The sequence below is a fragment of the Delphinapterus leucas genome, chromosome 6, assembly GCF_059928025.1.
Source record: "Delphinapterus leucas isolate spDelLeu-1000000601 "Yukka" chromosome 6, BTC_Dleu_Yukka2, whole genome shotgun sequence".
Lineage (NCBI taxonomy): Eukaryota > Metazoa > Chordata > Mammalia > Artiodactyla > Monodontidae > Delphinapterus > Delphinapterus leucas.
Window position 1 is genome coordinate 34,098,836 of NC_143134.1, and position 72,089 is coordinate 34,170,924.

General features: G+C 41.6%; 1 protein-coding gene across 4 annotated transcripts; it reads right to left on the reverse strand.

Moving 5' to 3' along the window:
* Positions 1–32,263: 32,263 nt before the first annotated feature.
* Positions 32,264–57,887, reverse strand: LOC149748898 (uncharacterized). 4 transcript variants are annotated; one of them, XM_089912952.1, is made up of 7 exons: positions 54,270–57,887; positions 53,146–53,276; positions 40,906–50,163; positions 38,085–38,833; positions 34,026–34,225; positions 33,422–33,554; positions 32,264–32,925 (listed from the first exon to the last, which is right to left on the reverse strand). In XM_089912952.1, the coding sequence occupies exon 1, from the start codon at positions 55,921–55,923 to the stop codon at positions 55,030–55,032; it is 894 nt and encodes a 297-aa protein (XP_089769078.1). In that variant the 5' UTR covers positions 55,924–57,887; the 3' UTR covers positions 32,264–32,925; positions 33,422–33,554; positions 34,026–34,225; positions 38,085–38,833; positions 40,906–50,163; positions 53,146–53,276; positions 54,270–55,029. The 4 variants fall into 4 exon arrangements, with proteins under 4 accessions (XP_089769078.1, XP_089769079.1, XP_089769077.1 ...); XM_089912953.1 differs by having other exon boundaries at positions 38,085–38,175; positions 38,686–38,833; positions 40,906–53,276; XM_089912951.1 differs by having other exon boundaries at positions 40,906–53,276.
* Between the last annotated feature and the right edge of the window lie 14,202 nt (positions 57,888–72,089).

Genomic DNA, 72,089 nt, shown 5'->3' on the forward strand with positions numbered 1-72,089 from the left:
GCTGTAGGTGCACAGGCTTCAGTAGTTGTGGCACGTGGGCTCAGTAGTTGTGGCTCGTGGGCTCTAGGGCGCAGGCTCAGCAGTTGTGGTGCACGGGCTTAGTTGCTCCGTGGCATGTGGGATCTTCCTGGACCAGGGCTTGAACCAGTGTCCCCTGCATTGGCAGGCGGATTCTTAACCACTGCGCCACCAGGGAAGCCCTCCCTCCCCATTTTTTTTACCCACTCTGTTATCTTATCACTCTTAGTCTTCAGTTGGCTCTATACTTAGGGCCATACGGAGACAATTCAGGTATCCCTTTTAAGTTGCACCTCTTTTAAGTTAACAGAGCCTACTGAATTGAGAAGTAGGAGTGTAAGGCCAATTAATAATCAAATGCTTTTGCTTTTTGTTTTTGTTCATGTTTGATGTTTTTCTCTGTTGAGAATCTCAGGAGAAAGAGTGTTGTCTTATCTGGTAACAATCCAGTATTCAGTAGTCTTAGGATCATCATATCTTATATTACATTTTGCCTAAAATGTATAATTGTGGGCTCTAAAAATAAATCTAAGATTAAAATATGATTGAAGTAAAAATATATATATAAACAACATTTTTGAATGCTGTCAGAGACAATTTTCTTAAATAATTTTCTCTAAAAGAGAATAATAATGGTGGTTGAAAATGTTGTTTCATGATCCAGGCAACGCAGGAAAGCAAAATTTTAGAATTGCTTAGAAAATAACACATTGATTAGAATTAAAAGTTTTATTTTCTGCTTTTTAAAAAATTTTGGGTTTTAGTGTCTTCACTCCTTTATGTCTTGCCTACTTTTGACTTTTTCTTTTTACCTGGATTCAGTTGTCATCTCCTAGATGAACCAATCTTGATTACCTAAACAAGTTATACTTAATTAATTGTTATATTTGTATTAGTGTTATAAGCTGAACTGTGTTCCTCCAAATTCATATGTTCAAGTCCTAACCTCCAGTACCTCAGGAAATGACTATATATGGAGGTAGGGTCTTTAAAGAGGTAGTTAAGTTAAAAATGAGGCTGGTTTGGTGGGCCCTAATCTATTCTGACTTGTGTCTTTATAAAAAGAGGAGATTATAACATACAGAGAGACACCAGGGGCACATATGCACAAAGGGAAGACCAGGTGAAGACACAGAGAGAAGGTGGCTATTTGCAAGCCAAGGAAAGAGACCTCAGAAGAAATAAGACCTGACCATATATTGATCATGGACTTCTAGCCTCCAGGATAGTGAAAAAATAAATTAGTCTTCTTTAAGCCACCTAGTCGGTGGTATGTTGTTATGGCAGCCCTTGCAAACTAATACAAATAGTAAGCATTAACCTTAACATTTTGGAACGTTGACTAATACTTTATGCATTTTACGAGTCAATGCTCATGTGAAAAGTAGTTTTTCAATCACATAGAACATTTCTCTTCTTAGGAAATAGCAAGATGGGCTGTTTTGCCCAAGAATCATAGTAGTTCAATATTACTGGCATGGTGCACATTTGATCATGCTCTTGAGTTTCCTCCAGTTAAATATTATGAAAATGTAGATGTCCAACATGACTAATGATATCACTAGTTTATTCCTTTTGTATGTCCTGAATTTACATTTTACAATTTGATTGTATTAATCAGTAAATATATATATATATACATTTTAAAAATTCTCTCTATATATATAGATATAGATAGAGTTTTAATACTTTCAAAGCAAACGAAAACCCTGCCGCCCTCCACATAAAAGAGTTTGTTTCCTTATTGAACAATTTGTTTTCTGCTTTGTTTACTAAGTTCCTAAAATATCACAATAATATAAGGCAGGTCATAGAGGAATTAATTTCTAATATAGCAAAATTAACTTTAGTGTTAAATAAAACCCACCAATATTCATTCATTTATTCAAAAAAATACTCAGCACCTCTTAGGTACTAAGCACTGTGTTTTACATTGCAGATACAATTTTGAACCAGACAGAAATGGCCCCTAATCCCCTAGAGTACAAACCATATTGACTGAATAGAGCGTGTGATTTTCTTTTCCCGACACTGCTAAGTAAAAAACTTTTGAAACAGTGCCATTTATTAATAGTCTTTTATACCTAATGATTATCTAATTTATACTTATACCTCAGAAAACCAAATATTAATAATTTAACCTGTTATTATGATTTAATAGAAGAGATTGCAAAATTTGGAATGAAGACATTCCTTAGTTTACAACCTAGCTTTGCTGTGTCATAGTTTTATTATTTTGGGCAAATTACTTAAACTATTCAAACCTGTTTGCTTATGTGTAAGCCCTCATTATTAATATTTACTTTGAAGCTTGACTTAAAGTCAGAGATCATAAGAAGTACATGGTGGGCATATAATAATTATTACCTTTATTTTTATATCAAAATTAATAGTATTAGGTTTAATCAGATAAAATTATGTCAGAACACATATGTCAGAATTACTTTCAAAGCAATCTTGGGTTCCATATCAAGCTACTTGTTTTTTGATGGTCAGGCTTTTAAACATTGTGCATTTTACTTAGCAAATATATAAACTTTTTAAGAGACAAACAAAAATACCTTTTATTATATTCACCAGAATTAAACACAGTATCCGATATGGCAATATGGTTCCAGTTTTTCATTTCCAAGTGTCATTCTAACAAGATTCAAATATAATATTTGTTAGTGAGGTTCTATATAAATTCACTAATGAGAACAGTTGTGTTGTTTTAGCTTAATTTTTTTCTGCCTCACATTGTGCCTGAGAATTCTTTTTTATTCTTATGGTGTGTGTGTGTGTGTGTGTGTGTGTATGCATGCATGTGTTTGTGTGTGTTTAGTGTCCTGTTCTGATTCTATTACCCTAGGGCTTGATTTTCTTTTGTGAGTTTTGAGATTCCGTAGAAAGGAGACTGCTTTCAACATGTAAATGCTTCTGCCACTTTACATTTAGTGAAGCAGGTCGTTTTAGCTTCCTTCCAGCAGTAAGATTCATTATTTTAGTGAGTTTTGACATAGGCTCTGATTGGTTAAAAAACCCATGTTCATCATTTGCAGTTTTACTTTTGTTTTGGTATTAGGAAGAATATAGAACATATTCAGCAGTAAAACCCTAGTCAAGTGATTTAATCTGTAAGAAAAATAAGCCTTACCTTGAAATGCTTTTAAATATGTTTTTTGTTTATTTAGGGGTTGGAGGAGGGAAAGGTCACTGTTAATAGAGAGCTTTAACCAATTCTGACAAATCTGTAAACTAAAATGATGGTTCATCATAAGATTATGAAAACTCCTAAAAAGGGCACAATGGAAATATTTAAACTTTCTACTTTAGGATAAATGGTATTAAATCATGACCCTCATAGTCATCCTACATAAAGTTATGCTGCGATCACTGATCTTTCCTCAATCTCCTCTGGAAAGTGGTATCAACAACATTGACACATTAAAAAAGGAAAGATAAACCCACTAGCATTTGATGAGTTAATGTGATAATAATTGGCATTATGCTATTCATTTAGAAGTATTTAGAAAAAGAGTAAAAACCTGCAGAAACCTATCACCTTTATATGAGGCTCCCAAGCTGTCTCTAAGCAGACTGGCTGTACCTCAGTGGTCACATGAAGCCCCCTTTGTCATATGGCTTTAGGGGCATGAACATATAACTACCCTCTTGAAAACTGTATCTGAATTTAAGTTTCAAATGATACTAATTAAACGTAAATGGTACAATTACTCTCACAAGAATAGGTACAAAATATTTTTGAAGTAATCTGCACTTCTCAAATTTAGGACTATGTTTCTAATTATTTTTGTATATTTTCTTGAACATTCTTGTTTTTCCTATCTTGCAAATGATGCTCCACTGGTTCTTTTTTTTTTTTTAATCTTTATTTTTGGCTGCGTTTGGTCTTTGTTGTTGCGCGTGGGCTTTCTCTAGTTGCAGCGAGCGGAGGCTACTCTTTGTTGTGGTCCTCAGGCTTCTCATTTCGGTGGCTTCTCTTGTTGCAGACCATGGGCTCTAGGCATGCGGGCTTCAGTAATTGTGGCATGGGGGCTCAGTAGTTGTGGCACATGGGCTTAGTTGCTCCGTGGCATGGGAGATCTTCCTGGACCAGGGCTCAAACCCATGTCACCTGCATTGGCAGGCGGATTCTTAACCACTGTGCCACCAGGGAAGTCCCATTCCACTGGTTCTTGTTTTGGATTTTCATATTACCATTACTCGTTTTAGTGACTCTAATTCTTATTGAAAAAATTAAAAAGCTACATACCCATTCCTAACAAAAACAATTGGACTTCCCAAAAAACATAAATGGACTCCATAGATCAAGAATCCCAACTTTGACAACCTTTAATAAACTTAGAAAATGATAACCCATTTGTCTTAATATATTTATTCTAATATTTTCTACAATATACATTTTTGAGGCTGCTAAATACTGTGTGTGTGTGTGTGTGTGTGTATACACACACACACACACATATATGTTTCTGAGATTAAATTTGACCAGCTCCTAAATCTGAGACTTGGAAGATTTGGATATATTTTTCTCTCTCTCTTTTTTTTTTTGCGGTATGCGGGCCTCTCACTGTTGTGGCCTCTCCCGTTGCGGAGCACAGGCTCCAGACGTACAGGCTCAGCGGCCATGGCTCACGGGCCCAGCCGCTCCGCGGCATGTGGGATCTTCCCGGACCGGGGCACAAACCCGTGTCCCCTGCATCGGCAGGCGGACTCTCAACCACTGTGCCACCAGGGAAGCCCCTACTTTTTTCTTTATGTTAGAAAATGAAAGTCCCTTTGCACGCCGTGGAAAAATACACAGTTCCCAGGCTTTTAAAATACTATATCCCATATAGTTGTATTTATTGATTTATTACAATATAACACAATTTCCACTGCATTGAGTGGACATTTATTACTATCTAGCCTTCAAGTTAATTTCAGTGATATTATTAGGTCAGTTTTAAATTTTTGCACAAAATGTGAGCCTATATCCATTATTGGATGTCATTAACGTATCTAAAGGTGTAATCTGGCCATTGAATGTGAAAATAGGTATGCTTTTCATCACCTGTCAGTGCTATTAAACTACAGTATTTTTCACTTCCATAGTAATTTAACTGTATGTTTTTTACTTGATGTTTCTACTATGATTTTTTTAAATTGAGCTTCATACTACGTCTGCCATCAAATTTCATCCAAAAACCTATCTCTGCCAGACTCAAACGGATACAATTATTTTCCTAGAAAAAATGTGAGCCTGGAATATGTCCACTTTGCTTCCGTTTGAACTAATCTAAGCTTTTACGATTTTAAAGTTCTCCATGGATATTCTCAGGCATGTCAGAGATCTTTTACCTTTGTTCATCAGTATGTGTTGCTGTGAGTTGGTTCTGGTTTGTTAAGCACTTTAAAGAAATGGAAAACTTTAAATTCTACAGGGTTAAGAAAGGGAATCTTATAGAAGAAAATATGCTTTACTGTTATCCATGAATTTAATCTTTATCTTTTAAATATTTATTATTTATACTAAGTGAATTTAACAATATATGTGATCAATAATGAACTTTTTAAGTATAGAAAGATGTGTGGAGAACATGAACTGAATGTTTTATGACTATTTGACCAATGTGAAACTATCCCTGGCTAAAGAAATTTCATTTTCTGGCTCCTAAATCTTGAAATAAAGAATGTTTAACATAAAAACATCTTTATAATTGGCTCTAATATAGGCAGAAGGAGACCGAATACACAATTAATACATAATCTCAATTTAGGAATGATTTCAGAAATTTCTGGAAAAACAAGTGATTTCACAAGAAAAATAATAGTTGTAGAGCATCTTGGTCTGATTTCTCTGAGCTTTATTTGCAAAGGAAAGAAGTTATGAATGACTGTTGAAAGAAGGTAAAGTCCTATCTGATCCAAAAAGACTAAGCTTCCTGAAACACTATTTTTTATAATACAGTCAGGCCACCATTCAGTATGGTGTTAAAATAACAATCTGAACTCTTTTATTTAACTGAATATTCGCAAATAATAGATTTTCCTGTGACCTCACCAAGCTCTACAATGTCAAGGCTACCTCCTTAAGAAAGGAGGCAGAATTAATGCCCAAGCATGCCTTCCAGTTATATCTCACTTTGGCTTTCCTGTGTCCAAGGAAATACATTTCTGTCTCTTGTACCCTGCTTTGAGTGGCATTAATTTCTATTGATTGATTATTCCATTTCTAATTATTTCCATAAATGATACAGGGAAAAACATTAAATACATTTTATCTTCTAATTTGTGTCTGTAAGATATTTCGAGTAATCCACCTATTTGTTATCTGTGTTAAAATTTGACAGGTCAATTTGTCCAAATAAGGGTAACCTGGATGCCTCAGGATCTGAAAATAATATCAAATGAAAAATGATTTAAGATTTGGAAAAGGCATTTAATCAAAAATCATGTGACATAAAAACCATGAATTTTTATCATCTGGAATCCTAAATTCCTGCTTCCAGCTCCACTATCTAGAGCCAAACCTGGCTAGTTCAAATCAGGTTTAATTTTTCCCATATTTGGAAGAGATACTCATATGCCTAAGAAGTTCAGTAAAAGACTGATGCAAAATAAAATCTTACCACATGGTGAGGGACATGAATATATCCTGATAAATTGTGGGAAGAAGGCAGAGGTTAAGCAAACAGTAAAATAGTGACCCCGTCTGCTCATATTACCTATGTAACTTGGAAGAGAATTAAAAGTTATCAAATGCCTTACAGAACATTGTCTTTAATATCCTATTCAAAATCAGTGCTTCTACTTGTCTTAGTAACAGAATATCTATTCCCATTTCCCAAATCTATGTTATAGAAAGGCAGCAGGGCTCCATGCACTTAAACACAGCTGTACAATAATACTTATTGGTTTACTATTCAGTATTAGCCACCTGAATAATATTTGGGATTTCTTAGAAGCTCTATTTGGTTTTAGTATATATTACACTAAAGACACAGAGTTAAAATGTTGTATTCTAAAGTCATTTGAAATAATTATCTTTTGTGCATGTATGTTTAGGTCCCCAATATGATATGTGGTTGGGATTAATTCATTTTAGTTAGTTTTCAATTAGAGGAAATTGCTTTTGTAATTAATTGGTTTTTATTTTTTTAATTGAAATACATTTGACATACATTGTTTAAGATGTACTACATGTTAAATACGTATTGTAATATGACTGACATTGTAGTGATAATTAGTAGCTCTTTCACATCACATAAGTATTTCTTTAGTTGGAATAATTAAGATAAGTTTGATGATTATAATACAGTATTGTTGTCTATATTGACTATACTGTGCACTAGATCTCTAGGGCTTATCTACTACTGGTTGCAAGTTTGTACCTTTCAACAGCATCTATCCTATCCCTCCCACCTCCATTCTTAGCCCCATCCCCTGGTAACCACCATTTCACTCTCTGTTTTTACAAGTTTGGCTTTTTTAGATTCCACATATAAGTGATATCACATGGTATTTATCTTTGTCTGACTTGTTTCACTTAGCATAACATTCTCAAAGTCTATCCATGTCACACATGGCAGAATATTCTTATTTCTCATGGCTGAATAATATTATATATATATATATATATACACACACACACACACACACACCCCACATCTTCTTTATTCATTCTTCCATCGATGGACACATAGGTAGTTTCTGTATCTTGGCTCTTGTGAATACTGCTGCAATAACATGGGAATGCATATATCTCTTCAATGTCATGTTTTTATTTGGGTATTTACCCAGGAGTGGAATTGCTGGATCATATGGTAGATCTATTTAATTTTTGGATAAACCTCCATATTGTTTTCCATAGTGGTTGAACCACTTTATATTCCCACCAACAGTGCAGAAGGGTTTCCTTTTCTCTATATCCTTGCCAACATTTGTTATCTCTTGTCATTTTGATGATAACCACTCTAACAGGTGTGAGGTGATATCTTATTGGGTTTTGATTTGCATTTCCCTGATGATTAGTGATGCTGAGCATACTTTCATGTACCTGTTGGTCATTTGGATGTCTTCTTTGGAAAATGTCTATTTAGTTCTTCAGGGCATTAAAATTTTTTTTGTTGTTATAGAGGTGTATGAGTTCTTTTTATATTTTGGATATTAATTCCTTATTGGATATACAGTTTACAAACATTTTCTTCCATTCTGTATGTTGCCTTTTCATTTTATTAATTGTTTCTTTTGCTGTGCAGAAGTTTTTGGTTTTATATAGTTCCATTTGTTGAATTTTGCTTTTGTTTGTGTTTTTGGTGTCATATCCAAAAACTCATTGACAAGATCAATTATTTTCTTCTAGGAGTTTTGTGGTATCAGGTGTTATGTTTAAGTTTTTGAAATTTCAAGTTAATTTTTGTGAGTGGTGTAATACAGGGGTCCAATTTTATTTTTCTGCATGTGTTTATCCAGTTTTCCCAGCACCATTTGAGGAAGAGACTATCAATTCCACAATGGGTGTTCTTGGTTCTCTTGTCATATATGAGTTGACTGTATATATGAGGGTTTAATTCTGGGCTCTCTGTTCTGTTTATTTGTCTATGTCTATTTTTATGTCAGCATCATACTGTTATAATCACTATAGCTTTATAGTATAGTTTGAAATCAGAAAGTGTGATACCATAATTTGGTTTTTAAATATGTAAAATTATACCATTCCAAAGGCAAAACTATAAAATGATAAATATTTAGAAAAACAAACACCATATTTCTCTTCCTATTCTCTCCAATCTATGCCTTTCACTCTTTAAAAGAAACAATTTGTATTATAATTGTGGTTATTTCAGTGTTTCCTTTTTCAAATATATATTTGCATATTTTCCTTCATTTCTTTCATAAAATGCAGCTAATATGTGTACATACACATACAAACTCTCTTGCACCTTTTCCTTGTCTTCTTAAGAATATTTGCATAAAGGTATGACTCCATACCAATGTATAAAAATTTTCCCCATTCATTTTTATGGATTCTTTGTATTCAATTGGGCAGGTATACCAAAACTTATTCATTCAAGCCCTTCCATTAATTTGGGGTTGTTTTAAAATTTTAATGTCATAAATAACGCCAAAATGAACATATTTGTGTATAAGTCATTCTTGGAGAAGAGATCAGTATTATCTTTTACAGCTTAAAATTTTTATTTTATTTTAGGTTTGAGAAGAGAAAATAAAATTTATATATTTGAGGTCAGTGTGTACAGACAAAAATGGTTAACAGGCTGATTTTATCTCTTGCAGCCTAGGTTAAGTTGGAGGTCCAATATTTAGGTGGACAATGTGATAATGCTTTTCTTGCATTAGACTTGTGTCTCCATTGTTACACTGTAGTATTCATATATTGAGTAGAAGTACCCATATAATATTCATATACTGAGTATAAGTACCATAGAATAACTAGTCCAAAGATAGAAGTTATACAGTGTTCAATTGCCAAAGACACTCCAAAAGTAAGCATTAAATGCCCTAACATAAGAAGAATGAGGTCATGTTGTTGAGTACAGAAATTCCCTATGCACTAAATCACTTACAAGATTGTATTTAGTGAATTCTTCATTTTATAAAAGGAAGTTTTCAAGAAAAGATGAAGAAACTGTTGCACAAATATATATCTCATTATAAAAAGCAGAATGAGTAGATTCTTAGAATTGAAATTGCTAGGTGAAAGGGTAAATGTATATATTGTTGATATCATCAAAGGAATATAACATTTTTCATTCTATTGTGGAAAAATGCCTATTTTCCCATAGTCTTGTCATTACAGTATATTCTCAAACTTGGATTTTTTCAGTCAGATAGGTAAGTAAATTTAATATTTATATGAATTTAATATTTTTAAATTCTATATTCAGTTCTAAATATATACTTAATTTACATAATCTCATTTTCTTTATTGATATTACAGATTCTAAGTGTGTGACATACATTACAAATACTTTTCTTTTGTTTCCTATTTGTGATTTCCGTTTTGATTTTTATTTTTAATGCATGTAAAGTCTGATTTGGTTTGTTTGTTTGCTTTTTAAATGAGTTGTATTTATCAATCACTATTACTATTGCTTTGGAATTTTACAATGGTATTACGCATTCCAAGATTACAAAGGAATTTAACCATTTTTAACATCTGTATTATTTCACTGTTTACTATTTAGATCACTCATCCATCTGGAATTTATCCTTTATACAATACCATACAGGTTCAATTCTATACTCATCTGAATATCTATTAAATAATTTATTTAAAAAGTTAACCTTCTTTCATTGTAATGTGATGCCAAGTTTATCAGCTAGCAAATTTTACTATCTTCTGTGTATATTCCTGGTATTTTGAATTTTGATATGTTGCTCTTATATTTGTGCATTAATACCACACACAATTAATTATAGAAGCTATACGTTTAAATAGCTGAAAGAACAACCCCTAATATTGCTTTTCTACCTTTTCTTTGTCTATTTATTTTGCTTACTCATGTTTTCCAAATGAACATCATAATCAAGTTAGCTGGCTCCATGAAAAGCAATTGTTGGAAATTTTATTTTATATGAATTTAATTAAATCTATAAATTAGGTTATGGAAAATTGACAGTTTATGAAGTTACAACTTCCTATTCAAGAGCATAGACATTTCTTTCTGTTTAATAATATATACTCTGTGCGTTCCAGTTTTGCACATTACTGTTTAGGTTTGTACTGAGGCACTTTTCTGTAACTGTTTTTTGTTGTGAACTCAAATTGAATCTTCTCTCTCATTATATCCCGTATTTACTGTTTTACTTTTATTGTGACATTTCTGGTAGTTATTGTGTTGATATTGGTTTTATCCTAATATTCAGTCATATACTCTGATGATGAATGTAGTTTTATTCCCTTTCTAATTATTTAGATTAGAACTGAATTTTCTTACCTAATTGCATTAGTTAATACCTCGAATGCTGAGTAAAACTGTACTAGTCATAGTGAACATCTTTGTCTTATTCTTTAGTGAGGTAAGGGTTTTGTTTCTGACACTTGAAAAACAAAACAAGTATTTTCCTTTTCTCTTGACAAAAATAGTAATTACATTTTTATTGACAGATGTTGGAAGGAGCAAAGAAAAAGGCTTTATTAAAGAAACCAGTGAGCTTTACCCAAGGAATTTTATTATATACAGGAATTGATCTCTCCCTATCAGAATCCATTTCAAATGGCAGAACAAATATAAAAATATTAAATCTGCAATAGTTCTAGGATTAAAAATCAGAACCCATTTGTTCTTGCTTTTAGCAGTATTTCATTTCTGTTAAGTTCTACAGCAAATTGGATCAGAAGGTGTTCAAATCCAAAGACCTATAAAATCTACCACTCAACACCAATAAGAATAAGTCCATCAAAAAAAATACTCTTAGTATAATTCCTCATTATTAGCAAAATATATGTGGGGGAGTTGAGAGCTGGGCGATGGAATGAGCCTTGGATTTTCATTCCCAAACAATTGATTAAAGAACAATGAAACCACTCTGATATAATGAATGTGAGAGTAGGATTAAAAAATAGTTCCCCCTCTTTAAACAAAAGGGAGAGAGAATTCAATGGAAGAACCTGTTCAAATGTGAGTCCTCTCAACTCTCATGTAGAATCATGGAGCAAAGACATTTTATTTCTTATCAGAATTGTCTCCATACTCAGGAAAACATCCCTCCTTTAACTAAGGAAACTAACTAGAGTGATATCCCTCTAGATATCTGTACTGATCAAGCAAAGGTCTGGATTACAATAAGAAAAACATATATCTGAGGTAGCATAACTATCAAAGAAACAAAGTATCATACTTAAAGACATGAGCAATACTCAAAATATCTTTTAGAGAAAAGAATTTTTGAAAAGTACATACAGTATTATTATCTATATTGTATTATAAACAGAAAAGCAAAAATAGATGAATAAGCATTTATTTTGGAAAGAGGCAAGTAGAGGTTTCAGATGATAAAGCCAAGTGTTTTTTGATGTGGACCATTTTTAAAGTCTTTTATTGAATTTGTTACAGCATTGTTTCTGTTTTATGGTTTTTTGGTTTGTTTGTTTTTTGGTTTTGGCCACGAGGCATGTGGTATCTTAGCTCCCTGACAGGGGATTGAACCCACACCCCCTGCATTGGAAGGCAAAGTCTTAATCACTGGACTGCCAGGGAAGTCCTAATAAAGACAAAAATGAAAACAAACAATCTACATGTAGTGTGAATAACAGAATGCACAATCCAGAAAAAGAATTAGAATGCCAGAAGGTAGTCAAGACTTATTTCTCTAACATACCACAGAAACAAATAAACACACAATATAGGATAAATAATTATGGTAGAAAATAAATTCAGAGTTCTTCATATATACTTGGTAGGAAATACAGCAAAATATATCAGACATAGAGGAAAGTAATATTTAATGTAATAGAATGTCAAAAAACATTCATTTTTGTTTGAACTTTTTACAACAATCAAGTGGTCAAATGTTCCAGTAAAAATTTTACAATGTAAGCTTATACCCCTGTGGTACTTGAATGGTATCAAAAGTAGATTATGCTGCTTCCTGACACTATAGATATAATCCTTCTAGAAAAGGAACATTAGCCTCTCAAACTTCTACATTACAAAGGGCTTAACAAAAGAGTTTGTTATATATGGGATACTGCTTAAAAATAATTTTTAAAATGAATAAATTCTAAAGATTTTTAAAATCTTAGAAATAGTATCTCAATAAATTTCCATGTATGTTGTAGTTCACACTACTTTTGATGTTTCATTTTTTGTTGTTATTTATCACTATATGAAACATGCCCTCATCCTTTAGCACAGCCTAAGGCTTTCTCTGGAAAAAAAGTGTTATAAGCAGCTTCTTCACAAACAGGAAAAATACTGCAAATTTGTGATTGATATTCTTAAAAAGGTATGTATTAGTTAGTGTGCTATATAGTACTAAAAATGTACCTTTAGGGCTTCCCTGGTGGCGCAGTGGTTGAGAGTCCACCTGCCGATGCAGGGGACCACAGGTTCGTGCCCAGGTCCAGGAAGATCCCACATGCCGCGGAGCAGCTGGGCCCGTGAGCCATGGCCGCTGAGCCAGCGCGTCCAGAGCCTGTGCTCCACAACGGGAGAGGCCACAGCAGTGAGAGGCCCACGTACCACAAAAAAATAAATAAATTTTAAAAAATAGTACCTTTATTACTAAATTAAGATGATTATTCTGTCAGTAATATTTATTGGGCCCAGAATTTTGAAGTTTTTGGTTAGCTATGATTCATAAAGATAATTTAGAAATATATGAATTAATTGTAAAAAAAATCATTTGATCTTTCCTAATTCTGAAACCATAATATTTTAGACATCTTTAAAGCATGATAAGGAAATAATTTATAACTAACTGTAAAAAGAATCATACATGACAATTACTTCTCTTAAACAGCCACATCACTAGTAATAAAAATATATCTTACATTTAAAAAGTATGTACTGAAGCTACTACTCTTAGCTTATTTATTGCTTTTATTATTTGATAAACATATCCATTACTATCACTTAAGATCATTTATCATTTTAATAGAGAAAAATGTGCCAGTCTACCCAATTTCTAAGGAACTAGAAATCATGAAGTGTGATATAAATACATTGATTATCATCAAAAACAGTAACAAGTTGTTCACCATCTAAATTATAATTTTTTCTTAATTTGTACAAATAATTTTATAATGTTTGCATTCTTCTTTTCCCGAGACTAAATAACTTTTATTATCATTGTATCGTTACATGATGAAGCAAAAAAAAAGGGGAGGTAGGTCAATGTAACTCATTTTTTCTCATTTTAAAGGCAGGATTATTGTGATTTAATATACCTAAAGTAAATTTCATCCTTTAAAGATGTACATTTCTATGAACATGTAGATACTTTTCTCTTACTAATGTTTCAGATATATCACAAAAACTTAAAAGGCCCAAAAGACAAAACTACCTCAATTTCCTACCCTCAATCCCCACAGCACATGCTCTTGTTTTTTCCTTATTACTTATTGAACAGGAGGGGACGTCTGTCTTCTTACCAAACACTTTCCTGTCTTCCCCTCCACTTCCACTCCCTGGCTCTGGATCCCATTGTACCTGACATCTCAACAAAGTTATGCCATTATTTTTTCTTTCTTTTCTTTGGTACTGCTACCTTTTCCTTCTCTACCATTTCCATTAGCATGTATACAGGCATACCTTGTTTTCTTGTGCTTCGCTTTATTGCCCTTTGCAGATATTGCATGTTTTACAAATTGAAGGTTTGTGGCAAGCCTCCATCAAGCAAGTCTATTGGCACCATTTTTCAACAGTATTTGCTCACTTTGAGCCTCTGCATCACATTTTGGTAATTCTTGCGTATTTCAAAATGTTTTATTATTTGTTATGGTGATCTGCGAATAGTGATCTTTGACGTTACTATTGTAATTGTTTTGAGGTGCCACAAACCACACCTATATGACAGCAAATTTAATCAATAAATGTGTGTGTTCTGACTGCTCCACCGATGGGCCATTCTCCATCTCTCCCTCTCCTTGGGCCTCCCTATTCCTTGAGACACAACAATACTGAAATTAGGTCAGTAAATAACCCTTCAATGGCCTCTAGGTTTTCAAGTGAAAGGAAGAGTTACATGTCTCTTACTTTAAATCAAACTCTAGAAATGATGCAGCTGGGTGAGGAAGGCACGTTAAAAGCAGATAGACTGAAAACTAGGCCTCTTGCACTGCCAGTTAATCAACTTGTGAATGCAAAGGGAAAGTTCTTGGAAGAAAGTACAAATGCTACTCCAGTGAACACAAGAAAGCAAAGCAGCCTTATTGTTGATATGGAAAAAGTTTTAGTGGTCTGCATCAAAAAATCAAACCAGTCACAACATTCCCTTAAGCTAAAGACTAATCCAGAGGAAGGCCATAAATCTCTTCAGAGGAAGGCCCTAAATCTCTTCAGAGGAAGGCCCTAAATCTCTTCAATTCCATGAAGGTTGAGATAGGTGAGGAAGCTGCAGAAGGAAAGTTTGAAGCTAGCAGAGACTGGTTCATGAGGCTTAAGGAAATAAGTTGTCTCCATTAATGTTAAGTGCATGCAAGATGAAGCAGCAAGTATTGATTTAGAAGCTGCAGCAAGTTATCAAGAAGATCTAGCTGAGGTCCTTAATGAAGGTGGCTACCCTAAACAACAGATTTTCAATGTAGACAAAACAACCTTATACTGGAAGAAGATGCCATCTAGGACTTTCATAGCTAAAGAGGAGAAGTCAATGCCTGGTTTCAAAGAACAGGCTGACTATCTAGCTAGGGTCTAAGGCAGCTGGTGACTTGAAGCCAATAATTTACCATTCTGAAAATCCTAGGGTCCTTAAGAATTATGCTCAATCTACTCTGCCTGTGCTCTATAAATAGAATACCAAAGCTTGGATGACAGCACATCTGTTTATAGCATGGTTTGCTGAATATTTTAAGCCCACCTTTGAAGCCTATTGCTCAGAAAAAGATTCTTTTCAAAATACTACTGTTCATTGACAACGCATCTGGTCACCGAAGAGCTCTGATGGAGATATACAATGAGATTCGTGTTGTTTTCATGCCTGCTAACACAACATCTATTCTGTAGCCAATGGATTAAAGAGAAGTTTTGACTTTCAAGTCTTATTTAAGAAATACACTTCATAAAGCTATAGCTGACATAGATAGTGATTCCTTTTATGGACCTGGGCAAAATAAATTGAAAACCTTCTGGAAAAAATTCACCACATTCTAGATGCCATTAAGAACATTTGTGATTTATGAGAAAAGGTCAAAATATCAACATGGGTTTGAAAGAAGTTGATCCCAACTGTAATGGGTGACTTTGAAAGTAGCAGGAGAAGTGGAATTAGAAGTGGAGCCTGAAGATGTGACTGAATTGCTGTAATCTCAGGATAAATCTTTAACAGATAAAGAGTTGCTTCTTATGGATGAGCAATGATAGTGTTTTCTTGAGGTGGAATCTCCTCCTGGTGAAGATGCTCTGAAGATTGTTCAAATGACAACAAAGGATTCAGAATATTAGATAAATTTAGTTGATAAAGCAGTGGCAGGGTTTGAGAGGATTGACTCCAATTTTGAAAGAAGTCTACTGTCGGTAAAATGCTGTCAAACAGCATTGCATGCTATCGAGAAATTGTTCATGAAAGGAAGAGTCAGTTGATATGGGAAACTTCATTGTTGTCTTATTTTAAGGAATGCCATAGCCATCCCAACCTTCAACAACCACCACTCTGGTCAGTTGGTAGCCATCATCATCGAGGCAAGACCCTCCACTAGCAAAAAGATTACAACTTGTTGAAGGCTCAGATTATGTTTAGCATTTCTTAGCAATAAAGTATTTTTCAATTAAGGTATGTACATTGTCTTTTTAGACATAATGCTACTGCAATTTAACAGATTATAGTGTAAAAATAACTTTTATATGAACTGGGAAATTTTTTAAAATTTGGGACTCACTTTATTGTGATATTTTCTTTATTGCAGTGGTCTGAAACCAAACCACAATACCTCCGAGGTATGCCTGTACATGTTCCATTCTCTTTGATCTAAAGACAAGCAATCACAAACTTTAAACCGTAGAACCACATATACATCTTTAGCTCAAATCTAACTTGCTGAAAGCATTGTTTCCATTTAGGGTTCTGACTGCTGACTGCCTAACCTCCCATTTAGTAGTTCCACCCTCCTCTCCATTTTTCCCCGTCTCTCCAATTAAAATATCTACATCTCTTCCTTCAAATAATTGCTCCCTCTTTCAATCCTTTCTTCCCTTGACTTATATAGCACTAGAGTCTCTCACTACTCCTACAAATGTTTTGTCTGAACTTTCTATCTGATAGATTTCTTCTCCATGATCTTATTTTGTAAATTGAGATTCTCACCTCACCAAAAATAGTTCAATGTTGACAGAATGCCCAGATATTATGTACAGCATCTGGCAGAGTATAGATGAGAAATATCTGTTGAAAGAGTAAAAGAAAAAATAAGGAAGGCAGGCAGGCAGACAGGTGAAGGAGAGGAAGAATTAATGAAGCTAATTTCCTAATTTTCCCATCAAAAGATAAAGTTTATTTCCTCTTCTTTTAAGAAAAAGTAAGTCTCTTTTTCTATTAATTACTGTGACTGAATGTGCATATTGTCATTGCATTGAACCAAGCACTAGTTAGGACACAAGATTTTGTCTCCTAACATTGACAAATGGAAAATTTTAACTATTAGTGGCATATTTACTAAAGTCAGACATACAGAGTTCACAAATTGTATATTTTCACAAGGAAGGACACCCATCTAGCTATCAGTAGATGGAGAAATTGGTCATAACTAGCATACCAGATTCTTCTCATATGAACCCTCCTGTGAACTAAACCTCATTCTCTTTAAAATAATTACTCCTACCAACAAAAAATCCTTTAAATTTATATAAGTGTACTCATGCCTTATGTGTTCATTTTTCTCTAGCTTCTTTGGCCAAGATTTAATTGGCTATGGTGGTGAGATAGATCTATATTACTGTGTTTTGATAATTTGGCTTATGAATTGGCAGTTACCTAAGTGAAAAAGTGGTGCAGAGTATCAGACTCACAATGATGCATTTCCTTCTTTTAGGACTTAGTCCATCAAATCTACTCTAGCTTTGTATCTCTCTGATGCCCACAAATAATATTCTTTTAATTTAACAAACTTACCTATTTTTTTTCCAGCAGTTGAATTCATCTGTTACAAGCTATTCCAGTATTGTAAAAAGCAGAAAATACCTAAATCCATTCTTACCTCCACAATTTTGCTATGTATCTTCCTCCCTGAAATGTTTCTTATGCAAGTCTTCAAATGCTTTCTGAAGTGACATCATTCAGTATGAGTAAAGGAAAGGCTGGTGTCAGATTTAATATAAAAGACATTCTTAGAAATAATACAGTGATGTATTCTTGCCCTTTGCGAAAGAAAAGCACAGCTCATACCAAAGAGGATTCAAACTTGCAGTAGGTTTAAGTCTAGAAAACCCAATATATCAGAGGCAGCTTCCCAGTGAAATGTTGTGAGTTTTATCATTGTCATAAATATTTCTAAGAAACACTGAAGGATCTGAACCAAAAAGGATAAGCTCTCTATTTATAATAGTAATATGATAAAGTTAAAGAGGATATTGTATTGAAAACCTGGCTTTGCTCCAGTCATTAGAAAAAGAAGTTGCAGACAGAAATACAGAATGACTGAGAGAACCCCCACGAATATTATTGTTTTCTTTTTACTTTTATTGAGCATGCCACTCACTCTTATAAGGATATTACTTGTATTAACCTTTGCATGCATTAACCTTCTACAGTAGTTGTCCCCATTTTGCAGATAGAAAAAAATGGCACAGAGACAGACAAAGTCAGAGCTGGGGTTAAAACCAATCTCAGGGATTGTAACAGCTCTGACATACTAAAGCTGGCATTGCATTGAGACAAAACTCAACCAGTAAACTGACCCTTTGAGAGCAGATCTAACAAATGAAGTAATGAAACTAGAAAAGTAATGACCCAGTGGGGCCATAACACCAACATACACACACCTCCAGTAATATCAATCCTAAGGGAGAATTCAGGAAGCATGAAGATTATCTACCTTGTCATCAAGTGGAAAAGGGGTTCCACTTATTTGCTGAATTTAATGAATATCTTTATTTACTAGCTCTTCAGTGCCAAGTTTTAGACTACTAAGTTCAGTTGAAACATTTCAAAGGCTAGAAGGAAATAAAATAATATTTCTTAGTTTATGTTGCATTAAACTCCCTTCCCCAACAGTTATCAACTTGCAAGTCAAGTTCAAAGTAATTCTTTCTCAAAATGTCTCCCCTCCTTGCGTTGGCCTCCATGGAACTCGCTCTATAAAAATCTATGTCTACACATTTTTTGTTTCCATTTTAATGTTAATTCCAATCTTATAAAATAATATTCAAATAAATAAAAGGTATGGTTGGTAACTTTCAGGCACATACCAACTATGAGATTTTAAAAATTATTGGCATTTATATGCCTGTAAAAAAAAAAAAGGAAGAAAAATTAGAGTTAGCAATTACAGTTCCTTTCACTCTCATAGATTTTAGATAACTACTCCTCTACAATTCCCCTCATTTCTATAAATTTCCATGTTTTTCATCTACTTGGGAATTCACTCAGACCATTTATATATTGTTATTACTATAAATATATATAAATGTATATAAATATTAATAAAGAGTAACTTAATGAACTCATATATAAATAATGTTAATTAAAATACATAGTAGGCTTCTATTAATTTATAAACTTTATATGAATAATATATTGTTGATATCCTTCCGGAACATGGGATTTTTTTTTGGTATTTTAATGTCGAGATGTGTATGTTTTATTTTTTTAAAGGAATCTCATTATCTTTATTTTTTTAATTTTTATTTATATTGGAGTATCATTGATTAACAATGTTGTGTTAATTTCAGGTGTACAGCAAAGTGACTCAGTTATACATATACATGTATAAGTTCTTATTCAAATTCCTTTCCCATTTAGGTTATTACGGAATATTGAGCAGAGTTCCCTGTGCTATACAGTAGGTCCTTGTTAGTTATGTATTTTAAATACAGCAGTGTGTACGTGTCAACCTCAAACTCCCTATCTATCCCTCCCCCCTCCCCTCCCTCCCCAGTAACCAAAAGTTCATGCTCTAAGTCTGTCAGTCTGTTTCTGTTTTGTAAATAAGTTCATTTGTATCATTATTTTAAGATTCCACATATAAGCGATATATTATATTTGACTTTGTCTGACTTACTTCATTTAGTATGATAATCTACAGGTCCATCTATATTGCTGCAAATGGCATTATTTCATTCTATTTTTATGGCTGGGTAATATACCATTGTATATATGTACCACTTCATCTTTATCCATTCCTCTTTTGGTGGACATTTAGGTTGCTTCCATGTCTTGGATATTGTGGACAGTGCTGCCATGAACATTGGGTGCATGTATAATTTCGGACCATGTTTTTCTCCAGACATATGCCCAGGAGTGGGATTGCTGGATCATATGGTAGCTCCATTTTTAGTTTCTTAAGGAACCTCCATTCCATAGTGGCTGTACCAATTTACATTCCCACCAACAGTGTAGAAGTTTCCCTTTTCTTCACACCCTCTCCAGCATTTATTGTTTGCAGATTTTTGGATGATGGCCTTTCTGACTGGTGTGAGGTGATATCTCATTGTAGTTTGCTTTGCCTTTTTCTAATACTTAGCAATGTTGAGCAAATTTCATGTGACTCTTGGCCATCTGCATGTCTTCTTTGCAGAAATGTCAATTTAGGTCTTCTGCCCATTTTTTGATTGGGTTGTTTGCTTTTTGATATTGAGCCACACGAGCTGCTTGTAAATTCTGGAGATTAATCCCTTGTTGGTCACATTGTTTGCAAATATTTTCTCCCATTCTATGGGTTGTCTGTTCATTTTGTTTATGGTTTCCATTGATGTGCAAAAGCTTTTGAGTCTAATTAGTCCCCATTTTTTAATTTTTGTTTTTATTTCCATTACTCTAGGAGATAAGGAAAAATATTGCTGAAATTTATGTCGCAAAGCATTCTGCCTATGTTTTCCCCTAAGAGTTATACAGTATCTGGTCCTACATTTAGGTCTTTTATCCATGTTGTTTTTTTTTTTAATTTACATGAAGCTGTCCAGTTTTCCCAGCACCATTTATTGAAGAGACTGTCTTTTCTCCATTGTATAGTCTTGCCTTCTTTGTCATAGATTAGGTGAGCATAGGTGTGTAGGTTTATTTCTGGACTTTCTATCCTGTTCCATTGATCTATATTTCTGTTTTTGTGCCACTACCATACTGTTTTGATGACTGTGGCTTTGTGGTATAGTTAGAAATCAGGGAGCCTGATTGCTCCATCTCTGTTTCTCTTTCTCAAGATTGCTTGGGTTATTCAGGACCTTTTGTGTCTCCATACAGATTTTAAGACTTTTTTGTTCTAGCTCTGTGAAAAGTGCCATTGGTAATTTGATAGGGATTACATTGAATCTGCAGATTGCCTTGGGTAATATAGTCATTTTGATAATATTCTTCCAATCCAAGAACATGGAATATCTTTCCATCCGTTTGTGTCACCTTTGATTTCTTTCATCAGTGTCTTATAGTTTTTGGACTACAGGTCTTTTGTCTTCTTAGGTAGGTTTATTCCTAGGTATTTTATTCTTTTTGAGGTGATGGTAAATGGGATTGTTTCTTTAATTTCTCTTTTCAATCTTTCATTGTTAGTATGTAGAAATGCAACAGACTTCTGGGTATCCTGCAACTTTACTGATTCATTGATAAGCTCTAGTAGTTTTCTGGTAGCATCTTTACGATTTTCTATGTATAGTATCATGTCATCTGCAAACAGTGATAGTTTTACTTCTTTTATAATTTGGGTCCATTTATTTGCTTTTTCTTTTCTGATTGCTGTGGCTAGGACTTCCAAAACTATGTTGCATAAAAGTGGCAAGAGTGGAAATCCTTGTCTTGTTCCTGATTTTAGAGGAAATGATACACACTTGCGTATGTATTTATATGTGTATCTACATGCACATATTTACATATAGGTGTGTATGTATACATTGTATATATGTACGTGTATGTATCCTACATATGATATCTGTATGTATATATACGACGAATTTATATATGCAGTACATATATATTTTCTACATGCTTTTATATGTAGGTGTATATGTGTGTCTATGTACGTGTATGTATTGCATATATTATGTGTATGTATGTATATTGTATATATACACACCTAAATATCTTTCTATGTGTGTATATATGTATGATATAGATGTACCTAGGTGTGTATATTACATGTTATATGTATGTGTACATACTGTATATATATACAAACTATGCATTTCATATGTGTATGTATAGTGTATATGTATGTGTCTATTGTATATATTATGTGCATATGTGTGTATACATACTGTATATATACAAACTATGCATTTCATATATGTGTGTATATATGTATTTGTGTATTGTATATACTATATGTGTATATGTCTGTATGCGTACTGCATATATACAGAGCTGTATATTTTTGTATGCGTGTACATATGTACGTGTGTGTGTATATACACACACACCCTATGGATTCTGTTTGTCTGGAGAACCCTCACTGATACGGACACTTACGACAATTGAGCACCTGCACTTTGCCAGCCAGGGAGCCAAAAGCTTGTCCTTCCTGTGTCTCCCTTAAGTGTCACAAGTCCCGGGAGGGAAGGTGATGCCGCTCCTACCAGTTGAGGTGCCTCGGGGTCAGAGAGGTGCACAGGGCGGGGGTCTGGAGCCTGGTGGAGCCCAGGTGGAGTTCTAGAAGCAGTACAGCCTAGCAGTCCCACTTCCCCGCGTGCCACTCACAAAGACGCCGAGGGAGAGACGGGGTCTGAAGGAGGGGATGTGGAAGCTTCCGTGGGTCTGCAAGCCCAGACCAAGGCTGACTCGTCAAGGGTGTTAGAGGTCAGGACTCTGGTTACCCTGGGGATGGGGTTACACAGAGCCATTCCCATTCTGAAAAAGTATCCATTCTGCTCTTGTTTGTATGTTTACCCCCCTCCCCCAAATCTTTTAAAAACAGATTCTCTTGGTTGCTGGGAGCACACACGGGCAAGTTGTGTGTGAGGGGGTGTGATCCAGGGGACAGGGAGGATAAGCCCCCCACTCGTAGGGCCAGGAGTGGCTCAGCTTTGTGAGCTAAGGATGGCCCCCGAGGTCCCAGAGAGAAGGGTCCCTGCTCCGTCCTTGCTCCGTGCACCCCATTCCCAGCCTGAGAAGTCCAGAGCCCCCCGCCCCCGCACACACACACACCAGGGAGGAGAGCCAGTCACAATGGCTCCCAGGCTCCGGCTCCAAGGCTCCCGGCACTAGGAGCTATTTTCAGCTTTCATGCCCTAGGACACGGCCAGAGCTATTGTCTCCGGAAACTCTGTCTGTCTCTAGCCCGCCCGCCATCCCTCCCTCCCTCCTCCGCCTTTTCCCCTCCTGCTCCAGCTGTCCTGCCCTCCACCCTGCATTTCTACACAGGATGGCTCACAGACAGCTGCTCCCCGTGCCCACCCGCCACCATTCGATGGATGTCAAAGCAAGCCCTGGGGACTTCCCTGGAGGTCCAGCGATTAAGGCTCCGAGCTTGCACTGCAAGGGGTGCGGGTTCAATCCCTGGTCAGGGAAAGAAGATCCCACATGCCGCCCAGCACGGCCAAAGAAATAAATGAGTAAAAAATAAAGTTATAGTGATGAAACAGCCCTAGTGGTGCAAGGATGGGACGTATAGCTCTATGGTAGAGAATAAAGGTCCAGAAACAGATAGATGAGAACTTGATATGACAGAAAGTGAGGAAATTAAGGAGTTTTCAATAAATGGCATTAGGACAATTGCTTATCCATGTGGGGAAAAGTAAATTAGAAAAAAAGAAAACAAGCAAGCCCTGGTCAGGTGTGACCTTGGGCCCAGGGCCATTGGCACACGTTGTCATGTGGGACGTTCTTCCTTAGACTCCTCCCTCCCTCCTGTGTCACTGTCACTTCCTCCAGAACCTTCCTGGACTCCCCTACACAAGCCCGGGGTGTGCCCTCACCCGCCCACCCTGGATCACCGGAATTCCAATCCCGGCCCACCCTTCCCCGCCAGGTGAAGAACTGTGCCTGGTCAATAAGACCGTAGAGGTCCTTGGCCATTGCTATTGCAGTTGGAATTGTTACTGTGTTTACACAGGGTGACCAACACCCGCCCCCACTTTGCCCAGGACCGCTCAGGTTTGAGCGCTGGAACTATGGGGAAACCCTCATTTCTGGGGGAACCCAGAAGGCTGGTCAGCCTATTTAGGATGAATCTTTCACTTGATATCCCAACCCCCGAGAGCCAGAAAGGAAATCTCCCCCCTCCTTCCATGGTAACCTTCATTCATTCATCCACTCATCCCTTTATTCAACTCCTTTATTCAGCAAGTATTTATGAAGCATCTACTACATAGCAGACACTCTTCTAGGTGCTGGGGACAGTAAACTGAGAAGGTGTGATTTCTTACCTGGGGATGATGTCTCGGAGACCACTGCAGGGCATGGGAGGTGGGAGAGGGAAGGGGCAGTTCTAAATGCAGGCTCTGATGGGATTGGGGCAGACCTTGCCCTAAGCCAGGCTGGTTGCTTCAACACAGCTGTCCTCACTCAGGGCCATCCTGCTTCCGCCTCACCCAGTTCTTCGGTGATGTCTGCGGAAAATCTGTGGTTGTCACAACTGGGGGGGACGGGCCCCTGGAATCAAATCGCTGGGGACAGGGATGCTGCTGAACCCCACACAGTGCCCAGGAAGGGCCCCCAGCAGAGAATGACCCGCCCCAAATAACCCCAGTGCCATGGGGGAGACCCTGCACTAATATTATTCAGACCCGCTGGTGCCCCGAGATTCCTGCACAGGCTGGGACTCTAACCGGGTCACCTCTGTATCCCGAGGTGACCTAGAGTGGGGCAGCCAGGAGGGCTGAGTATCAGGGATGAAATGACCAATCTCTGGGCCCACTCTCCCCGCCACACCCCAGGGTCGATGGCCTCTATCTCCTCCCTGTGCAGCTAGCTTTTCCTGAGCCATTTCTTCTTGTCAAGGTCCCTGTCGCAGGTTGTGTTTCCCGAAGATGACGTTGAGAGCAGGGATTGGAGTGCAGGTGCTTGATGTGAGACGTGCAGTGAACAGATACAGCTGCCCTAGGGTCCCGCAATTCGAGTCCTGGGCATAGATCTGGAGAAAACTCTAATTCAAAAATATACATACACCCCTGGGATTTCCCTGGTGGTCTAGTGGTTAAGACTCTGTGCTTCCAGTGCAGGGAGCATGGGTTCCATCTCTGGCCAGGGAACTAAGATCCCACAGGCTGTGTGACAAAAAAATAAAGAGAGAGAAAAAATGAAAGAAAAAGAAAGAAGGAAAGAAAGAAAGAAAAGATACATGCACCCCAATGTTCATTGCATCACTATTTATAATAGGCGAGATGTGGAAGCTATCTAAATGTCCACTGATGGATGAATGGATAAAGAAGATGTGGTACATATATACAATGGAATATATTTAGCCATAAAAAGAATGAAATAACGCTATTTGCAGCAACATCGTGGATGGACCTAGAGATTATCATACTAAGTGAAGTAAGTCAGAAGAGAAAGACACATATATGATCTCTCTTATATGTGAAATCTAAAATACGACACAAATGTACTTGTCTACGAAACAAAAACAGACTCACAGACATAGAGAACAGACTTGTGTTTGCCAAGGGGGAGAAAGAGTGAGGGAGGGTTGGATTGGGAGTTTGGGGTTAGCAGACGCAAACTATTAAATATAGGATGGATAAGCTACAAGGTCCTACTGTCTAGCACAGGGAACTATATTCAATATCCTGTGATAAGCCATAATGGAAAAGAAAAAGTTTTATTTATAGGTTCCATCCCTAACTGAGCTGGCCCATCCCCTCCCATGGTTCTAAGTGTAGCCCGAGGCTGCAGACTTCCCACCATGGTCTTCAGCTCCAGAGCAAGCCACCTGCAAACCAGCCGCATCTTCCCAGGGGCTGGCAACTCTCCTTTGCTACTGAGTCCAAGACACATCCAGATAGCACAAATGTGACCATGAAAACAAACTCAGCCATGTTCAAAATCAGGGAAATAACATTCTTATCTCTGTTTAGTAGTTGCTTAATTTTAGAATAGCTTAGAGTTACAAAAAAGTTGCAAAGATCTGTACAGAGTGTACAGAGTGCTGTGGACCCCCGACCCAGTACCCCTATTTCCAACACGTTAGTACTTCAGTACGTTAGTACAACATGCTTATCCAACTAAGGAACCGAGATGGATACGTTATTATTAACTAAAGTCCACACTTTATTAGAATTTCCCTAGCTTTCCCCTAACATCCTTTTTCTGTCCCAGTCTCCTCTGGGCTGTGACATTTCTCAGGCGTCCCTGGGTTTTGATACCTTGAAAGTTTTGAGGAGGACTGGTCAGGTATTTTGTCCCTCAATTTGTTTGTCTGTTGGTTTTCTGATGCTTTTCTTATGGTTGGGCTGGAGTTATGGGGTTTGGGGCGGAAGATCCAGACAGAGATCAAAATGTCATTCTCCTCAGGTCACATCATCAAGGATACACACATCAAGGATACACACCATCAACGGGACTTGTGACAAACAATTTTACCCTTGATCACCTGGCCAGTGGCATCTTTTTTTTTTTTTTTTTGCTGTGTTGGGTCTTCATTGCTGCACACGGGCTTTCTCTAGTTGCGGTGAGCAGGGGCTCCTCTTTGTTGCGGGCACGTGCTTCTCATTACAGTGGCTTCTTTTGTTTCGGAGCACGGGCTCTAGATGTGCAGGCTTCTGTAGTTGTGGCATGGGGGCTCAGTAGTTGTGGCTCCCAGGATCTAGAGCAAAGGCTCAATAGTTGTGGCCCACGGGCTTAGTTGATCTGTGGCACATGGGATCTTCCCGGACCAGGGCTCGAACCCGGGTCCCCTGCATTGGCAGGTGGATCCTTTTTTTGTTTTCTTTGTTCCGTTTGGAACCAAAACTTTAATCCCAAGGAGTCTCACAAAACATATTACAAATGACAGCATGAAAAAAAAAATTGCACAGTAACTCAAAGTTCAGCTCTACAATATACTCTTTATCTGGCAGGACATTGGTATCTTGATAATCTCAACTTCCAAAAAACTTTACAAAGAGCTATGTATTCATGTACAGCAATCACAGAGGGGACTTATGACCTAACTCAAAGGTTAACTAACTTCCTTGAAACTTCTTAGATGCTAAACTCACTGGACAAGCTCTTGTCCAGTGTGAAGACTAGTGGAATTCTTAAACCTCTCATCTAGGGGAAGGGTGCGGCTTTCATTTCTCCCTGCTGGCTTGTGTTCACAGCACCTTTTAAAGACTGCTTGCTTGACTACAGCTGCATACCACATCCCAGCTACAGAAAGTCTTTTCAATGTTTGCCAGTGTTGTTTCCATAATAAGAAACATCACACTTTAGGTGCGCAGGAGTTAGAGTTTTATTATCAGTCTAGGCAAGACCAAAAATTCAAAGCAAATTCAATTCTGCTTAAGAGAACATTGTAAAGAAACAATTCTTCATATTACATGCCTCATATGACCCATTTCAAACCATAGAGAATGACACCTTTATGTGTCACTGTCCCAAGAGACAAACAAACGGGAACAGCTAAAACATTTAAAAGGTGCATCAAGCTTCGGAAGTCTCAAACGAAACTTGAATTTTCTGTACATACTCCTGTCAAATGAAGGTATTTCCTGTGCACCACTCCTCTTGCAAAGTGGTCTGCTATTTCCTTTCATTTGACCTGGATCGGCTAGGAGACCTAGAGAAAGATCGGGACGGCTTGCGATTTCTCTCCTGGGACAGTGATCTCTCTCTTCTCCTATATCTACTAAAGGGACCTGCTCCGGCTGCGGGAGAAGCTTCTCCGTCTTGGAGATCTGTGGTGAGGGGGAGGACTCCTCCTCCGATAATCATCTCGAGGGCGACGACTCCAAGAAGGAGGCGGCCACGATTTCGACTTCTCCCTTCCCCATTCGACAGGTCCACTCTTACTCGGCAGCCACAGAGTGTTCTCCCGTCTACTTCTCAGACAGCATCCGCTGCATCTCGGGGATCTTCATTTTCAACAACAGTGAAGCCGGGAGGGTTTTTAGCAACCCACACACTTCGGAGTGGTCCATAATATCCTAAAGCTCGTTCGAATTCAGTCTTGTTACCACTGTTTCCAAGACTCCTTACATAAACGTTCCAGTCCAACGGACAGGAATCCCGATGCAAGACCCTCCTGGCTCCTGGGTTTCATGGGCCACAGGGTGATCCCGGGCCTCTAGAAACTGGCAGCTGAATCGGCTCGCACAAGCTGGCCTGTGGGGATGCTTTTCCCCCTATGTGTCCAGCCCGGGGCCATGCTGTCTAGGCCCGACCTCCAGGGTGACAGGGTGAACCCCAGGTCCCTGGAGCAAACGCTCAGAGCCCTGGTGACCAGACTCAGGGGGCTGGGGCGGCAGCTGGACATGTGTGGCCACCCTGGTGGTGTTTGGCCCCATCTGCAGTTCCAGTTCCAGCTGAGAAAGAGCCTCGCTGTGTTATTTTCTCCTGGTTGTGTAAGGATCCCCGGTGTCATTTGACAGAAATGTAGATGGTGTGTCCTTTCTCTCTTTTCTCCCTGCTTCCTCTCGTCCCTCTCCTCCTCCCTCTCTCCCTCTCCCTCTGTCCCTCTCTCTCTTCCCTCTCCCTCTTTCCTTTGCGTCTCTCTCTTTCCCTCTCTCCCTCCCCCCTCCCCGTCCCTCTCCCAACTCCCTCTCCACCTCCGTCTCCCCCTTGCTCTCCCCCATCCCTCTCCCTCTCCCCTCCCCCTCCCTCTACCTCCTCGCTCTCCCCCGTCTCTCTCCCTCCTCCCCCCCACCCCGGCCCTCTTCCCTCTCCCTCTCTTCCTTCCTCTCTCCCTGTCCCTGTTTCCCTGTTCCGCACGCTCTCCCTCTACCTCTTTCCCTCTCCCTGTCCCTCCACCTCCTTCCCTCTCCGGAGAGGGAAGGAGGTGGAGGGACAGGGAGAGAGAGCAGGAGAGGGAGGGGGGAGAGGGAGAGAGAGGGGTGACAGGGAGAGAGGGAGAGAGGGAGAGAGGGAGGGAGCGAAAGACCGTCTCTCCCTCCCTCCCTCTCTCCCTCCCTCTATCCCTCTCGCTCCCTCCATCCCTCTCTCGCTCCCTCCCTCTATCCCTCTCTCCCTCCCTCCCTCTCTCCCTCTCCCTCCCTCCAACTCTCCTGCTCCCTCCATCTCTCCATCTCCCTCACTCCCTCCCAGAGAGGGAGAGATAGAGAGGCAGAGACAAGGGAGAGGGAGAGATGGAGAGGGAGAGATGGAGGGAGAGGGAGAGGGAGGGAGAGGAAGAGAGGGAGAGAGATATGGAGAGGAGGGGGGGGGGAGAGGGAGATGGAAAGAGGTCTCTTCCTCCCTCCCTCTCCCTCCCTCTCTCCCTGTCCCTGTTTCCCTGTTCCGCTCTCCCTCTCCCTCCACCTCCTTCCCTCTCCAGAGAGGGAAGGAGGTGGAGGGAGAGGGAGAGGGAAAGAGGGAGAGGGAGAGCAGGAGAGGGAGGGGGAGAGGGAGCGAGAGGGGGGAAAGGGAGAGAGGGATAGAGGGAGGGAGCGAAGACGTCTCTCCCTCTCTCCCTCTACACCTCTCTCCCTCCCTCTCTCCTTCTCCTCCCTCTCCCTCCATGTCTCCATCTCCCTCACTCTTTCCCAGAAAGGGAGAGATGGAGGGAGAGGGAGAGATGGAGGGAGAGGGAGAGAAGAAGAGAGAGAGGGAGAGAGAGATAGAGAGGGAGAGCGGGAGAGGGAAAATGGTCTCTTCTTCCCTCCCTCTCCCTCTCTCCTCCGTCTCCCCCTCTCCTTCCCTCGCCCTTTCCCTTCCTCTCTCCCTCTTCCTCCCTCTCCCTCCATCTCTCCCTCGCCCTCACTCCCTCTCCCTCCATCTCTCCCTCGCCCTCACTCCCTCTCAGAGAGGGAGAGATGGAGGGAGAGGCAGAGACAAGGGAGAGGGAGAGAGGCAGAGGGAGACCGGAACAGGGAAACAGGGACAGGGAGAGAGAGAGGGAGAGGGAGAGAGGGAGAGAAGGAGGAGAGAGGGAGAGGGAGGGAGGAAGAGACCTATTTCCTTCTCCCTCTCTCTCTCCCTCTCCCTCTCCCTCCATCTCTCCCTCTTCCTCTCCCCCTCTGCCTTATCTCTGCCTCTCTGGGAGGGAGTGAGGGAGAGGGAGAGATGGAGGGAGGGAGAGACATCTTTCGCTCCCTCCATCACTCTCTCCCTCTCCACCCTCTCTCTCCCTCTCCCCCCTCCCTCTCCATCTCTCTCTCCCTCTCCCCCCTCCCTCTCCATCTCTCTCTCCCTCTCCCCCCTCCCTCTCCATCTCTCTCTCCCTCTCCCTCCACCTCCTTCCCTCTCCAGAGAGGGAAGGAGGTGGAGGGAGAGGGAGAGGGAAAGAGGTAGAGCCAGAGCGTGTGGAACAGGGAAACAGGGACAGGGAGAGAGGAAGGGAGAGAGGGAGAAGGGGAGACGGAGAGGGAAAGGGGGAGAGGGAGAGGGGGAGGGAAAGAGGGAGAGAGAGAGAGGGACAGGGAAAGAGGGACAGGGAGAGAGGGAGGGAGAGAGGCAGAGGGAGAGATAGGGAGAGGGAGAGTGAGAGGCAGCGAGGTAGAGGGAGAGAGGGAGAAAGGGAGAGAGAGAGAGAGAGAGGGAGAGCGGTAGAAGTGCTGAGGAGGGGGGGCTCCCTCCCCTCCCACTCCCATCCTCTCCCTACTGCTTTCTCTTTTTTCTGCTTCAACAAACACCAGGCGCCTTTTAGATCAGCCCTGAAGTCAACGTTGATGCTTGGACAGCCTGACCTCCCCGCTGACTTCCAGCCCAGGACCACCGCTGGGAGATGAAGTCTGCGGGGCCCTGGGCGCAGGCTGCACAGGCACCTCCTCTGATGCCCAATCTCTCCTCGTTTACGAGGCAGCCGACACTCCCCTCCCTGACTCCCCAAGATTTGGGGCCTTTTTAGTATGTGTCGATAATGCCATGAGCGACTATTTAACTCTTCCACGAGGACCCATCTCCCAAAATGCAGTGGTTTTCAGCCTTGGCTGCACTAGAGAACCCCCAGGGAAGGGAGAGACGTCTCTCTCTCCCTCTCTCTTTCTCTCCCTCTGTACTTCTGTCTACCTCTCCCCCTCTCCCTCTCCCTCTGGGGTGATGCCCGATGAGCTCAGAATCGCAGATGGACCCCCCATCCCCTCTCTGTGGCTTGCATGGGGGATGCACCTTCTCACTGTGGCCCGGGCATGGCCTTGACATTCAGACATCGGGTCCTGCATGGACACTTGTGTTTGTTCCATAGCGCATGTGGCTGCAGTCTGTGCTTCTGTAGATGCGGGCTGTGCGTGAGCCCTTCATCTTCCCCGCAGACACCACTGGTGCTCGCTCGGCCTCGCGGGGGATGTGGGGGGCACGGGGGACAGTCTTGTGTCCCCACCTTCTTGGGCTGCAGACAGGCCACGCTGGTGCTGTGGTGACTGGGGGCTCCCAGGAGAACCCCACTGCAGACCGGAGAGGTGGCCCCCGAGAAGGTGGCGTACGCCTGGGGCCGGGCCTCATCAGTGAGCCACGGGCCACCTGCAGCAACAGGTGTCTCACCGTCCAGGGGCTGGGTGTTCGGGCGCCGTGGGGTTGAGCTACTGTCTGCACGGCAGCCGTGTTTGTCTTGTTGAGCCCGGGGAGGCCCCTTGGTGGCTCCTGGAGAGCCTGGCCGCATTTCGTCCTGCCCTTGGCCTTAGAGCCCATCACGTTCATGCCCTTTCTGCTTCCAAAAGGACCTGTGTTAATAAAGACCACGTGTTAGGACAGCACCAAAGTGTCTAGAAATCCGGGCCAGGAGGAGGAGGGAGGGGGATCGGCTGTGCCCGCCAGTGGCCTGGGAGCCCTGCCCGCCTGCAGAGACCTGGCCCGGGGCCCGTGGGGAGGGCGTGGCCCTCGGTCCCCAGCGCCTTCCGTCTCTGGCTTCCAGGAGAACTGCGTGATCCTCAGGGAGCTGGTGAGGCTGCAGGCCCTGAAGTCCCGCCTGCTGGGGTTCCGCACCATGCCGACTCCGTGCTCGAGATGAACACGGACAAGACCAGCCAGGTGGTGGCCACTGTCCTAGGTAACACCGCCTCCCCGAGTCCCAGTGGGGACGGGGTCAGGCGGACCTTGACTGGACGTGGTGCTGCCTGAGACCCCACTGTGTCAGCCCTTGGGGGTCACCTTCCCAGACCCTTCATTCTGCCTCGAGGGGCACAGGGTCGGGGGTGGCTGGGGGGCCGCCCCAGGGACGTAGCCGAGCCTCTCCCCTCCGCCCGCAGGTGAGCTGGCCCAGAAGCTGAAGCCCCTCGGGGAGCAGGAGCGGCCGTGATCCTGGAGCTAAAGAAGGCCGAGTGCCAGAGGCGGGGCCTCCACTTTGACGGCCCCATCAACGCCTGGGACCTGCGCTACTACATGAACCAGGGGGAGGAGACGCGCTACCACGTGGACCAGTACCTGCTCAATGAGTCTTTCCCCATGCAGGCGGTCACACGCGGGCTGCTGGGCATCTCCCAGGAGCTGCTGGGGCTGACCTTCGACCTGGAGGAGGGCACCAGCATGTGTCACGAAGACGTGAGGCTCTAAACGGTCTGGGACGCGGCCTCAGGCAAGGTCATCCATCGGCAAGTTCTACCTGACCTCTATCCTCGGTGCGTGCGTGGGGGAACCTGTCGGCCGTGGGCCGGGGCTCCTCTGTGGAAGTGGGGCCCCATCCACGTCCCTCCGCAGGGTGGGGAAGTCCGGGCACGCGGCCTGCTTCGGCCTGCCTACAGCACGATGGGAGCTGCCAGATCGCCATCGCGGCCATGGTGGCCAACTTCACCAAGCCTACGCCCAACCTGCCCTCCCTGCTGCGGCATGATGAGCGGGAGACCAACTTCCACGACGTCGGGCATGCGATGCACCAGCTCCGCTCCCAGGCGCAGGGCTGCAGGCAGGGGGCGGGGAGGGGGCGGGGAGGGCCCGGGCATGCGTGGTCCTCAGGCAGGCCCCCGCCACGGGATTCTTTCACTGACATCACCCCACACGTGGTGACGCCCTCGGTGTCAGCTTCCATCATCAAACCCCAGGCACTGGGCGCGTAAATAACGGAAAGGGATGTCCTCGAGGCTCTAGAGGCTGGAAGACCCAGATCAAGGAGTCAGGGCTGGTTCCCTGCATGTTAAATACATGTACTCAAGAGTTGCCTTTAAAAAAGACAAAAGAAAAGAAAGGAACGTTGCCTGCAAGTCTGCTGACAGCCGGTGATGAGAACCAGAGGGAAGGCTCTGGGGCCGGGGGCGCAGTGCCCTGTGAGCTCGGGGGCTGCTGCCAGTCTCCGTGGAGGCTCAGCAAGTCCCAGTGACTTCCCCACGTGGGGGACGCCAGCTGAGAGTCTGGGCCCAGGACCCACTGCTCGTTCAGTCTTCCTGTGGTCAGCCCTTCATCCTGAGAGCGATGCTCTCACAGGCTGCACCGGGGAGTGTGGGGACAGTTTACTGAGCCGTACAGACGTCACTACTGCTTTGGACCATTTCCATCATCCCGAAAATGTCCCTCACGCCCTTAGCTATCACTCCGTCCCCTCGCCAGCCCCTGACAACCAGGAACCCACTCGCTGACTCTGTGGATCTACCTGCTCTGGATGTTTCTCCTCAGTGGGGTCACGCCCTGTGTGTCCTTCTGTGTATGACTTCTCTCGCTGAGCATCGTGTTCTCAGGGTGTACCGACGTGGCAGCGAGCATCAGGGCTTCACCGCATTGCGTGGCTGAGGGACGTAAAGAAGACAAGAGAAAAGAAAAGCACGTTGCATGCAAGTCTGGTGACAGCCGGTGATGAGAACCAGAGGGAAGGCTCTGGGGCCGGGGGCGCCGTGCCCTGTGAGGCCCTGGCGCTGCTGCCAGTCTTGGTGGGGCACGGGCAGCACCGTCCCTCAGGAGCTGCTGGACAAGCTCATCAAGTCCCGGGAGGCCAACCCAGATGCGGCCGGACCGAGGGAAGGGAAGGGGGCTTCTGGTCTGCCCAGCTGGAAAGCGCGGCCTGGATACGGTGCCAGCCCCCCGTCTCCTTCCTCCCACGCCCCAGGCCTCTTCAACCTGTGCCAGATCGTCCTGGCCAAGGTGGTTCAGGGCCTGCACATGCAGACGCCCGCGGACCCGGCCCAGGAGAATGCCCGCCTCTGCCAGGAGATCCTGGGGTTCCCAGCCATGCCAGGGAGCCAAGCGCGCGCCGGGCTCACCTTAGCGGTCGGTTGGCGGCTACTGCCCAGGTCAAGAGGATCGTCTGGTGGTGTGTGAATGGGGGCCGACTGACGGGCTCCGGCCGAGGCCCACTGCCCTCTGGCCTCCTCCTGCCACGGCTCCTTGGCTGGTCCCTCCAGCTGTGGCCCACGGAGTCCGAGGGTGGAGTGGGAGGCTCTGCACATGCTTTCTAGAGAGCCTGGAAGAGGCAGGAGAGGGCTTCATACCCCGGACAGAAGGCATCGACGAGGTCTGCCCTTCCGTGTCGGTGCGGACACGCGGTTCACTCCCTCGTGAGCGCTTTAACCAGCGATCTCCCCGTGGTGGAGGGAGAGCCCTGACTCATCTCTCGCAGCCTCGGCAGCTGACCTTGTAAGAGGCTTAGGAGTGAACCCTCGTGAGCTTCAGCAGAAAGTCGGCAAAGATTTATTTGTGTCCCTCCACTGAACTGCCAGCAAGGTCCCCGTTTTCTACAAGTGTTGGGCCAATACTCTCTCTAGTGGCAGGGGACTCAGACAAGGCTGCTTTGAGGCCCCCACCCCCGGTTTTGGGGCAGGGGCACTGAGCGGCCAGGGGGCCGGGCGGGAGCCCCTCCGCGTGTGTCCCAGTGACCCACCTGCCTGCGACCTTCGGCCGCCTGGCAGGAAGCTACGACGCCCAGTCCTATGGCCAGTCATTCCTGCAAGAAACACTGGAACCAGTTTCTGCCAACCCACCAAAAAAAAACGACTTCAAAGGCAACATGGTGTCACAGGAAGGGCTTGTTTCTGTGTTTGTTTGTTTTTAGTTCATTAGGCCTCACTTAAAATTCTGATTCCACAATGCACTTGCTTTGGGATCTTGAACAACACTCATAACCTCTGCAAGTTTCAGCATAGTAAGTTTATGTGATTACCTTCATCTGTAATATCCCTGTGTTGCAATCTTAATTAATTCAGATTAATTCATCTTAATCTTAATCTCAAGTTCAGATCAATGACTAGTTCCTCTGTGACTTCTCCTCTGAACTGATTCAAAAGCCGCCTCTCCCGTCCTCATTTGGCTTCTCTTCTCTTCTGGAATCTCATAAGAACTTCTGACCTCTTTGGGTTTTTGTTGTTGCTGTTGTCTGCTTGTTTGTTTTTTAATTGAAATATAGTTGATTTACAATGTCGTGTCCGTTTCAGGTGTACGGCGCAGTGATTCCGTTTTCAGATTCTTTTCCCTTATAAGTTATTACAAAATATTGAGTACAGTTCCCTGTGCCATAGGGGAGATCCTTGTTGTATAAACTCTATGCCTTCTTTGAATGACCGTAGCACGTGTTGTCTGTATCATTTTTATGTCTGTTGTGGCTTTGTGACTGAAAATGAAAATTTTCTATTTGTTCATGCCCTGGCCCTTCCTTAAAAATGTGTTCATTTACCTATTTCATATTTATTGACTACATCTTAGACACCGTGTTAGCTGCTTGTTCTAGATGTTAGTAAAACATAGACCTTCCTGCTCAAAGGGTCACAGTATTTGTGGGAAAACAAAAAAATGAACAACTTACGTCTCAAATAGCTTTGTACTTCCCAAAGAGAGCACACCTCGTAGGTACAATAAATATATGTATTATACATAAATGTATAAAGAGTTAATGGCATTAAAAACGTGAGATAACTGCTTTTCTATTCTGAGGAAATGAGGATTACATTTCACCAGGAGCTCAATACCACTCTGAGAATGAGGGCTTAACCCCCGACCTGGCTCACTGCATCGCTTTCTTATATGAAAATAGACAAGTCTGTACACGCTCTCTACAAAAAGGCTTATCTGGCATGAATTTCAGATAGCAAGAAGAAAAATTCAAGAGGTTCAGAGAAGCATCCAGAAGCTCAGATGATTGTCTGGCACTGATACAACTTGCTTGACAGGAAAATAGAGCTGTAAATCTCACAAAATTCGATGATCTTCTAAGAATTTCAAAATCGCCTGCTATTAATTAGAAATCCTAGAAGAACCGCTTCTTTTAAAGCACACTGATAATATGCTTTACAGCTTAATATTCAGAAGCCTATGTTTTGGCTAAGTGAGCTTCAGGAATGAAGGAAACTTGTGGTTCAGTTCCATCTACTCTGGAACCTCTGGTCAAAACACCTACTTCTGTGCTCAGCCATCTTATCATCTGAAAAATGGAGGCAACTCTAAGAAAACATAGTTACAGAGATGTTGCACAGTTTCCTGTGTCACTGTCTTCATCTGTTTCAGAAAACCAATAACATCTAAGCTACTACTGCAAAGAGCGCAGTGTTACTTGGGGTCATCTAGTGCAGCTCTGTCAAAGTAAAGAAAAGGAACGGGGCCTAGAATAACTATAATTTTCCCAAGAGGACACTATTATTTTATGGTAATTCTGAGTCAAGAACCCTGATCTCTTTGATGCCATTCCATTGTTCTTTCGTTGGGTTCTCAACAACCCAGAGAAAGAAAGAGAAATAAAACTCCTGTGTGCTGTGTCACTGGTACAGGACGTGGCAAGATTGGAATCGGAGAACTACATATTAACAGGTATTTGGGAAATCCTTCAAACTGGTTAAGATATACACCAGGTACATAAGAAACAGTATGTTTTCCCAAGATGATTCTGTGGAATGAACAGAACTGGTAACTGAAGGTGCCTGTGTGCTGCAGTTCCAAACAGGATGGGTGAATGCTTGTTTTCTGGCACCTTTAAGACTCCACCCCAATATACACATTAAAATAAAATTAACATTTCAACTGGGTCATATTTAATTCTGCATGCTCTTCTAAGTCAGCAAAATATTCCATATATCATTTAAGTTGTCACTCACTCTCTTTTCTTTTCTTTCTTTTTCTTTTTTTTTTTTTTTTTTTCTTGCGGTACACGGGCCTCTCACTGCTGTGGCCTCTCCCGTTGCAGAGCGCAGGCTCAGCGGCCATGGCTCACGGGCCTAGCCGCTCCGCGGCATGTGGGATCTTCCCGGACCGGAGCACGAACCCGTGTCCCCTGCATCGGCAGGCAGACTCTCAACCACTGAGCCACCAGGGAAGCCCGTCACTCACTTTTTAACTTGAGTTTTAATTTCTAAAAGTCTTTCCAAACACAAAACAGAGGTGGGAAAATGGTATATGGGAAGCTGCAGAGATGAAATAAGCTTACTTCATTCGGCATAAAGATGAATACCCAAACAACTTCTGCATAGCTGCAAGTGTCCAAATCTACTATCCTCGTTTCGTAGTCAAGGCTTCCGGAAAAATATGCTAACGGATTCCTAATTACCCAAATGCCCCATATCCGTTTCAGTAAGTATCATTATATATTACGGAAATTTTTCTGTGACACAGAAAGACATCCTGGCCAAGCATCCCCCTTCCCATGACACAGAGATGATGGGTCTCAAGCTACCTTGAAGGCGTTGGAGCCCACTTTATCCATTACTAATATTAATGGAGGACAAAACTTCATATTCTGTTTGTTTGCTCTGTGTTTGTTAAATCACTTCTTCCCTTCATTAAAATGGATGACACATAATTGAGTCTGTAGTGTGTGTATCACTGGAACCTGAACACATTTTTGTTGGTTTTATTAACGTCATAGGTTTCTAGGGAGGGTCTACTAAATAACTAAGTCTAGTTTCACAGTTACAAATAAATTAGGATGTAATTTTGAATAAATTAAGCTCATCATAAAGGAAGGATACTGATAGTTGCTACTACCCCTTCCTTGAGGGGCTCTTGTAAAGCACTAAATAAAGTAACAGAGGTTTATATGCATGCATATATTTTCAATGATATTTGAACACACTCGAAAAGAACTCTACAGAATGCATTATAAAACCTCGATGCTGTGTGTCCCTAGTTCCCAGCTCTCTCGTTAAAACTATTTAAATGAACAAAATGTTATCTATTAGGATAGCTATCAGGGTACTCCAAATACTACTTCTTGCAGTACCCTGTCCCAACCATTTGCCTTCCTCTTCCCATTAGTCCTTAATTCAGAAACCCCAGAGATTTGTTCATTAATTTATGAACATATTTCTTCATTCAGCCAAGAAAATTGATGGCTCCCTTACCAAATTTCAGGCACCCTTCTTCAGTATGTTTTCTAGGCATGTTCAGGAAACACAGCAGTGATTAACACAGATGAATATAGCCTCTCTCGAGCTGAGGGGAGAGACAAAAGTAAAGAAGCAAATATAAAATCGTAAGTGTAAATACGTAAATAAAAATTGAATACATGGGTAGAATAACTAGTATATCAGGTAAGTGCTGGAGAAAAACAGCAAGCAGGGAAGGGGGATGGAGATTGTTAGCTGGTAGGAGGAGGCTGCGATCTGAAACTAAGTGATCACTGAGGGCTTTCTGGGGAAGATAAAATTTAAGAGGGAACCTAAGGTTGTGAGAGGGAGCAAGGTGCATATCTGGGAAGTGAATAGTACAAGCAGAGGGAACAGTCAGATGGAAAGGCAATGAGGCAAGAGTGGGCTTGGAGTATCCAAGGAGCAGAAAGGATGTCAGTGTGTGGAAAACAGAGGGAGCAAAGTGGAGAGGAGAAGGAAACAGTCAGAGAGGAAACAGAGGCCCAGATTTCTAGGGCTGTGGAGGCACTTTGAGGACTTTGCTTTTCCTGTGAAGAAGCCATTGAAGAGCCTGGAGTGACATGATCTGACTTACGTTTTAACAGGATCTCTCTGGATGCCATGTTGATTAGAGACTGCAGGAGAATAAGGACAAGCCCCAGAAGACCAATAGTTGATTCAAATGTCAAGAAACATTTATGCCTTCACCCTTCAACTTCACAAATGATGCCATTTCCATGGAGCTATTGAAAAATATAATCTGGCTTTCAAAACAACAAACCAGAAGGCATTTTCTCACATAAGCAAGGTCACAAACAACTGTCAGCTAAAGTTGAAATAGCAACAAATCAAATAATAACAAAAAACATTTTTTATAGATTTTAAAACCTTACAAAGCATTTTCTTGTCCATTATCTAAGTTAATCCTCAAATCAACGCCATGAGATAGTTACTATTTTCCCATTAGAAGTGACCGCATATTAAATCCTTAGTGATTGCTCAAGAAAAGCTGAAATCTTGAGTGTACATCTATTAATGCCAAGGTTGGGTTTTTTACCCATGGGAACATTGGATGCTAAAATCTACAGGGATTTTCAGCTCAAGATGGCAGACTAGGAAATATATTTACTTTCTGGTCCTCCTGAAACCATGTTTAAATAAAACTGTAGAAATACCAAAATTAATCAACCAATAAGAGCCAAGACATTGTGGAAGTCATCAACCACAGAAAGATTTCAACACATTTCGAGAAGGCAAACAATGAAACGGAGGGGCCATGAATAAAATAATGAAGAAAAGGCTACCCTAAGTAGGGTCTGCACAAAGCCAGTCAGCTTTTGCTGAGCCCTGGTTATAGTAAAGGACAGAGGAAAGAAGAGGGGCTGAAAACAAGGAGACAAAAGTCATTTCAGGAAAACACGTTCATTTAATGAGCTCCAGGGAACACTCAGCCTGCTGCCATACTCACTCACGTATTACAGTGGATTGTTGGCACGCAAGACAAGAAAACAGGGAACCAACGAACAAAAATCAAGACACTGTTTCTTACTGAACTCTTCTCAAACGAGATCAAGAAATTATGGTTCAGTGCCATAGCTGTAAATCATTTCTGCTCCTGGAGAGGTTAGAAAGGGCTTATAATAGTTACCCTTTTTTTTCAGACAGAATTTAGGTCTGAGCAAAAGCTTTTGTGTCCTCCAACCTCAAAGTTTATTGGGGATGGAAGTCCAAATTTGCTTCGACATACCATAAAAAGAATCTCATGAGCAGAGGGTCAAACTACTTTTGGAATATATGAATTATGCCCAGTGTGATTTTAAATAGATTTTAAACAAAAATATATAGATTTTTACTGATCTATATGATTCTGGGTTCTGAAACTTCTACATGTTACATGCCTGATACAGAACACACAATGTCAGTCCCAGGAGAGAGAAAACACTCCAATGAAGCAAGCCAAAGAAACAAGATTCGAACAAGGTAAAGTGACGTGTAGACCAAGACCAGGATTTTTCAATTCTTTCCTGTCATGCTGTAGCTTCCAGCTCCTGAATAACAACACATGTTTCCCTTGTCCTAGACACACAAGAGTATGTCTCCTCTATGGGGAATAAGAAGCTCTAGAGTTACGTATGTGTAGTAAAGAGTGGACCCAGCCGGCATACTCACAATGACCAAATTGTGTTGCTCGTACTTTATTTTAAACCAATACACCGCTCCACGCTGAAGTTGCAATAAATGATATATTTGCTTTCTAGACATGAATGAGATGCCTTACTGGATATACTCCAGGAAGGCCAGAGAAACTGGCTTCTAATCCATACAGAATAATTCATTGATGAATTCCTTTCAGGATAGCCCATGATTTATCTAGAATATAAGCTTTACCTACCTGGATCCTTCAAACTAGATCAAAGGGAAAAATCTAGGCTTCAAGCCTCAGTTAGAAATGTGGGATGGTGCTATGCTGACAACTGGTGGTCCCTGACCTATCTTCTGAGATTAGAACCCAGTGTGGTGGATGACCAATTCACGCGTTGAACAAACGAACACCTCCTACAGGGCAGTGGATGTGTTCATTACAGGTATGGCACTTAGGGCTAAGTATCATAAGGACTTCAAGAAACAAAAGAAAAAGTAACACATGAAGCATATATGATAAGGAGGCACCAGAGTCCAGAGCACGAGCTCTGGAATCACACAGGCTTGCTTCGAATCCCAGCTAAGCCACTACCATCTGTATACCCTGAAGAACAGTCGAAGGTTGAAATGTTCTTTTACCAAATTTCAAAGAACAAGTGAAGAAAGAACCTACCTGCCAGGAAGGGACATCGTGGGGTGCAGCATCCAGTCGGGTCAGGGCTCTGCATCCCCTGCTCAGAAACCTTCACCGCCTGGCTCACGGTGATGCTGGCAGCTCAGCAGCCCTAGAGAAGGCGCTCCTGCTCCTGTCTCCAGGGCTCGCGGACAAGCTGGGGAGGTCCACGGAGGAGGCGGGCCACAGCCTGGCAAGCTCTGGGTGCCTCCTGCACTCAGCTCTGGGCAGGCTCTGGCCTCTGGGCCCCGTTGTGGGGAAGGGCTGGCCGATACATACCCAGGGCTGAGGGGTCTGCAGAGCCGGTGCCCAGGCAGCGTGAGCTCTGGAGGAGAAGGCTTCCACAGTCCCCAACAGTCTCCGCATGGTGGCCCATCCGGTGCCAAACACCTGCCACCCATAGCGACAAGTCCCAGCCGCTAGAAAGTCCAGAAGGGCTCGGGCTCTTTGCCCTCGGGCCGGGTTTCTCCAGGGGCTGGGCTTGTGTGGGGCCCCCAGCCCACCCCCTGACCCGCCCGCCCTTGCTCTGTGACACGTACAATGCAATGTCAACACCCAGGCTGAGCCGGCCAGTGTTCAGTGCGTGCTAGACCTTGAGAAGAGTTAGCAGCTAGGGAGAAGCTCTCCCACTTTCACTCGCTTTTCTCAGATCAGCCAGGCAGCCCATCTCACCCCAAAGCGATGGACACCACACCTCCTTCCCAGGCTATCGTTTTCCGTTCTGCCCCTGTTTTCCCTTTCCATTCTGCCCCTCTTTTCCCCAGCACCCCATCTACGGCTTCGGGTGTCATCGGTGCTGCAGCAGGCAGCACCTCTGACCCCGAAGCTATGGACACCACACCTCCTTCCCGGGCTATCGTTTTCCGTTCTGCCCCTGTTGTCCCTTTCCATTCTGCCCCTCTTTTCCCCAGCACCCCATTTACGGCTTCGGGTGTCATCGGTGCTGCAGCAGGCAGCACCTCTGACCCCGAAGCTATGGACACCACACCACCTTCCCGGGCTCTCGTTTTCCGTTCTGCCCCTGTTTTCCCTTTCCATTCTGCCCCTCTTTTCCCCAGCACCCCATTTACGGCTTCGGGTGTCATTGGTGCTGCTCCCGGCAGCACCTCTGACCCCGAAGCTATGGACACCACACCACCTTCCCGGGCTTTCGTTTTCCGTTCTGCCCCTGTTTTCCCTTTCCATTCTGCCCCTCTTTTCCCCAGCACCCCATTTACGGCTTCGGGTGTCATTGGTGCTGCTCCCGGCAGCACCTCTGACCCCGAAGCTATGGACACCACACCACCTTCCCGGGCTTTCGTTTTCCGTTCTGCCCCTGTTTTCCCTTTCCATTCTGCCCCTCTTTTCCCCAGCCCCCCATCTACGGCTTCGGGTGTCATCGGTGCTGCAGCAGGCAGCACCTCTGACCCCGAAGCTATGGACACCACACCTCCTCCCTAGGCTATCTTTTTCCGTTCTTCCCCTATTTTCCCTTTCCATTCTGCCCCTGTTTTCCCCAGCCCCCCCCCATTTACGGCTTAGGCCGGCATCAGTGCTTCAGCAGGCAGCAGCTCTGACACCAAACCTATGGACACACCTCCAGGGCTGTCATTTTCCAGTCTGCCCCGTCTCCAAGTAGAACCACTACCTATTTCACACGGCTGTTCCTAGTTCTGGGAACACACCACGCACTGGTAGCAATGCCTCAGCCCATGCCTCGACTCATTTCCCTGCAACGCTGGCCAACAGATAGACCAACACTTCAAAGTTATGACAGAAAGTTGAGTAAGTTATACGCTTGGAATTGCATTTATTATTATTAACAAGCACAACTGTAGTGCTTAGACTATAACAAGTAATATTCTAAGTGCTTAGCAAATATTAACTCACTTAATCCTCATAATGGCAACCCTATAGGTAGGTAATGTTCATAATATTCACCTTTTTGGGGGGAAACTGAGGCCCAGGGGTGTTGAATAGCTTGCCTAATGCCACACAGTAAGTAGCGGGCAGAAACCCAGGATGAAAACCAGACCGTCTAGACTTTCATCACTTTGCTGTGTCACCTTAATAGATGTTGTGGTTAGCGAAGGGACTAAACTGACAAGACTCTGAACTTGAGAAGGGAGAAATTAGAAAGTGACTGATCCTAGAAACTAGAGAGGATTTCAGCTCAGAAATTTCTGGTGGTGAGACCCAGAAGAACAAGAACACGGTTGGAATATTAACTTGGGGTAGTATCTGAATCCATTGAGAAATGGTTTTGTTTTGTTTTGTTTTTTTAACTTAGAAAGGCCAGCTGGATGAAGATTAATGAAAAAAAAAGTAGAAAGGGAAAGAGGAAGGTGCCTGAAGTGAGACATAACCTCTTCCCTGTAAGTACTAGGGGTGGGCGTCCTGTGGGAAAGGATGGAGCTCTCTCTACAGGTTTGTCACCAGGATGAACAAGGAGAAACATGGCAACCATTGTACTGGTTTTGATGATTCCTCAAAAACCAAGGCTTTAGTTTCCAAGAACTACCCACAGTAGCATACCTACCGTGTGTCAGACATGCCACCAAGTGTGTTTCCAGTCACACATTTTAACTGGAGAAATAGTTCCTATGAGGTACGCATTAGTTCCCTATGGCTGCTGTAACAAATGACTACCAATGAGCTTGCGTAAAACAAAACACACTCATTCTCTTATGGTTCTGGAAGACAGAGGTCCAAAACCAGTTTCCCTGGGCTGGAACCAGGAGTTGACAAGGCCGTCCATCCACCTTCTAGAAGCTCTAAGGGAGAATCTGTTTCCTTGACAGCATTCCTTGACTTCTGGCCACATCAATCCAACCCCAACTTCATCATCACATTCTCTTCGGAGTAAACACTCCCTCTGCCTCTCTCTTACGAGAACACCAGTGGTTACATCTGGGTCCATCCAGGTAGTCCAGAAGAATCTCCCCATCTCAAAACCCTTACTTTCATCCCATTGGCAAAGTCCCTTCTGCCATTTAAGGTGACATTCATAGGTTCTGGGGATTAGAAGGTAGACATTTGGGGGCAATGGTACTATTCAGTCTACTACAAGGTAGATACTATTATCTTTCTCAGATGTAGGAAATGAAGTTTAGGGAAGTAATTTGTCTCCGGTCTACAATTTCCAGAGTAGAGATTTAAATTCTGCCAGGGAGACTTTAGGACACACTCTAAACAACTTTAACCTGTGTCCTTAATTACTGCATAATCCTTGGTTAAGAGTCACACTTAGGTATCAAGACCCAACTGAATATAACACAAGTACTGTCTCCTCTTTCACTATGTTTGCCTGGTGTATTTATGAATCTTGCCCAGAGCAGAAGAGTTCAGAAAATCGTTATACACGTTTACTAGGAGAAAGCATTTACCGTTTGATGTGCACGGAGTAATGGAAGGCTATTTAAAATAAAATAAAGTAAAATATGCCACCAAATCGTCAAGTGTCACAACAGAGGTAACCCCGTGGGAGTCTTGAGGAGACTAAAATTATCTCCAATTGTGCAGGTGAGAAAAGTGTCACTAAAGGCAGTTGTAGTTCAGCCAAGCCCTACGGCACAGAAGTAGGAATCTGGATATGTACGAATGGGAAAAAAGACATTTTAGGCATGGGAAACAGTTTAATGCTGAATGGATGAGAAATATGCATTAGACCTTTCTAAATCAACTGGCTTATTAACTCAGTAAATCAGATTTGGTCAGTCAAACTAGCTTTAGCTGATTACTTATCCAGGGCATAGCTGTTGAGAGTCATTTTTGTCATAGAACAGTAAATAAAATTGTTGAACTATAGCTTTAGGCTTGCTAAGTGAAATAGATTGCTCTAGCTGATGTTCAAGTGACTTACTTGGTACTATTCACGAGATTGGGGGTTAACAACTGCTTAAGACAACATAGAGAATTGATCTTAAATAGTACTTGAAGTAGTTACTGTGTAAAGTATCTGTTCAGTAGCTCATGGTAAATGGATGTTTATAATCCCTATTGGACAACCAACTGCTTTTTTGCAAATGGTAATGTGAATTGCTGTTGCATAAACTATAGTAATGACCACCTATCTAATTTGTTGTCCAAACCAGAAATCTTCTAACAATACTGGTCTCCTAATAAAAAGTAAGCATGAAGCTAACACACACTGGGTGTCTCCCGTGTGCCTGTGCATGCATCTATAGCTCACTGAACCCCCATAACAGCCCCCAAGAGAGGGACTCTGAGTGTCCCCATGCTGCTGGTGGAGAAACAGAGGAAGGTTCAATAGTCTATCTACCTAAGATAACACAGAGGGCGGGAGAGTCTGTTTTTAAACCATCTGCCTCCAATTCCAGGTGCCAGGAGCCAGATTCAGCCTACAGGCCTCTTCTGCTCATCTGGAGGTGAAACCATGTGTAAGGATTAGTCAAATCCTGTCTTCACTCCTCAAGGTAGCTTGAACACTTGCACGTCCTCCAAATAGCACGTAGCATAAGCAATAAGATGTTTGCCCCGGGTATTGTCCAGGAACTTGGAATCAGCTGTGTCTAGTTAGGCTGAGCTGGTTAAGACTGGAGAGGACCACCGATCTTCCACCTGGCCCAGTGCCTTTTGACCTCCTGCCATCAGAGGGCCGAAAACTACAGCCTGAGAATGTGCTGAGCCCCGCAGCCTAGTTACGCCAGCTCAGAACAATGATGGGCACACCTTTTCCCAATCACCTTTCCTCATGCTCCCCATGCCTCATACTGCCCTGCTTCTTTATTCTTTATCCCATAGATACCCCAAGCCCCTTGCCTTTGGGGAGGCGGATTTGAGAGCTATTGTCACGTCACTTCCTCGCTTGGCTGCCTTGTGAATAAACCTCCTCTTTGCTGCAAACCTCAGCATGTCAGTGTTTTGGCTTGCTGCGCCTCAGACAAAATGGTAGGGAGCGGTGGTAAAGGTCCCTTGCCTGTGAGGGAAGCTGGTTACTAGTAGTCACGTTGCAGATGTTTTCTCCTCCCGGGGGGGCAGACATCCTGCTCTTCCAGAAAGAAGGGAGAAAGGCAGGAGCTGGACCCTTGCTCTCAGGGTCACCGTCACCTAGGAGCTCGTTAGAAGCACAGAATCCAGGCCCCACCCAGAACTACTGAATTACAGCCTGCATTTAACAAGATCCACAAGAGAGGCATACCCATATTAAAGTTGGAGAGGCACCAAGCTGGAGTCCACGTAGCAGAGAAGCAGACAGGATTCTAGACCACGCAGAGTGTTAAAGGCCAACAGTTTGTTTTCTATTCTCAAAACAATGTTTTTGAGCCATGTTTATGAGCAATGTCCCAACTTGCTTTTAAGGTTTCTTGTGTGAAGAATGGATTGGAAGGAAACAAGATATATGGACACTAGTTAGGACCTCACTGCAACAGACAGGCAAGTTCAGTATTAGGATGTTGAGGAAGAGTTGACAGATTCAGAAGAAATTCAGGAGATAAACTGAAGCGGGCTTAATGGGGTATGAGACGGAGGAAAGGAAGGTCTTAGGGAATTTAAGGGTTTACTCCACGTATGAGCAAAGCCTCAAAATTCATCATTTGAACGTACAGAGGTAGAGCTCTCAAAGGACACTGGTTAGGAAGCAACAGTACGCCCTTTATAATTCCAAGAGACAACACAGATCAACTGTCTCGATGGAAAACTCGGCGGTACCGGTGCGTTTTTTCACTCAAACTTAGTTCCAGTGACTATTACTCACATTTTCTGTGCCTAAACAACACAGCTTGAGGAACTGAAGGGGATTCCATCCTGGTAATTAAGGAGGGTCCCCAACACTGACAGTCCCATCTTAAAAAGCAGTCCCGCTGCATTTTACCCAAGGAGCAATGGCCAGAGCCTCCCTTTTAAAACGATGGGGAGAAATCAGAACATCACACACTGTCCCTTTCAGCTACTACGAACTGAGCCGCGAGACGACCAGCACCCCCTAGCACAGCGCGGACGGGCCAGCGCACGGGGGCCACTGTGACAGGCGACAGCACAAGAGACGGAAGCCCAGGCCCAGGGGCTCTGAGCTCCACCGGCAACGCCCAGGGGCCAAGGCGTATTACCTTTCCGGGATGTGCTTTCCGCCCTTCCTCGTGGCCGACGAACTGGCTCATGTCACCCCCGCCAGGAGTGCCAAAGTCGCCAACCCGGCATACCCGGTGCCAGCACAAGGCCACGAACCACAGGCGCCTAGGCACAAGCCCACGCAGCTCGCGGACCTCCTTCTACCGCGCATGCGCCACCGCGTGGCGTGTCGAAATGACTGTCATCACGCAGGCGGATTAACGCGCTTGATCGGTAAAGAGGATTCTGATGCCTGCAATTTCCCTCCTTAGCTGGAGGCTGGTAGCACACGTCCATTAGTTCGTGTGTGTACCCTTCAGAATTCCAATCATACGGGACATGGAAAGTTGTCCGACTCTCCCAGTTTCTTGTGTGGTTCTTTCAGATATTTCCCAAGTGCTTACATTCACACTTGTATCTTGTATGTAAGTATTTGTACATAACAGGTATCCTGTAGTTTATAGAAGAGCAGCACACTATACACGTACTACATACATAGTCTACAATGTGTCTTGGATAGTGACGCTGTTATCTTTCTAAAATATAAACTTGGCTGGATTGCTCTGTTGCTTGAACATCTTCACTTAGCACAGAATACAGCCCAGGTTGTTAGCACAGCATTGAGAACTCTTTATAAACAAATATCAGTCTGTCTCTCCAACTGAATTATAAGTTCAAACTATGACTTACAAGGACCTACATCATCCACCTCCCTCCTTTGCCCTTTCAGCCTCCCCTGATCTCATTCTCTACTGCCCTGCCTTCACTCACTTTCCCCTGTCCAGCCACACTGGCTTCCTTACTATTCCTCAAACATGCCAAGCACAGGCGTGCCTCAGGGACTTTGCACCTACTATTCCTTCTGCTTCAGAACACACCCTCCCACCCCATCTCCACTCTCCCAGAACACACCCTCCCACCCCATCTCCACTCTCCCAGATATCCAATGGCTTGTTTCTCACTGCAAGGCTCTGCTCAATCGACATCTTAATAGAGGGGACTTCCCTGATCACCTACCACATTCCCTCACCTCTTCATCTTCTTTTGTTATTCTCCAAAGCATTTACCACCGCTTGACACTCCACATATTGACTTATTTATTCATCTCTCTCCCCCACTAGAATGGAAAGTACGTAAGGGCAAGAACTTTGTTCTCTTCCTACTTCCTAGAACAGTGCCTTCAACTTAGAAGGTGTTATACAAATATTTGCTGAAAATGAATGTATGACTTCTTTGCCCTTTCACACTACCCTCTAGTCACACCAGAGGCTGCCCCTCCAGAGCACAAGTTCAAGCCCTGGGCCTTTTGTACCTGTCCCCAATACCTGGGCTGTCCTTTCCTCATTCCGGCAAAATCCTCTTCCCCCAAGCCCAGCTCAAACGCTGTCTCCTCAGTCAGGCCTTCCTCAATTTCTCCTCTATATTCCTGCTGCACTTGATTCTTTTATCATAATTAACCCACTTATACTCACTACATGTTTCTCTTCCTAGAGAACTGTAAGTTGCTACTGAACAAAGATTTCTACTCACCTCTGTATCCCCGTGCCCTAACAACAAACCTATAAGGCTCTCGGTGTTTACTGAAACAATTCATTTTCTGAGTCTCTACCAATTCTAGGGAGTGCGTAGTATAGTCTCCTCCTCATTATCAGTGAGCCTGGCATCTGTGGGAGGGCCTTACAGCAGAGGAAGTCACCAATGGATCATAACTAAGGTCCTGAGACTGCAATGGCAGACAGCATGGTGAAGTTAGCCCACTGCATGCAGAAGACCCACAGAGGAGTCAGCATATGCAATGGACTACACTTGGTATAACATGTGAACAATCAAGGTTTACAAACGTGTTCTCATGCACTTGTAAGGATCTTCTAGCCCACACGGAACAGACAGAACACACACAAAGGAGCCTGGAGGAAGTGAGTAGGCCGGCAGCTGCGCCCTAACGTCTTAAGAGGTAACATTTCTGTGACTACAGTTTAAACAAATCAGATAATTTGCCTCCTTTCTAGACACCCTGGTTATCACAGGACAGGCCAAGCCTCTCAAGTTTTAAAGCTAAAGTACATGGAAGATCTGTGAATAGGGCTGAAGATATTTAAGAGCTAGTACCTGCATTAAGCAACCAGGTTATAGAATGAAAATTTATCTTGAAATTCCAGTCTCTCCCTCTCTCTCTCGCCTCCTATCCCCTATCTTCCCACCTCCATCTCTATTCCCTCTCCCCTACTCCTTGTTTTATGTATATACGTGCATCATTTTATATATACACGGAATATTTACTGTCTGTTACATTGATTTAATAAAGTGCACACTCCTCAGGCTAAATTTAGAAAGAGGACAAAATGAACACTTTCACATGGGCGTCCCAAAGACAAAAGATTCCTCAGTCTTAAAACATGGCGAACACCATGTTCCTTCTGATAGTTAGATGCTAGAAAAAGGCAAGTGGATCCTTAAAATTCACACGCTATTAAGACCTACTATCAACAGAGTAGATCTTAAAGCGGAAACAAGAAAACACCAGCCTTTTAAGTTCTTCCTGTCTGAAGATAAGAGTAAGAGGTGGTAGTGTTCTTCCTCACTTGCACCCGAAGTGTAAAAGCAGCAAAAATATCTTAAACACATATATGATGAGGAAGCCACTCTTCTGGTCCACTCTGTTTTGTTTTGCTTCTAGGGATCTGTCTCACTCCGAACCTTTGCTTTTTGTTTTCTCTTTTATGTACGCTAAGAACCCGAGAGTCTAAACCTTTTCTTCCACCTCTCAACCAATAAATAGGACAAAAGAACATTTTTATGTTTTTATGTATTTTCCATTCAAATTTTTAAAAAAGAGACAAGTAAGCTAGCTCAGTTCATATTTCTCACAAAGATCACTTTCCAAACTAAACTGTTTGTGACCATAAACAGGAAAAACACCGTACTCTATTAGCACCATCTGACATTTCCACCTTAATGTTACCAAACACAACTTGACACTAATGTCAGAACTATTAAAAATGTTAAAAATCCCCAACCCCACTCAAAATGCATACCAAAGTTCAGGTAAAGGAAAAACAAAAACAAAAACAAAAGCAACTCACCGCTATCTTTATGTTCTTTCAGAAACCCATTAACAGCACACTGGAATTTAAAACTAGTGTCGTCATCTGACACCTGATGCCCAATTGTACAAATTTTTAAATAAGGAATAGTTTCTGGTAAGTCCTATAAGGCAAAACCATGAAAATATGTATTATTTCCTTTATGGGGAAAGAATAAAAAATTAATTAGAGAAGGCAGAATATAAACCAGGAGAGTACATTAAACTTTGTAGGTCAGTCATTCTGATGAGAGCCATTTTTTCCAAACTGCTTTAACCAGTAATTATCACTTGATTTTCATTAAAACTGCAGAACGGACAGTTACCAGGCATGCAAAAGGAAAAGCAAATCTATGTGAATGAATGCACATGTAACTCAAAATGATATAAACAGTTCTACCTACATTTATGTTCTATCTTACATTTCAAGGGCCATAAGGTGGCTGTGATTTAAGGAGAGTAGTAGAATAGAGTCAGAAGAACTTGGATTCGAATTAGGAAACAGAGGCAATTTCAGGCATTGTTGAGAACTGGTATTCTTGAGGTGGGAGAAAGTAGACTATCAATAGAAGACAGAAAAGGATAAGTGAAAATTCTCTCGTTCTGAATTTAAATGGAAAGTAGCAGTAGGAACCTATGACATATTTTAAAAATATTAAAAACAAACATACATATTTCCTAGCTCTGACCACTGAAAAAGTCTAGAAACAACTGATGTCATGTCAAAAGGACTCAGGAGTCACCGAGAAGCTCCAACTGGCCAAAGATAGGGCCTCAGTTAGAATAATAACTGTAACGGAGTCCACGGTGATAGGAATAAATAAAATTTTACAAAACTGGTCAACACTGGAGGATATTTGTGAATCAACTCATTATTTTGAAACCTGTTAAATAAAAGAAGAGAATCATGCCTCTACAACTGAGCAACCAAACAGTTGATGAGGGGAATCTTCTCCTCGTACAAATATACCCAGCTAATAAGTGAAAAAAAGAACAACAGAATTCACCATTCTTTGAAGCCTCAACTGAATTAATGGATGTGGGTATGAATCATCAGTGACTGCTAATACCACAGAAAGACACAACTATATACGTCTCCATGGAAGAACACATCATCACCCATGAAACTGTCTTGCCAAAACAAAACATGCAAGCTTCATTCAGATCAACTACCAATTTACAGGAAATAAAAGGACTGACGAATATGTTACCAACACATGGAATGTAATCATCGACATCTAGATGGGACAAATTACCTGGTTTCTTTAAAAACAAAATTCAAGGAGGAAAAAAAAAGTGAGAGAGACATGGAGGGAGAACCTATAGATTAAACAAGACTTCAGAGACCTAACAATCCACGGCAAAGTGTGGACCTTATTTGGATCTAATGCAAAATTCTTAGACAATTTTTTATGACGTTTAGGAGACAACTGCAAATTTGAGCACTCCCTGGGTATTTAATATTAAAAAATGATGTTAAGGAATAAAAGTCCTATATTTTAAATGCACGTACCAAAAACGTACAGGTGTAATTTACATGTTGTCTCGGAGCTGCTTCAAGATAATATGGAATGGGGTGAAACAGGTGGGGGTATAGATAAAACATGACAGCCATCAGTTGGTAAATAAGAAAGCTGGATGAGTTCATGGGTATACAAGGAACACTCACAGTATTTTTATACTTTTGTATATGCTTAAAATTTGTGATAATTGTTTAAAAACAAGACGACACTGTAGAAAACAGTTTCGCACTTTCTCAAAGGTTTAAGCGTAGAGCTACCGTATGATCCAACAACTCTGCTACTACCTACGCTGCTCATCTAACAGAACTGAAAGCAGGGATTTGAACAAATATCTGTACACCAATGATCATAGCAGCATGATTCACAATACCTACAAGGTGGAAAACAACCAAGTGTCAATCAACCGTTGAACAACAAACTATCTATATACACACAATGGGATTTTCTAAGCCAAAAAAGAAATGGCATTTCGTTACGTGCTATAACATGGATGAACCTTGAAAACACGATGTTTAGTGCAATAAGCCAGACACAGAAGGACAAATACTGCAGATTCCACTTACACGAGGTACCTAGAATAGGCCAATTCACAGAGACAGAAAATAGAATAGAGGTTACCAAGGGTTGGTGGGAGGGAAAATGGGGTTGTTACTGTTTGATGGTTACAGAGTTTTTGTTGAGGATGATGAAAAAGTTTTGGTTATAGACAGCGGTGATGGTTACACAACACTGTGACTGTACTTAATGCCACTGAACTGCATATTTATAAATGGTTAAATAAATATGATTTCTCTATATTTTACCACAATAAAAAAAAAGGAATAACAGAGCTGAAATTTCAATTCTTCCTTTTCTGAGAGTCAGTTTCATTGTCTGTAAAATTAGTAATTGTAGTTGTCTATCCTCTGAGCTTAGTGCAGGGTAAGCACTCAGGAGATATCAGTACTACTTCCACTTCAAGAGCAAAGGATTGCTGTGAAGATTAACTAAGTCAATGGATATGAAAGAACTTTCTAAATGGCAAACTGCTCTACAAATATTAAAAGACATTAGGTGTTACTGTCTCCCAAGGCCATGGAACAGGTCAGAAGAAGGATAATTCTTTTGCACTGGAATGTCCTACATGGGCCAAGAGAATAGATGGGTTTCTGTACTATATCAGAAGGCATTAGGAAAAGGAAGCATAAAACTTAGAGAACAATTGTCTTTTACAGTGATGCTTAAACATGCTCAGGCAACTGCTTAAAATAAGTGCTAAAGACATAATGGACATACCTTTCTTTTTAGGATACTACTGTAACTACTAAAAGTTTACTTCATTTTCAAAATATAGAACATGGAAGCTTATAGAATTTCTTAAGCATGTCTAGAGCCTACTGCCAAATACTATAGTTCAATTCATATCTTTAATCTCATTTTGAAACAGCAATTACAAATGTGTATTTAAGGAAACCACTAGCTTCCCTTTTTGAACCCACGAGAGAAGGCCAGGATTCACCTTAGCATAAGATGATAACTACTGAACTACTATGAATTATTACAGTATCAGAAAGAAGGTCATTTTCAATTAGGGCTTCCATTTACCTCTGGCTTGTAATAGCGGCGAGTATTTGGTAAGTCAATAATCAGCCCAAGTTCTTCATTCTGTCCTTGGATTTTGTTAAGAGATCCAAGGGGGAGAAACGTTCTTCTGGAGCAAGATTCTTTTCAAAACTCTGTCAGAAAGAATAAAATAAGGAAGAACATATGTTTAAAATCCTTTACTATATTATCCATTTATTCAAACCCTGTGATGCTAACATATGAGATTCAAAGTAAAGTTTCCTCCTCTGCAGTTTACAAGCGATATTACAATCCTTCCTTCCAGAGAGATTAGATGGAAGAAAATAAGCTCACTTCTATATAGTTATTTCTATGTTTGTTTATTTCATGTTGGTCTCCTAACCTGACTCTAAACTCCCAGAAGGCAGGGACCACATTCAATTTTGCCTACCACTGTATTGCCAGCTCCAAGCAGAGTGCCTGAAAATAGACACAGAAATAAATACTTCTTGAATATCTACATATAGGAAGGATGGCTTTCACTGCTAAATATTCTTTCATGTATTTGGCTTATACATGTACCCTGTTCCATTGATCTCTTTGGTTATTCAAGTGTCAGCAACACACACTTTTTTTCTTAATTAGTAGACTAGTTTTAGAGCAGTTTGAGATTCACAGCAAAACTGAGCAAAATGTACACAGTTCCCCACTTATACCCTCTCTCCTTCATCCCACACAGTCTTCCCCATTATCAACATGCCATACCAGTGTGCTTTATTCGTTAGAATTCATGAACCAACACTGACACATCGTTATCAATCAAAGTCCATAGTTTATTGCATTCATGGTACAAGTAACTGACTATTTCTTTATTTCTAGTATAGTCATCCCCAAACATTTACATACTGAGATACATATTACTTTCTTATAAATTACTTTATTCTTTATTTATAGTTAGGGCATTGCATTGTTTTTTTTTTGTTTGTTTTTTAATTAAGTACAAAAGTTGGTTGTATTTGTCTATGAATCCCATTTCTGGATAGTAAAAGAGGTATTAAAAAGTATTTGCTATAAAAAGGGAAAATGGAGTACGATGGGGTTGAGAGCCAGGGCTCTATATGGTGAATTCAGATTTCTGGAAGAATACGGTATTAACTTTTGCTCACCTTTTTTAAAGGAACTTTGAAAGCAATGCAACGAGTCCCAGGCATCCGCTGTTCAACTGGGAGATAGTCTTTCCACTTGTTAATATATTTTTTGTTAGGCAAATTTTATGTTAGGCTGTCTCCCTGCACAGGATGAATGCGCCTTGAAAATGGAAATCATATCCCTCTACATCGGCTCCCAGGTGGTCCCAGCGTCCCGGCCGCGACACACTTTCCACAAACTGACACACACAGAGCCCGCGCGAGGGCCGGGTCGCGCGGGATTCCCCGCCGGGTCGCCTGGAGGCCGGTCCCCCGCAAGCCGAGCGCACCAAAGGGCGCCCCAAAGGCGCCGGCCCAAGGCGCCCGCTGCGCTTTCCCTCCGGAAGGTGGGCTGCGGGGCCCAAGCGTAAACCCTGACACAAGGAACACGCGCACCACGCCGCCACGGGGCACGAGAGGCCGGGAGCCCACCTAGCCGGACACCCTGCATTTCTGGAATCACCGGACGCCTGTGTAAATTTCCGTCTGGCCTGTCATTTTCCAAAGGCCACTCAAGATCAGGGGACAGAACGCTTCCTCTCCAAGTGTCCTGCCAGCCCACCCACTCAAAATCAGAGGGACAAAATGCCTAACTAAAACAAAACAAAACAGAAACACAAAAAAACTGGAGAGAGGGAGGAAAGGGTGTCCTGAAAAATAAAAAAAAATTAAAAAAAAAAAGCACGTTGACAGCGCTAAGAATAAACTACCAGGAAAAAGAAACTCTACATGTCAGATCCTAAAGTACAGAAGGGCAAGCCCGCCGACATTCCAGGCCCGGGGGGACCAGGGTCCCCAGCCCTGCAGAGCCAACCGCAGACCGGCTCGGGCGCCCCTCGGAAGCGCGGGGTCCCCGCGGCCGAGTCTGTGCCCCCCGGCCGGCGCCGGCTCCCCTCTGCCCACCCTGCGCGCGGGGGCTGGAAACTGCCGCGGAGAACCACGGCGGGGCGGGAAGGGGGGCTCCAAAGAGGGTCTGGCGACTCGAGTCGCTCCGTTTCTCAGTGGGCTCAGCGCGCGCCGTGGGGGAAGAGGGGCGGGGGTCCGGGAGGAGGGGACGGGCGGCACTTGCGTAGACCGGCAGCGGCCACGGGTAGACGGCGGGCTCGGTCCCCAAGAGCGACTCCAGCCTCAGCTCCAGCTTCTCCCCCATGTCTTCGCGCCGCGGCCCCCGCACCGCGCTAGTCTGGCGGTTGGGGGCGGGGCAGACGGGCAGGCGGGAGGCTGAGGGGAGGGGGCCTGGCCTGGGCCTCAGCTGCCGCCGCCGCGCTCCCGTCCGGCACCCGGCTCCCTCTTTGCGGTCACAGGCCCGGGGCCTCCAGCGCTGCTGCGAGCTCGGGCCCTCGTGAGGCGACCACAATGAGCCGGGGGCCGGGCTGAAACACTCCCGGCACGCGTGATCCGCCCCGTCGACTCGCACGCTCTCACGCACGCACGCTCCCACGCACGCACGCACGTCTTCGGCTGCCCCTGGCCACCCCCACCGGCCCGAAGTGGGGACCCGGGAAAACCCCTCAGGGACAGTCGTGGCGGGTTCGACTCCCGACCTTGACGTAGCGTGACACACCCCCTCCCCCCCCCCGAATAAAGGAAAAGGAGCATAGGAGGCAATCTCATACATTATTGATAAACACATACAAAGACACTATTGGTACAAAACTATTTCTCCATATAGCAACTTTGAATTTTAATAATAAATACATATATGTATCAAACATTAATAAAAGAATAAAATTATCCAATATGAGTACATTTGCTCTTGTTTTGCAATTAGTTCCAGGATTCTATTTTAGATTACTACTTCATATCTGCGAGAGTTGGGTGTGTGTTTGTGTGTTTGGTTTTGTGGAAGCTGCATTGTGCTAAATTTTACATTTCTTTCTTGAATTAAATGGCTTTTGTTATCCCTTGGGAATACTGAAGACAGCAACAGCAGATTACTACCTACCAGTGGAAAAGTATAAATGGCAATTTTAGCCGCTAGTGATTCTGAAATTGCCCTTCACTTTGTCCTTATAAAAATGCTCCAAGAATTACGTTTTGCAAATCCACAGATTTACTATCCATATTCAAGTCATTTATGTAGACAAAGAATGTAGCCAGCCTTATAGGTAACACAGGATGTTATAGCCATCAAGCCATCAGCCACTGAAGCCACACCCAAAGCCGCACCCTGAGGGGATTCAGGATGGAGAAAACAGGATACTGGCCCTAGATAATTAAAGTGCAAATCAAGGGACTGATTTCCAGGAGACCAGATTCTTGCATCTCACCATATATAGAAAAGTGCTACATTTATTAACTTAAGATGTCTAGTTTCTTTAATTAACAGTAATCTTTTGATGTTCCAACTACCTGGTTTTTTTTTTTTTTGCAAGAACCTCTAAATACCCTGTGCCCTCCCTTAGCTCTTCAGAACAGTCCCTCAGAGCTGAGAGGCTGTCTCCCGATTTCAGTCCTCAGTATGTCCTCCACATAAAACATAATTCTCAACTTCTAGGTTGTGCATTGTTTTTCAGTCAACATTTAATTGTATGGCTCATGTAGGTACTATGCCTAAATGTAATGGGATGAGCTGTAAATTATTAAAACTAGATAAATTCTGTCAGCTCTACCACTAGCTGAGATCCAGGCTTTCACCTCTGGATACCTCTGGCAGATATGGGGTCTGTGTTGGTCTTAAAATTATTCTTAGAATAGTGGGGACTCATTCATTCTTTCAACAAATTTTATTGCTTATATTCTATGTGTCAGTTACAGTGCTGGGTCTTGAAATACAGAAGTCACACGAAAATACAAGGATAAAACACATTTTCTACCATATTAACTTTTTTCATTCATCAATTCATCCCTAAGTCATTCAACACGCATCTTCTTATTGAATACTGATGAGGGGTCAAATGCTATGCTAAACACTCAGTATATAGCTGCAAACGAGATGGACAGGCCCTGATTTTGATGTCACTACTATCTTTTGTCCTGCCATATAATGGGACGGCTTCATTATTCCCTTTACCCTAAGTTTTTATCACAAATTGCTAATGAAAATAAAGCTGTTAGTGGAGTTTCAACATGCATAGGTAAATGAGAACACAGAACTCCCCTTTCTCATGTCCCGTTCTCCTCCTTCTAACTCCCTTTGTGAACTCACTTTGTGCCAAGGACAAGAAGCTGTGCCCCAATAAGAACCAAGCTGATTTCCTCACACTGACTGGGGCTATTGCACACTTAGAAGACTTGATGCTTAATTTTGATAAGCAACTAGAAGACCATGGAGACAACCTATAAAAATGATTTGTCTTGGGAGAAAATACTAAAGAGGGTTAATGTGCTGTTCCACATGTCTAACCCCCTGGATTAAACCACAGGCACCAAGGTCACCAAGTGTACTTGGCAACAATGAGCTAAAAATAAAAATAAAGCATCATACTGTTGTTATTGTATTCATTTTCCCCCAAGGCACTCTGTGATAAACACCAAAACCTCTAGGAGAATTGAGAACAGCTTCCTTGTGGGGTAGGTTATATAATATATATGCATCTTTTTCCAAGCAGTTAAATCATATCCAGCTATCAGCACACCTTACTTAAGGTGATCGTAATGTATGAGATTAAATGTTCCTACCTGATTGGAAACCTTCTTGTCCTCAATTCATTGGCTGTACTGGATTTTTTTTTTCTCGGGTCAGACCTTCAGACTTCTACCACAAATCGTTCCTTTGGGGAAACCAGGCCTTCCCAGAAACTCAGAAAACTGAAATGGAGACAGCAAGAGAGAAGGAAATTATTTGGACATATAGACCTCAATTGTTTGGTTTTAAGTAAACGTCCAAGCAAACATCTTCTAAATGGTATAATAACTTTAGGGAAATTCACGGTTTATAAGTTTGTGTACTCATAAACTGAACATATTATGATAAGAGTACAGGTTGCATTTTGTGTCTTCAACTCAAGCAAAGGCTTCAAAAAAGGCCCAGTTATCCTTTGTTCATTAAGACACAAAGAGAGGGCAAAAAGGGCAAGTTTCGAAGTCTTTTTCTTTACAATTTACTTCCTTTCTTCAGTCTTCAACAAGATCTTCAGGAAATTAACTTTACTAAAGTTAATTATTCATAAAATAAACATAGGAACCTGCATAAGACTATTTCACAGAGACCTGTAATGTACAATATCCATTGCATACATGCACCATGAGCTTGTCTTTTCTAGCACTGGCATACACAAAACTCTGTGTGTGTGTGTGTGTGTGTGTGTGTGTGCGCGCGCACACATGTGTGTCTTTTTCTCTGATGGAGCCATAGGGAGAAAATAAATCTATTGGCTGCAATTCAGTGATGTACAAAGATTTAAAGGTAAAGGAGAAGGTTACATCAAGTGAAACAATAAAGTCATGAGGTTGTGGTTCCATAATAATAACAATAGCAGTCTTCTGTAACCAAGGGAGCAGGCTCCTCAAATTATAGTCACACCTGTTAGACATTTCACACTATCATTAATGGAAAACAAATGGCACTGTCTCTCCTTCCCTTTATCCATTGGCCATCCTCATATAAACTCTTTTTCTCTTCAAGGTCATGCTCTTTCCTATCTGTTTAAAAATATTAGGATTTAGGAGAAGTGATACGTAATGTGCCGTGCCTTGGTACTTGTACCAGTGACGGCTCTGTAAGGAGCACTGGGTTGTTAGGAGGCTATCAATTGAGTTCCCCTAGAAGCAGAACTTGAGGCAATAATTTGAATGCAAACTGCTCATCTGGGAGGTGCTTCCAGAAAACTCAGAAGTGGAGTGGAAATTGAGAATGGAGGCATGGAAGGAAGCCAACAGAGGTGCATTACCGAATAAAAATTACTCCTGCAGGGAACTGCTGCCAGTACTTCAGGGGAGTTCTGTGAAACTCTACAGAACATGTCTCAGAGTTATCCCAAGAATCGGTGAGAAACTTGAAGTACTTATCTTCCAGTCCCCTCTGTCCTTGGTTGAAAGCTACACCCAGATACATTAACTCCTGTACACTTCTGGCCTGCCCTAAGGTGGATAATTGCAGGTGGCAGCATGATTCTATCAGCATATACTGGAATGATGAGTGCTGGGGAGATATGAGTGGAGCATCGAAACCATCTAATACAGTCGGGGCAGGAGACATTAATTATTGGCTTGAAAGTCCAAATGGATAACCTTAAATTCCTGGGTTTATGGTTTTACTTTGAGGTATTTAAACATGATGTATGAGTAAAAATTTCCTCTGTTAAATCAAGGTTAAGGTCCTAACTCCCTAATCTTCTGGAAAACTGTGGTATCTTTTAACAGATTTTTGAAAAGTAACATGATTAAGATTACAACTTGACCACTCATTCATTCACTCATTCAACAAACATTTATTGAACACCTAAAGTATGTCATGGGTTAAACTAGGCACCAGTGTTACTGTTACTAAAATCATTATAGTGCCACCTAGAATTCAATGTATTGTGACACTCAAATGAGAAAATCCATAGTTACCGTAAAAGATATTACAGAGTGCTATAGGAAGACACGGTAAGACCTTAATTCATGCTGTGGATGTAGTATATGGGCGATATCAGTAGGGCTTCCTGTAGAAGGCAATTGAAATGGATATGTAACATGAAGGAAGGGTGAAGTTTTGAGGAAAAGAGAAGATAAATTCACGGTTGCCAGAAAATGAATGGTTAAGGATCAGTCCAGAAAGGAGTTCCATTCATAATCAGTATAAGAAATGCTCACTGGGGCTTCCCTCGTGGCACAGTGGTTGAGAGTCCGCCTGCCGATGCGGGTCCCGGTCCGGTAAGATCCCACAGGCCGCGGAGCGGCTAGGCCCTGTGAGCCACGGACACTGAGCCTGCACGTCCGGAGCCTGTGCTCCGCAACGGGAGAGGCCACAACAGTGAGAGGCCCGCGTACCGCAAAAAAAAAAAAAAAAAAAAGGAGAAATGCTCACTGGAGTGTAGGAAAAGAAGACAATGGAGGGGGTGGCAGAAGCCAGATCATGCATGGTCCATGTATGTATAGTAAGTGCTATGGTCTAGTCTTTGTGTTCCCCTCCAAATTCATACATTGAAATCTTAATTTCCGTAGCTGATAGTATTAGTAGGTGGGGCCTTTGCGAAATGATTATGGTATTAGTGCTCTTATAAAAGAGACCCCACAGAGCTCCCTAAGCTCTTCTGCCATGTGAGGATACAATGAGAAGTCTGTGATTCAGAAGAGGGCCCTCATCTGACCATACTGGCACCCTGTTCTTGAACTCGCAGCCTCCGGAACCGTGAGGAAAAAAAATTCCTGTTGTTTATGAGCCACCCAACCTGCAGTATAATCTTACAGCAGCCCAAAAGGACAAAGAGAGTTTGGATGTGAGATTTTACTCCAAGAAAGATGGGAATCCGTTGAAGGATTTTACCTGGTAACTTAGAAGAGAGAAAAGTTTCATAACACAATCAGGTATTTTTATAAGAAAACTTTGTTTCTTTCTCAGAAAGATCACTCTGGAAATACTGTGACTAGATTTTTGGAGAAGGGTGATGGCAGGCCCGGATATAGAAAGATGAGTTAGTAGTCCATTAATATAAGTCAAACAAGAAAGTGGATATAAAAAGTGTGAATTTGTGGCTGAGAGTTCTTTTCTCTTACTACTTGAAAAATGTTATGTCAATGCTTCTGACTCCATAATTTTAGACAAGAAATATGCTGTCATTGGAATTGGTTTCTCAATAAGTGACGCATCATTTCTGCCTGTCCACTTTCGAGATTTGTTTTGTCTCTACTTTTCAGAAGTTTAATTATGACGCGTCTTGACAAGGATACCTTTGTGTTTTTCCTCTTTGGATTTGCTCAGATTCTTGAATGTGTGCTTATGTCTTCTAAAAAATTGGGAACGTTTTAGTCATTATTTCTCTGAATACTTTGTCAGTCCTACGTGCTCTCTTTTTTCATTCTGGAACTTTGATGATATGAATGTTAGTGCTTTTGTTACTGTTTACAGGTTCTTGAGATCCTGTTCCTTCTCCCATCTCTACCCCTCAGCCTATTTTTCTCTGTACATTTGGTACATTGTATTGATTTCTTCTAAGTTCATGATTCTGTGCTTTGTAATCTCCACTCTACTCTTGAGCAAAGTTTTTTGATTGTTGTATTTTTCAGTTCTACTGTTCTCATTTGTTTTTATTCTTATAACTTCTAGTTCTTTGTTTACATTTTCTACTTTTCCCATTTCCGTCAAGGAACACATAATTGCTAATTGAAGCATTTATGTGACAGCTTATTTAAAATCCCTGTCTGATAATTTCAATAGATGTTTTATCTCAGTGCTGGTGTAGGTTGTCTTTTCTCATTTATTCTGTGATTTCCTGGTTCTTGGTGCCATGAGTATTTTTCAATTGGATTCTAAACATTGTGAGTTATTATATGACTCTGTATCCCATTTAATTTTATTATTACTTTTTAGAAGGAAGTCATCCTATTGGAGGTGTAGTATGAGGACTGGGGGGGTTACGTACAGATTTCCATTGGGCCCTACTGTCAATACCCCAGCAAAAGTGGGCACTTACATTCTCTCACTGCAGACAGATCAAGTAGAAGTTCAGCTATCCTATTGGCCCTTCTGACACCTTCCCCCCAAAAGTGGGAACATTAATATCATTATGTTGCCTTTTAGTAGGAGTGGAAGTTCATCTCCCCAGTGGATTTCTTGACAGCAGGGGAGGGGAGAAGTGAAGTGTTTGCTGTCCTTCCTCCCACTTCATTCCTTCTTGTTGATGCCGGGTGTGGGTAGAGGGTCAGCTACCTGCTGGCCCCACTGACACCAGGGTAAGAGGAAGAGAACTGCCAACTAGCCCTGCTTGTGCCATCTCATTCTGTCTTACTGCCTCAGGACGGTTATGGGGATTCAGCACCCCATTGGGTCTCACTGACACCATGTGTTGGGGGTTAGTGGGGTGCCTACTCCCTCCAACCTGTAACATCCTATTCTTATCGATGTCAGGGAGAGACGGAGGCTAGGTCCCACCATTGGATCCCACGACTGTGTGCGGGCAGCCCAGTGTTAACTAGCCTGTCAGGCACCACCTTTGAAAGTCTCTTTGCTAATGCAAAGGGGTGGAGGCTCAGCTCACCACTGCACCACACTGAAACAGCCCTGGTGGCGAATCAGAGCGCTGCCTCTTCTGGAGGGCAGGAGTTGGGTGGTGTGGAAGATCAAATCCTAGCTTGGCCCAACTGAAACCACAGGTCATAGGGGATGGGTGCAATATTCCACTGGCACTTGGCTCGAGTAGTGTGTATATTATTGCCCAAATGGTTTTCTGTCTTTGGCAACCCCTTTCCTCATACCTTGGCTAGGGGGAACGGGGGTTTTGTGTTTTCTTTTTTGAAGCTTTTTTGTCTGTTGTTCTGTTGGTGGTTATTGATTGGGGGTTCCTGTAATACCCTCTCCAGGATGTATGGGAAGCAACAGGAAACACAGGGAACTCATCACCATGTTATTCCTCAAGTCCCAAAGTCCCTAGTTAAGTCTGCCTTCTCATTTCCACCTTTCAGTGTCTTCCTATGTTTGTCTGTTGTTATGTTCAGGGTTTTAGTTTTAAGTGGAAGAACCTGGGAGAATGGGCTACTTCATCTTCTTGGAAGCAGAGGTCTGGAGGCCTATGGATGTTACAAAGTACTGCTGACTGTAAATTAAAATTTGATGATATACACCTTGCCCTTTAAGAATTATTCTGCTAGATGATGTGGCTTCCCAAAGTAGCTACAATTTGATTTTCATACTTCTAGAAGTCAAGTGTTTTGCCGGAGTTGAAATTTAAAGATAAGCAAGAGATGAGGCTAGGATGATCTATGTGGTAACAGATTAAAGTTGGAAACATCAATATACATTCATGTTTAGCTTAATATTGCTTCATATTACCTTAATACACATGGTTATGTAGAGAGATACTTATAGATATGTACATATACATGGGTAATGTACACACATGTTATCTCTTTGCTCTGTCAGCTGAGAAGATCTAGAAGCAATGACATCCAGGCAGCAACTAGCACACCCCACACCCAGATCCTGCTGTCTAATACTGTTCTCCACTAAAAAGACCTAGTTATCCTTGAAGAAATAGCTGATTCTAGGACTGGGGCAGTAAATATACAAGATTTATATACAAGACCATCTTATAGTGTCAGAAAGTAAGGAAGTTCCAAAAAAATATATAGGATGGGGATACCTCAGAGTGGCACACGAGCCACTGAACTGAAAAGAGTTCACAAGGGTCAGGACTAGAGCAATTTGAGGAACAAAGTAACTAACGTAGAATTAGATTATAACCCAAAGTATAAAATAAAAATCCATGAGTTCTTCTGATATAAATAAATAATTGGATACATAAATAAATGTGGGAGAATAGATAAATCTCCAGTGCAAAAGAATTCCAAATCGTTTATGTAGTACTCCATCTTAAGCATAACTCTCTATTCCTTAGTTGTGGGCTGAGCATATTGACTTCCTTCCAAAAAGTACAATATGGAGAAGGGAAAACAGTAATTTTACAATGGAGAAACCTGAAAAACACTACCTCAGCCTGGTGATCAAGGTCGACCTCAGCATTCATAATGCATATTGATACTTTGTACACTTGATGTGATCTGACAAAATAACCCTTCTACTCTTGTGGTCTTCCTCCCCAAAACACATAATCCCAATATTATCATGAAAAATGCATCAAACAAATTCTAGTAGTGGGCATCCTACACAAACCTAACTACTCAAAATTGCCAAGGTCATGCAAGGAAAATCTGAGAAGTTATCAAACCCAAGAGGAGCCTAAGGAAACATGGCAACTAATTGTAATGTGATGTTTTGGATGAAATCCTGGAATAGAAAAAGGACATTAGGTAAAAACTAAGGAACTGGACTAATGTATGGACGATAGTAAACAATAATGTATCAACATTTGTTCATTGATTGTAACAATGTAACATACTAATAAAAGTTGATCGTCATAGAGGGAAATGGGTATAGTGTATATGGAAACACTTTATACTATCTTCTCAATTTTTCTGTAAAATTAAAACACTTCTAAAAAATAAAGTCTATAAAAACGTTGTGTTTTCTTGTTTTATGATTATGTGTCTGTATTTCCTAATAAATATGTAAATTTGCTTTGCCTTCCTTGATACTGATATTACAGAAAATACTAAGTAACTCTGAAAGAATTTGTAACTCCAATTTAACAAGCAATAATTCTTGGTATTAACTTTTTAGGAGAGCCCACTGAATAAATCAAAGCAAATTGTCTTTAAAGGCTGAATTTCTTTTCAGTGTTTACTCTTTTATAAGATTAATGCATACCACAAGCATGGTTCTGTTTCAAAGGGCAGAAAACATTGATTGTAGGCAAGGTCTAAAATACAGTGAAATATTAATGTATGATGCTATAACAACTTTAATGTATTTTATGTTTTCAAAATGATGAATTGTTATTTCAGTCAATAAAGTATTCACTTTTATACATTTCCTACCCACCTTTTCCCAGAACACCCACAAGGAAATGATACTATCATCTGATATTAGGTTCATCAATTTAAATTGGAGTTTTTGGTAGCTGTGGTTGCCAACGGTACTGGAATGTGTGATACTTTTACAAATCCTCTCCATGGCAAAATCTGATCTTCACAAGGTAAATCACAGTAGGTGCCTAAAGCCAAATGACATAGAGATTTGTAGCTACATTACCAAGCATTTTACTTAGAGGCACAATAGAATGTAGAAAAGGCCATTTCTCCTTCTGTCTTTTTCTGCTCAAAGGTCACTCACCATCTCAGAAGTTTTCCATAAATTTAGACTATATAATGTCACTTAATGTGAATGTAGCTCAACATTCTGTTTTAGTACAGCTAATCTCACATTATTTTATTGGTCCTAAATATGTAAATCATCGCAAATTTTTGTACTTAACTTTTTTTTTTTGATGTGGACCACTTTTTAAAGTCTTTATTGAATTTGTTACAATACTGCTTCTGTTTTATGTTCTGGTTTTTTGGCTGCGAGGCATGTGGGACCATAGCTCCCCACTAGGGATTGAACCCACACCCCCCTGCATTGGAAGGCGAAGTCTTAACCACTGGACCGCCAGGGAAGTCCCTGTACTTAACTTTTAAAAATAATTAAAATAAGCTATTCAACACATTTTTCCTTAAAAAAAAAAAAAAAGCAATTCTTCTTAGGCTGGCCCTGGGCACATACATGACTTTGCCATTTTTTCCATGGATTATTTTCTTATCTGTTCTACTGTGTCACATTTGTTCTACCTTCTCAAAAAGAAGCATTTAAAAATTCATCTACGCGTTCATGCATTCATACATTTATTAAATAAATCTACTGAACATCTACATACGGCACAGAAAAAGAGGCAGAAAAGTAATCTGGGTTGCACAGAAAGTAATGAACTCAGTTAAAATTTTTGGTGAAAACAGGTGTTACTCAATCTACTGGAAATTACATTTCATTATGGGGACTCACACACTCAAGGAAAACCAAGACCTAAATAATAATAAAGTAATAAAAGCACTAGCCATTTACTGAGTACCTGCTTTTACCTGACTCTGAAACTCTAAAATCATTACAGATGTTTTGAGGATTGTCTGATATAATTGTAATTTCTGTTTTACAGATGAAAATAACAAGGTTCAGGGACATTAGGTTACTTGCCTAAAGTGAAGTGGCCCAGAAACTACAGAACTGGAAATTGAACCTTAGATTTCATAATGCCAAAATCTGTGCTTTTCATCACAATGTGTGTGTGTGTGTGTGTGTGTGTGAGAGAGAGAGAGAGCGAGACAGAGAGAGAGAGAGCGAGACAGAGAGAGAGAGAGACAGAGAGAGAGAGAGACAGAGAGAGAGAGAGAAAGAGAGAGAATGTGTTTAATAGAGAACTTCTGAGAAATGGCAAGAAAACTGCCAGGTACCCATAAAACAATAATTTAGGAGCTTCTTACTATACAAGTAATTGTTAATCATATGGGTGAACTAAGGATCTCTCACTTTTGAACTAAGAAATGAAAAGCTTCCAGAAGTTGAGTCTAAATTTTACCCTTACATAAGATACTTCATACAGAATGCTAAAGTATACTAACTAAAGAGCTCTGAAAATACTGGAAGCATTCATACTAGTATGATTTCATAATGTGGATAATAGAGGATTTAAGAAATTGGCAGATGCAACTGCAGACTCATTTGTTATCATTTCTGTGAAGGGCAAGATAAATCAATAAAATGAGAAAAATGAAAAATGAATGGCTAGCAATTTTAGGTAGTTTGCTTCATCTCCATACTAGGAAAGACTAAGCAAAAAAAAAAAATTCTCGAAATTTTATTTTGAAAGCACCTACAAGTGTATATGGTCTTTTTATACCAAATAACTTGGAATTATGAACTGTCAAATAAGTCTAATCTTCTCTGATGATAAAATTGCTGACTTTATTTGCAACTATGAAATGAAAAATGAGGTAATAATCAGAAATTCTTAAGAAAAGGAGTAGACAAAACAAAATTATAAGAGTTATGTTAAAAAATATTTTGAAACAAACATAAAATCCCCATTACTGGTACAGAACTTTTAAAACTTTATTTTGGTTTTAAGTTTTAATAAATATTGATATGTTTACATAATTACTGTCATAAGGAAGACACAATTTTAGGTCAGCTTTCTTCATTCTTTCTTTATTAAGCATTATTTTATTTTGCTCCATCATCTTGTAATTATAATATAGTAACTGTCATTTTCTACTAAGTGGATATAATTTCCTAAACTGTTTTCCTATTGTTAACAATTAAAGGTGTTTCCAATGTTTTGTTATTGCAAATGACATGACAATGAGTATCTTTATATAATAATTTTCTGGATTATAAATTATTTATCGGCATAAGCTTCCAGAATTCGAATTAACGTGTAAAAAGCTATTAACATTTTTATCTTGCTAGACATTGCCAAATTACTTGTCAAAAGATGGAACCAAATTCTATTGCAGAAATCTTTGCCAACAGAAAACACTATATACAATTTTTGATTTTGCTAAATTAATAAGTTGGAAACCTATGTTCCATTTCTTTGAATTCTTTGATAACAGAGTGCTGCTGGAGGCTGGGAGGGCAGCCGTGTCCATGAAGGCTCCCCAGAGTTGGAGCGGGGAAGTGGAAAAAGGTGAAAAAAATACTAATTGTATTTTCCCTTGATTGTTATCTCTCATTCTTTTCTGCCTCTGTGTAACTTATATCCAGGTAGCTGGAGAAAAATCATGTGGCAGGGCAAATTGGTATTCCAATAAATTAATAATCACCAACTTCAAATAGATTTTCAAGACTGGAAATATTGCTCTGACTTACAGTAAGTTCTTTCTAATTCTCCTTAAGGACTATTTTCTTAGAAGCTTTACCTACCCTCCTCAAATTTTCCTCCATCCTCTCTACTTCCTTCACTCTGAGCTGGTGAGGTGCTTCATAACTCATTAGGAACACAGAAGTCAGTATTGTCCACTGCCAAGTCCGTTAATTCATTAGCTTTTTCATTGATCTTTGTATTCCCTTTCACTACAGGAGTTCAAGTTAAAAGGCCACGTGCACTACAGATAGCATTTCATTTTCTCTCATCTTCTCAAGTACTTCACAGCACTGCATTTTCTACAACCCATCTACTCCTTATGAATGATTCTTGCCAAAATTCAACCTCATTCTAGACTAGTAACTCCAACTTAAAATGTTAAAAACTATACGTGTAACATGAAAGCCTCCCTCCTCCTCTAATCCCTGCATATCTTCTTTAGCCAATTCATGTCTGAACTTTTCAAAATTGTTATCATCATATATTGTTTCCATTTCCTCACGTCCCATTTACTCTATAATTTACATCCATCTGACGTCTCTCACCGTAATCTCTCTGCCCACTGTCCTGAAATTTTACTTATGAAGGTCACCAGCGATCTCCATGTCAGTATAGCCAATGAATAGTTTTTGTCCTATTTCTAGGCTCTTTCCTTCTTTAAAAAAGAAAAAGAAAAACAAAAACCATTTTTTTCCTCTATCCTTTCACACTCTCATCATCTTCTGTCCTGGTATATTTTACTGGCTTTCTGTGTTTAATCTGATTTCTAATATTCTATGAGTTTCCTTTATCTTCAGTGGAATAAACCACTATATGAAGGATTATTCTCAACAGTTAGTTCTCATAGTAACAGTACTAGTAGCAGCAGTCAATACTTCTATAATGCTTATCCTGTGCCAGACACTATTCTAAGACACTGTTTAAATACACATATATATAGACACACACACACACACACACACATATATAGATTACCTCCTCATAGGCATATGAAATAAGCCAATTATTATACCCATGTTACAAATGAGAAAACTGAGGCAATGAGAGGCCAAGGTCACATGATCAGTACTTGGTGAAGCCCCGCCTGAGTTAATGCTGGATCTTTAGAGTAGACAAGTTAAATAATGTCTCACAGATTGGCCTTAAAAGTGAGCAACATTTAATTAATGACTTGTAAAAGTATCAGAAAAAAAGGGAACATTTTAGTTAACAGATTATTGGCAAAGATATAAAAATAATTAGAATGCCAATTTCTCTGGGTATTCCCTGTGTACTTTGGGGTAAAAATAGTATTTGTAAAGTGATTTCAAAATGTGCAAATATTACCTGTGGGATATAACCTATGGGTGAAGAGCACTAACTCTAAAATTAATTTGCCTGGATCTTTTTTCCCCAGCTCAACCACTTATTAGTGGTGGGAGTTCAGGAGTGGTAGTTCTTTGTGTTTCACTTCCTCTTTGAAAATCAAGGGCTTAATAACCTCACCCATTTCACAGGGCTGTGGCGTGGAGTTAATACATGCAGAGTGGTTAGGAATCCATGCCACTCTTAAGTCTTTGAAAATCAATCTTACTATTGTTGTTACTACTATTATTAATTTGTTAGCTGTCCTTGAAAAAGTTTGCCAGCAGTACTCACTTGCTTTTCTTTTTGTTTTATATTCTCTACATCCCACTTAAGCGTTCTACCAAACCTTAAGAGGCTCTTTTCAGATATTTTACACCTCTTTACTTGTTTGTCACAGCAAAAGTAAAAGAAGCGTGGCTCCCCTTGATCAAACAAACCAAAACTTTGGTTTTCTCCCATTCATACACATTGGTGAACAGATGTGAAAAAACGACTCCATGGGGCTTTCAGTCCGGAGCCAAACATCCAGGCTCTGTGTAACTCGACACTATTATGCACACATGTTGGTCCCTTAGGACCCAAAAGAATCTCAACTAAGCCCATCATTATTTCAGGAATATGACGAATGCTTTTTGTGAAGTAGGTGAATGTCACAGAAATACAAGAAAAGGCAGGGGTGTTTCGTATCACAACTTTTTGAGAAATGCTCAGAGCTCTAAGATGGAGCTGAGAATTCCCCCCATCAGCTAATGCTTTCAAAGTGACCATAAATTTCACCACAAATACATTTTCTCAGCAATGGCAATAACGCAGTGACTATACTGCTCAATTCCTCACAGTGTCAGCATTAAATACATTAAAAGGGTAAGTTAAAATATCTGTCTGATTGCTTCTGACATAACTCCGAGACCTCTTTTACTTCTGTACTCCATCAATTATAAATGTGGAACATTAAGACAAATTATTTCTAAACACTAACAAGGAACATAGCAACAAGTGGCAGACAAGGGGAATTTTGCCATAGCGTGGTGCTTATTTTGTTACACGCAGGAGTGCAAACCCAAAGGATGTAATTTAGAGGAAACTCTGTCCTGTCTATTCTCTAGGAACTAGAACAAGGAGGCTGAGAGAAGATGATTCTGGGTAAATCAAACCGTTTTCTCCTAATTACAGCTGACTAATAGGGAGCAAACTCCCATGGAAGGCTATGATCTGCTTGAAGAAAGCTACGAGGTTGCCCTGGTTAGGGTCTTTCATATACAGTCATTCAAGCTCAGATTTGATCATCTGTCAGGGATGCTACAGTAGGGAGAGTTTTGCCATAGCTCTGAGACTCAGCAAGATCACTTCCAACTCTAAAACCTACAATTTTAATTTAATCACCAACACCAGCCATCATTAAGAGCGACCTTAAATAACTCCAAATCTGTTCATCTACTCACATATTCTTTACACAGTCAACAGACCTCGAGTGATTACTACATGCCAGACACAGTTCTAAGACACAGAATAAGGGATAAGAAAGGAAACAACCTCTGTCACTGTGGGGCTTGAGTTCTTTGGGAAGAAGTTCATCTAAATACAAAGAGACACCAAAGATAATATTTGTTTTTATTATTATTCTGTGAAAGAGGTAAGGTAATGTGATAAATCGGGACTAAGTTAGGCCGGTAGGACAATCAAGGAAAACATATCTTTAAGAGATGAGTGCCAAAGAATAGAAAGGAATCATTTATGGACAATTTTTCTGGAAATACTATTTCCAAAACATGGGAAAAACAAATACAAAGGCCCTGAGGCAAGATGAAGCTTAACTACAATCAAGGAACAAAAAGAAGCTAAAAGGTTAGCTTCTTGCACCCTCTTGCACTGCTGGTGGGAATGTAAATTGATACAGCCACTATGGAGAACAGTATGGAGGTTCCTCAAAAAACTAAAAATAGAATTACCATATGATCCAGCAATCCCACTACTGGGCATATACCCAGAGAAAACCATAATTCAAAAAGACACATGCACCCCAATGTTCACTGCAGCACTATTTACAATAGCCAGGTCATGGAAGCAACCTAAATGCCCATCGACAGACAAATAGATAAAGAAGCGGTAGTACATATACACAATGGAATATTACTCAGCCATAAAAAGGAATGGAGTTGAGTCATTTGTTGAGACGTGGATGGATGTAGAGACTGTCATACAGAGTGAAGTAAGTCAGAAAGAGAAAAACAAATATCGTCCGTTAACGCATGTATGTGGAACTTAGAAAAATGGTACAGATGAACCGGTTTGCAGGGCAGAAGTTGAGACACAGATGTAGAGAACAAACGTATGGACACCAAGGGGGGAAAGCCGCGGTGGGGGGTGGGGATGGTGGTGTGCTGAACTGGGCGAGTCGGATTGACATGTATACACTGATGTGTATAAAACTGATGACTAATAAGAATGTGCTGTATAAAAAAATAAATAAAATTAAATTCAAAAATCAAAAAAAAAAGAATACTGTCTACCGTCCTCCGCACCCCCTGGAACACTCACTCTAAATATCCAGGAGGTGCTTGCAGAATGAATGAATCAATGAACAAACAAGCTCACTCATTTCAAACGTGCAGTCACATGAGTAATCTGACCTTCTAAGAATTTAAGCTTCTGGAAGGAGCCCATTTTCTTAACGTATTCAGCATCGAGTCATCACAAAATATGAACTCTTATAAAGTACTGCCCCCTCACTTCCCATGAGAAAGCAAAATTCCTCAGCAGGGAAATGGGAGGGTAGCAGACATTACCCGCAAAGCTTTGGGAAGGCTGCAGCTCGCTGAGCACTTCACTAGGGCCCCTGACCACCTGCCTGGTAGTAGGACAGACACACCAGGAATGGCTGCTGCCCGGCAGAAAGAGCGCCCGGCCAGGCAGGCAGCACACCCCACACCCTGCCAAGCAAGGTCCGGCCAGCAAGGGAAAGACGCTCTCTCCACTTCAGAACCGCCCACCACTAGAAAGTCGGGTACTGCCAGGGCCTAGACACACGAGGCCTTCCTTACAAGGGTTACAAATCTGTGGCCTTGCTCTGCCTCGA

Bases quoted from the DNA above. Each gene is read 5' to 3' on its own strand.
- LOC149748898 (XM_089912952.1), bottom strand. From the start codon at position 55,923: ATGTGTTTATCAATAATGTATGAGATTGCCTCCTATGCTCCTTTTCCT.